This window comes from Eurytemora carolleeae, unplaced genomic scaffold (genome assembly GCF_000591075.1).
Source record: "Eurytemora carolleeae unplaced genomic scaffold, Eaff_2.0 scaffold195, whole genome shotgun sequence".
Classification (NCBI taxonomy): domain Eukaryota; kingdom Metazoa; phylum Arthropoda; class Copepoda; order Calanoida; family Temoridae; genus Eurytemora; species Eurytemora carolleeae.
The window spans coordinates 817-71,936 of record NW_019396094.1 but is presented as its reverse complement, the minus strand read 5'-3'; the positions used below and the strand labels follow the sequence as shown (position 1 = coordinate 71,936).

Sequence of the window (71,120 nt, the reverse complement as noted above, 5' to 3'; positions counted from 1 at the left end):
TTAAAGTTGGAGAACTGCAAAATAAAGCGATTTTTTTATATTTCAAACCTATATGTTTGACTGTTGTAAATATACTCATCTTTATACTTTGTTTCATTAAACTTGCATTAAATTCAGGGGCATTGCATTTTTTGTCTTTCTAGAGGGCTCATCGCCCGTTGGAGCCTAAAAAAGACCTGAAAACCACAGATTTCACTAATCAAGCAGGGGAGGGGGCTGAGCCCTCCCCCCCCTGAATATGCCTTTGATTAAAATTTAATTTGGTACACTCTTTCTAATGAACTCTGAATTTCACACCAATCTAATAAGTGCCACTTAAAACACAAAACAAAGATGACAGTCTATAAATTGAACAAAAGATTATTAAGTATTTGGGCATATTTCTAGAACCTTTTTTTCAGAATAATTTCCTAATGATAAAAGGTAAATTACACTGGTGGCTTAGTGGAAACAAACAAACCACAAATAAGAAAAATCTCTAACCATAGAACTAAGATTGTCTGAATGAACAGAAATGACAAATGTTCTTTACATTAATTTTGTATGTTAGAAAAATGTTTCTAAAAAGTTAAAAAAGAAGAAAAAATATGATTTTTAAATAAAATTCTTACAATGAGTTGGATCACTTGCACTTGCACTACCATCTCCTCGGAATAGGTTTTAATAGGTCTATGCTAGTCTAGGTTTTCCTCTTTCATACATTTCTATCACTACAGCTAATGCAGAAGAGAGTTTCTTAATTATCTTGTAAGATCTTAACTTATCACAATAGGATTGAATAATTGTCTCACTGTCAGTACTTTCTGTACTTTACCTCTTAACTCTTGCATCTGTGATGCTTTGCCTTCTAGGACCCATTGGATAACTTCCCTCCGGACTTCATCAGCTTCCTGTAGCTTCTTTAACTTGTTCCCTTCGATTATCTCATGTCTCGTTTCCTGACTCATGCTGTGCACTGCAGGCAAATATCCGGCAAACCTCCGCCTCTCCTTTGCGGATCTCCTTCTAGATCTGTAGCATAAGTGATCTTTAGCTCTCCTACTTCATTCTCGACCTGATACTCTTCATTCTTTTCTTTTGTTGGTTCGTCTAAATGGTATGATCTTGATAATGCATCTGCGTTCACGTTCTCAATCCCCTTCTTGTGGATTACTATGAATTCAAACTGGGCCAAGTCTGAAAACCAATGTTGAAAGATACTCTCATCAGATTTTATGTTGACAATGTACTTCAGGCTGTATGCGTCAGTATAAACTAGAAAAGGGGAGCTGGTACTTCAGGATATGTTTCCATCTCTCTATGCTCTTCACTGAAGCTAACAGTTCTCCTTTCATAGATGGATAATCTTTCTCATATCGGTTGCACTTCCTGCCCCAGCAACGGATAAAACATTGTTTCTGAGACAGTATACCAGCAATGTTCAAAGGATACCAGTCCATGGTGAGAATAAAGGGCTCATTGGAGTCAAAGTCTGGATACGCTTGAATCTTGCCGGCCATGAACTCTTCTTTCAACTCCCTGAAATCCTTCTCCATGTCTTCTGCAGAATGAAGACATCTCCTTGCAGCTAGTTGGGCATGGCCATTTCTGTACGTTCCTTGATGTAATCTTCCGGCATTTGAACTCCATCTTTGATCAACTTTGAGTCGTAAATACTCTACTTCCGACTGGAAAATCTTGGTCTTCTTTGGCTGTATCCTGATCTCTGCTTTAGTATTGGCTTGTACTACCTTTCTGAGATGTTCCATGTGTTCCCAGGGATCTGTTGAATAAACTAAAATGTCATCTAGATAAATTAACCAGGTAGATGAACCATGGTCAGATCTAGCATCCTCAAATACACACTGCCTGCATTGGATGGCATGCATATGCAGCAGAAGGTTCTGAAGGGGCTGATAAATGCTGTACAATCTCTACTTCCTTCCTCAATCTGAACACAGTGATAGGTGCCACAAACGTCCATTGACGTGAATAATATGGCATCCTTCACTGTTGCAGACTTTAAAAGAATTAGATCTGTAACCCATCTTGTTCTCCCATCTTTCTTCTTAACTGGAAATAATGGTAAAGCCCAAGGACTATTAGCAGGTTCAATCCCTTGCTCTAACTGCACTCATCTATCTGATCTTTCAGTTTTCTTTATCTCTATTTATCTATTTCTAGATCTATCTGTAACTATCTGTTTTACCATAATGATTGGTATGTAACGATAAAGCCAACTATCTTTCACTTATAACTTGCTTTGAGGCTTTAAACTATCTGTTTACTTAGAATGACGGTCATTGAATAGATGGAAACGTTTATTGATTCAACATTATTATTCACTTCATCACTTATTTCCATACTTCGCCACACTCTTGTAATTTCCTAATTTTATAGACCTCTATAATTTCATACCTGGTTTCTGTACTCATACTGTGTACTGCAGGTGGATATTCTGCCTTTCTTTTAAAATCAGAAGTGCTCTAGCACTATGATACTGGTTCATACTCTGCCAGCTGCAAGGAAAAGATTCTTATTATCAAGAACGCGTTTTAAGTCAGGAATGTGTTCTAAATCATCTATAAATAATTAAAAGACACCCTCCCACTCTAAAACTGCCCCCCTCCTTCCCCGGCATTCCTCTCCCATGAGAGATTTAGGTTGAAAGAAATTGTTTTCTGTAATTTATTAATATATCTTTTTAATATTATTGAAATATTGATTATGAAAACTAATTATTTTTAAAAATCTACAAATTGTACACCCCCCCTTTTTTAATATAAACCTGGATCTCAGCACTTACATCCATCATACATCTTAAGGATTTTATGACCCCCGCCCCTCCCCTAGCTTCACAAAAAATATACATTGCTCGGTCCAGAAATTATCTAAGCCTTTTCATCCTAAATTTAAAACATATAGTTTGAAGTATATTTTCGCTGTGAGGAACTTTTTATTATAAAATCGTCATTTTTTACTTCTTAACAACTTCTTTTCTACAAAACTTTTGTCTTGGACACCTCTACAGTAAACCCCCCCTGGCCCCCCTCCCCCCTCCAATCTTCTTGACTAAGAACGGAACGTTGGATGGAAACGTTCTTGACTAAGAACGGAACGTTGGATGGAAACGTTCTTGACTAAGAACACCAAGAATAGAACAGATTGGGATGATTGTTCTTAGACTAAGAATGGAATGGGACGGAATGGAATGGAACGGGACGGAACAGAACGAGAACGGATCGATTGAAAAAAGGAACATGAACAGAACAATCTAGTTGAAGGCCCTCGTTCTAGAACGGAACGAAACGATTAAAAAAAAGACGTGCCCAGCCCTACATAGTGCATGGTGAACAGCCTATCAAGATTCTACTTTCAATGTTTCCAATTTCCTTGTTTTTCCTTTTTTCCAAGTAAAGTGTGCTGACATGTTTTATACCACACAGGGTTCTCTTCAACCTTCTGAGCTCCCTTGATGCTAACACATAGAACCAGATTTAATCAAAAGAAATAACGTCTTTCCGACGAGTTCGGATACTTAATAATAGCTAACCAGGCTTGTTATTAAGGAGTATATATAAAGCTGCCAGTAGCAAAATCTGGATCCAGCTAGGTTAAAAACCTCCATTTTCCAGGTTAATACAGCGTTAAAAGATTAATGCAGGCCTTCAATGTTTCTTGAAGTTTAGTTTTTTTATTTCCATTTGTGTGCAGGGGTGTATACTGTATACCTCTCATATACACCTATGGCTAAAGTTTCTCTAGTTGGCCATTTTCTCTCTCTCACTTTCTTTCTTAGAAGCGCCTATCAATACCTAGTTGTTGCTTCTCATAAAGCTGAATGTACACTGAGAGTTTTCCAAATGTTTTTGAAAATTAACGGAAAATTCAGGAAGAAAGTTTTAGATTAAAAATTTAATGGGACTATATTGGCCCACACACCACACTCACATGCAGCCACTTTTAATTAAATCAAGATGATTAAGAAGATTATATTCAAGGATGGAACCGTTTCTGCACCTCAAAAAGATAATCAGGGTGAGGCTTTTTTTCATGCTGACAATCTAAATTTCTTGAAAATATAATTTAATGTTCTGTAACGCAAGAAATTTCCAAAGGAAAGTATGCATAATTTACAACTCAGAGAGCACTAACAAGGTTAAAAACTATACCTAACATTTTCTACAGTAAAAAAGAGAAAAACAAAAATTTGTAAAACACAGAACAAGAGGTGATTTTCAATTTTGTCCTAATAAATAATTTAGTGTTCCATTAATAGTATTAGTATTTTATTAAACAAAATTTGATTCAAATTTTCAGGAGAAATACCATAACCTCAAAAACTAAGTAATCAAAAGTGGAAGAAAGTACAGATTATATTGCGAACATTTAGAGTCACAGTTAGATGATCGAAATCAAAGAGCTTGGTGATGTAAAGAGGAGGCATTAGGATTTATCCGCAAATCAGACGCCTCAATTGGTTTCTTCTTTTCTATAAGATTTTAGAACTTTTAAAGCATATCTCTCACCAAACACTTGTATATTTATCGTAATTTGCCGTTAGAAATGCATAACTTTAATATCTTTGTGGTAGAACTTTATCTTAAAACAGATTGCAACATTGGGTTTACAGTTTTTTGGCCCCTACAAACCAAGGTTTTTGGCCCCTTCACACCAAGGTTTTTGGCCCCTTCAAACCAAGGTTTTTGGCCCCTTCAAATCCCCCCACGAAAAAAAAATATCGTAAGCCGGCTTTGTATTTAAGAAAAAAGAAGAAAGAAAGAGCAAAGAAGGAAGAAAGAGTAAAGTAGGAAGAAAGAGAAAAGAAGGAAAAAAGAGTAAGAGGAAGGAAGAAAGAGTAAAGAAGGAAGGAAAAGTAAGGAAGAAAGAAAGAGTAAAGAAGGAAGAAAAAGTAAAGAAGGAAGAAAGAGAAAATAATGGAAGAAAGAGTAAAGAAGGAAAAAAGAGTAAGGAAGGAAGAAAGAGTAAAGAAGGAATTAAAAGTAAAGAAATAAGAAAGAGTAAAGAATAAAGAATGAATAAAGAATGAGTAAGAAGGAATAAAGAGGAGAAATGAGGAAAAAAGAGGAAAGGAGAAATAAAGAGAAAAGTAAGGAGAAAGAATGGAAGATTAAAGAAGGAAGAAAAAGGAAAGGAGGAAGAAAGGGGAAAGAAGGAAGTAAGAGTAAAGAAGGAAGCAAGAAAGAGAAAAGAAGGAAGATTGGATAAGGAAAGAAGAAAGAACGAGGAAAGAAGGAAGGATTAGAAAGAAAAAAAGGGAGAATGGAAGAGGGAAAAGGAAGGAAGAAAGAGGAGTGAAAAAGGAAAAAGGGGAAAAAAGAAGAAGAAACGTGAAAAAATAAAAAAATAAATAAAGAAAGATTAATAAGGAAGAAAGAAGGAACAATGAAAAAGGATAAAAATTAAGAAGGAAGGAGAAAGAATGAAAAAAAGAGGATGAAAGAAAAAAGAATAGAAAAGGAAAAAGAAGGAGGAAATAAGGATGAATAAAAGAGGAAAGGACAAAAAGATAAAGAGGAAAGAAGAGAAAATTAAAGAGGTAAAACGGAAGAATGGGTAAGAAAGGAAGGAAGAAAAAGGAAGAATGAAAGAAAGATGAAAAACCTATGTTCGGGAGAAGAAAATATGTGGAAAAAAGTTTTAATTTGTTTGAAAAAGCTTTAGTGTTTAGCGTACACTTTTTTGAGGTTTTCCTAAAATTTGAATATTTGGGTTTTGAGGTTGTGGTATTCTTGCAAAGGATTTGAGTCTTTGCTACAAACACAAATTTTCTAATCCCTATATCTTTGCAGCCCAATGCCGTAGACCTTAGATATTTCAAATTATGAATTCTGGTAGATCAAATAATCTAAGTTTGAAATATCAAAGGTTTGCACCAACAAGCTGCTAAGATATAAGGATTAGAAAATTTGAGTTTGTGACAAAGACTCAAGTCCTTTTTACATTTTTAAAGTTCCCTCCAGAAACACTTTTGAATATAAAAGGGCACATGTTCCATATTGACAGTGGGAATCCAGTGAAAGTTTTTTTTTAATTCTGACAAAAAAATTTTATTTTATTTTTAAAATTGTTAAAAAAAAAATAAAACTCATAATCCTCAGGAAAAAAGGGTTTAAGGAAAAAGTTCAATAAAATCTGAGACATTTATTCTGTGCAAAATTAAAATTGATATCCCGTATACAAGTTATATAATGTTTGTTTCCTTCTCCAATATAGCATAATATTTCATTTTATCAAAGAAGCTTTAGAAATTCCAAAATTGAAATATTTGAGATAAAAAATGCAAAGAATAATTTATGGCTTGTTTCCTCTACAAAGAAAATTTTTTATTTTTTACAAATGAAATAGATAAAATATGCGACATTTTTTTTAGGGTTACCGGGCTCGAATTTGAAACTTAAAAATGCATAAATTGCTTCAAAATTCCTAATCTTTCTCTTTGAATGTATAAAAAGTAATTAATTTTCAGACTTATAAACTTTAATTAATCTTATTTCCTATATAGAAGAATAATCACTATTTTTATTTCCCACTAAATTACTCAAGACTGTGTCACGAGGGGAAAGCTAGGTAGGAGTATAGTTTGATTTTGTAGGAGAATGTGGATTTTAGGAATAGACCATGTAAAAGATCGTTTATTGTTCCAGTTGAGTAAAGGATCAAACGTATGAAAGGACATGGATTGATCTGGTTGGATACAATTAAATTGTACCACTTCGAAAATATACATTACACATTATACAGTGCCTAATTGTATACTTCATATCTAACATGAAATTCAAAGCCTCGCAAATGTTTCATGTCTAAACTTGAAAACTTTTCTATGCTGGTGATTGTATTTAAAACTTTTGAAGTTTAAACTGTGGCCTGGCCGCCCATGGGTGGGGTTTGGTTAGAAGGGGGCAGAATCGCCATTTTAGGGAAGAAGCCTTTTTTTAATCCGAAACGTTGTTCTGGTTCTAAAAAAACCTAAAAATTTATCCAGGATCTATGACATTGTTAAAATTTTACAAATCCCGCAACTTTAAATATGTAAAAGACAAGATGTTATAAACAAATGCAATAATGATAGATAGAAAATCTTGAAGTAAAAAAAGTATTGTTTATTGACAAAAAATGTGTTCAATTTTGTTTTAAGTCATGGATAAAAGGTATAGAAAAAGTAGTAATATTGTGTTTTTTAAAGCTTTTTTTGTGTGTGAGTACTTCATTGTTTAAATGCTTAAGTTGATTGAAATCCCCCCTTGATATTTTCACATAATTTCCCCAGGGTCCTTATTCACTACACTGCAACTCCTCAGTTCTTCTATGCAGTACCTACCTCAAACACAAACCAACAATATAAAATTCAGACTCTTTATAAATGAGAAGAAAAAATACCTTAAACTTAAACTAATTATAAAGGATGTTTCTATAAAACACACAAAATGGAAATTTTTATTTATTGGGGTTAAAAACTTCAAATTCAAAGATTAAAAAAGGTACCAATCTAAAGGTTTGCATATTTGATCTTTATGTTTTTGAATCTTTTATCGATCTGACTCCCATTTTTATCCAAAACAATTTGTAGTTGACATACAATGAAAGCCAGTAAACGCCTTCAATATCAAATTCTCTTTGAAACTTTATTCAGGGTTAACCCCCTATCAGAACCAGTGCATCTTGAGCATCCTGCTTTCCATCCCTTTTTTCAGGCTCCCCCTCCCCCCCTGCGTCTTAAGAGGTCTTGAGTCAAGACCTAGTTGAGACTCCTTCACTCCAACCCCAGTTTAGCCTGCTTCTCTCTGTGTCTTGAGGAGGTTTCAACTTAAGTCGAGACTCAGTTTTATGAGGATATCATATTTCATCAACGTGTGTTATGTCCCACCCCCAGGTTAGCCTGTTTCTCCCTGCGTCTTGAGGACGTCTCAATACAAGACTCCTAAAAACGGGACTCAGTTTCATCAACATGTGTTGGTCCCTTTCCCAGGCTTCCCCTTCTGAAGTCAAAAATCTTCCCCCCCCCCCCCTCAATATGCTGTCACTATCAACATCTGTTAGAGGTATTGGTCAATAAATTTTCAAGACCATCTCCAGTTTTACAACTTTCCCAAGCTTTCCCTTTCTAGAGACAAAAATCTTATCCCCCCCCCCCCCTCAATATGCTGTCACATGGACATGATTTTTCAAGCTGTGAAATACTGTCTCAAGGCAATATACATCAAGTTATGATTAGGTGGTTTGAGGCTGAATTTAAAGAATTTGAGCTGCGCCTAGACGTGGCTCAAACATGAATAGTTCCACTTGAAATTGTAGTTAGCCTTTAGGTATTTGAAATGGCGCTCAATTGAAACCGGTTTTTGGTGGTTCAGCGATGTGGTTTAAATTCTTTGAATTCGGCAGTGAATGACCTTTTCATTCAGCCTCTGACAGTGGCGCCTACCCATATTTATGTTTGCAACTACCAGCTGTCCTAATCGAAGTGGTCGCCATCCCACCTCCTCTCTATCCAAACCAAAACACTCGGTCCCCTAGGCCTAGCCTGCCCTATAACACTTTTAAAGCTAATTATTTGTAAGACCTTAGACATTTCATTGTATTTAAAAAAAAAAGAGCTTTTATGCTTGAAATTTGCTTAACTACTATTGTTTTTTGAGCGGACGTATTTATATGTCTATTTCTTTCTCTCCCATCTAAATGACTTTCGGAACAAGCCCATCGAATTGTGTCTTCATCCGAAAACCAATAACTAAATTATAAAAAAAATATATTTAGTTGTAACAAAGTAAAACAAAAAAACATGTCCTGTCTGTATTTTGGCAGTATGAGATGTAGTTTTTTAATAGAACATACTAATGCATTTTAGATAAGAAATAAAATCAAATTAATTAAATTAACTAAAAATAAACTTTGTCTTGACTAGAACTAAAATGCTAGGAGCTCAGCAAGTTCAGCAGCAATTAGATCGTATGCAAGAACTTAGAGATAGGGCTAAATTCTTTATTAACAGGTTAAATGAATAGTTAAACAATAAAAATATGCACACAGTGCTTTTATATTTCAAAGAGCTTAAAAGATCTTTGATTTTTCAAACTATGAATTCTGTCATATGAAATAAGTTTGAAATGTCAAAGAAGCAAAGATACATAAAAATTCTGGAATGAATTTATAGTTTTTTACAATTAAAAAAAATCTCTTTTAAATTATATCTACCTTAGCATACAAAGATTAAATATTAAGCTATTTAATTTACTTTTTAAAACTATTCAATATTATTTATTAAGTTCTTTAAATTAGACAATTTTAATAAAGTCTAGAATTCTTACTCTTTCAGTCTCCAAAGCTTTCTTTTATCAAAAGAGGAAGGTTTCAAGAAAACTTTAATAAATTATCTTCATCAAATTTATTTTTTTGTCCAGAAAAATTTAATCTTTTTTTTAAAACAAAATATTTATTTTACTATATTTCCTTGTACATGGTTCACAATCGTTATAACATTCTGGTTTTCATTATATATCATTACACATTACAGTTTAAATTGTATTATGTCATTACAACGTTGTTACATATGGTTAATTTTAGAAATATTTCATTTTAAATTTCAGATACATGATTTTTTTCCCATGTATCTGAACGGTAATATTACCGTGTATTCCAACATAATTTACTGTTTAAAGTTTTCAAACTTGAGACGGATCTTTACTTCGTTTGCGGAGATCAATATGTGATCCAGCTTTTTTTAGAAGTATAAAATCATATATTATAATATGTTCAGGTTATGATACAGGGTATATATATATCAAGAGTTTAGGTTCCCAGTACATATTAAAAAACATTCTAAAGGTTTTAAGAATTTTTTTTAATCTAAGTTTAACGGCTAAAACCGGATTCAAATTGTGTTGAATACTGTTTAAAGTTTTCAGACTTTGAACGGATCTTTACTTCAATTGCATGTCAATATGTGATCCGACTTTTTTTAACCTTTTTAAACAAACCCCAACCCTACTCTCTAGCACTAGAATTATATCATTTTCTTCTCAATATGTTTCGCCAAAAACTTTGGCATCATCAGGAGTTCGTCCTATAATATAACAGATATAAGCAAAAAATGAAAATAAGTAATACAAACAAAGCAACTCAAATAAACAAAGAAGAGAACAAAAATAAAAAATCTTTTTATGTAACCTTTTCAATAAGGAATTTTTTAAAATGAATATCATTATATAATATAATATGACTTTTTTTGAAGTATATAATCATGCATTATAATATGGTATATATTAGGAGTTTTAAGTTCCCAGTACATATTAAAAACATTCTAAAGGTTTTAGAGTCTGAGTTTTTGAAACTCTCAGTTTAACAGTAAAAACCGGATTTAAGTTAATTCAGACCCGCAAGAATTGTTCTTTCGAGATGAATTTTTTCCACGTTACAAAATCTTTTTTTACGGTTCTATCGTACTTCGTAGACTGGATAAAAAAGTCCAAATTTTGAGGAAGATTCTGCAAGTTTTATCCAATTTTAATCTTTATTTTTTTTCTGTTAATTGAAGAAATTTCACTAGTAATCTACAGTAGAGTCAGTTTTCAGACATGCTGTAGAAGACCTACAAGAAAAGAAAAGAGGAGAGAAGAAAAATAGCTGATCATTATCTTTATTTCAGAAAAGAGTGGAATTTGGCTTCAAAGGTATGTTTAAATATACTCTAAAAAAAAGTATCCATCCAAAAAAAGGTCCGAATATTCACTTCTCCTTCAAAATAAACAAATTTTTAAAATAATGGATACAACTTTAGAATAAGGTACTTATCTTATCAAAATTCTTACATAAACTTTTGTAAGTACTTAGAAATAGTGTTATCTCGTCCACAAGATGCAGAAGATCAGTGGATGCCGGATCCTGGAGCGCTTCTTATACGGAGCCAGGTATCTGGTATATGTATTATTAGCTGAAGTGCCCTGCGATACCCGTGGAATTAAAAAAAATAGAAATTTTTTAAAGTGAATTGTTTAGCCTTTGTTACCTCCTGGATACCCCTTGGTTTCCTCTAAAAGTTTCAACCCTTTTGGTGAAGCCGTTTGCCCGGCTATAGGGAGGGAACATAAATACGAATGTCTTGTTTTATTATATAGATAATATACAATTTAATAAAGCTCTTCGCTTGTATAAATGTGTTTCTATAATTGTATATGTTAGCTGTACCCCAGGGGTAAGAGCTATGGCTAAAAAAATTGGGATTTTGCTTTAAAAAACTCGACTTATTTTCAAAATTCAAATTTTATTTTCAAAAATTTAATTTTTTTTTCAAGTGCTTGTTAAATTCCGCCGGCAACGCCAGACACTTCAGCTAATAAGTAAATAAACACAGCAGTTAATGCCATAGCTACCATTCTGAATGAATTTTTTTGATGTCAAAATAAAGAAATTGATTCAAAATGGAAGCTCTGGTACCTTTGCAGACAAATTGAAAATTAAAACAGAAAAAAATCTCAAATAAGTTTAATTTATATTCAGGTTCGCCTACATCTGGCAAACTACAAGAATGCCCTAGGTCAACTTTTCTAATTTAAAACAATCTATTTAAAAAAAATTAATCGTCACTACCAAAGCTACCGACTGTGTTTAAATTTTCTTTAGAATAGTTGTAACATGTAGAGGATGCTAGGCTGGCTAATCTCTGCCTTGATAGGTTGAAATTTTTCTTAATTACAAAATCTCGAATTTTAGTTCTTCATGCCGGAATTCATATTTTTGTTTGTTTAAGATTTATTTTGAGAATTTTTAAATTTCTTGAATTCAAATAGAAAACAAACAAGTGTAATAAACCCTATTTCATTTATATCTTTGTAACCCGTAAATATACGTTATTTAGTTCATTGACCCTAGTTGCGGTCAACTTATTTACCTTTACCTTTTGATATTTAAATATAGACAGTTCAACACAGACTCTTGTTATTTACGGATCATATATACCTGGATAGGTAGAGAGGATAGAGTTTGTGATAGATTCAAACAGCGCATTTAGGCTGAAAACGACTAAGGAGAAGTTTAGGCATTTTCTACACAAGAATAAGTAAAATCACTAACAATAACATTTTATCTCAATGAAAACACGAGTGTTACAGAGGTTTAACATATGAAGCTAAACGGTATCAGAAAATTAACACAAAATTTCACTTTTCATTGTTCTCGCAAAGATCATTAAAAAGTTAGTAAAAATGTAGGATATATTCTCTAAAAAAATAATTTAAAAAAATGGTTAGGCTGGATATTAGACAGAGTAGAGCTTTAAAGCTGATGGCTGAGGCACAATTCCATCTTGGAAATTATGAACACTCTCTCCTTTACTTCTACAGGTTTGTTTTTATAGAATAGATATATTTTTCACATTTTTTTCTAAATATTTAGAAAGAATTTATTATTAAACATTTTTATAAATAGATGATAGTAAAATATTTATCTCTTCGCCAGTAGCTCTCTACTTATTTCTATCCCTGGCCAACAGCTGGGCTTCACGTTCACCCCATACCATTCCAAAGGTCTTCCCCATACAGGGTGTCCCCATAATCAAGTGAATTAAGTCTAGCAGACTTTGTTATGATCATTTCAGGGGGCGGAAACGTCATGTGTGTGTTTATGTACCAAAAGAATGTGTGTAAAGTTTACCGAACCAAAGGCGTGTACTGTAGGTATATACAGTACATACGAATCTCGGTATTTGTACAGTCTAGGAGAGTACATTTGTTTATTGTTAATTGTTTACTTAAAAATAAGTTTAATATACATGTAGTATATTATTTATATATTTAAGTCATCACTATAAGCCAAATTTGCATGCTAAGATTAAAGCATGATTAAAGTTTACAATAAACTAGTCGTTAATAAAACTTAATTATAATTAACGACATTGTTCTGCAATTTCTTCACTGTAGTCATGTTGTGTGTCTGTACCAAAAGAGTGTGTGTAAGGTTTACCGAACTTGTCTGCAAAGCAGTGCGAATGGCTTTCTCATGCCAGACCAGCGCCATTTCCTTTCCCTTTATTCCTATTCCCTGGATCATTTAAATTAATAAATAAGTACATACTTAACAAAGATGATTTCGTATTAGGCAATTAATTCCCATGTTTATTGGGACACACAGTTTTACATGGTTGTTTCTCTTTGCACGCTATCCGATTTTCTTGGCAAGATTTTGAAACAAAATACATCTTCAGTAACTGCCAAGCTTTAACATTAAAGGACTTTTTTGACACCCCATATTGTAGGTTTTTTGACACCCCATATTGTAGGTTTTTTGACACCCCATATTGTAGGTTTTGTTTCTGCTAGATTTGTTTCATAATGTTTATTACTCAGGTTTCTGTGCTTCTATGAAGTTAAATTACATGTTATGTCATGGGGGGTTTTGTTCAGAGGCGTATTGGAGGTTAACCCTAGGCGGGTGAACTTTATTAATGAAAGAATTTTAACTGTCGCAATCTTTGCTCCATTTTTAAGACATTGTGATCCCCTTTTCATTGATACATGTCCCACTATTATTTTTTAGCTTTTTGTAATCATATTTTTTTATGAATAAATGTGGTATCTAATCAAAATATCTGAGTGTAGGGAGTAGGTAGGAAGGTGAACAACAGACATATGAACCCGGAACTCTGTCATTACCGTCTACATATTGTTCATTCGTATTTCAACAAGCCACATTGTTGTGTTGCTTTGGGTATCCATCTATGTATCTGTCTGTGTTTCTTTTTGCAAATCCACCCTGTATCCCCTGCAGTTATAAGAAATGCTTTATATTTTAATTGAAAATTGGGTGGAAAGGAATTTTTTTTAGAACCGTATCCAAAGAAAATATCTAATTGACTCCAAACAATGATATTTTCTTGTTGTTTCAGATAAAGATTTATCTCGTGAACTTCTTTTTTTGAATTTTGTAACCAGAGCACTTAAATTGGGCATTGTTATTCTCAATTTTTTAAATATTTTAAAATTGTATTCTATAAAAGCTTGGTATTTTGCAAAATCTTGACTTTGCCAGAAGATCGATTTTTCGAATTGTTTGGTAACGAACGATTGATTTTGCTTTGTGCAGGTTTATATCTTTTGTCAGAGTCAAAATTTGGATGATTTCATAAAAAAAACTATGTAAGACTTTGTAGATTTTTGAAGCCTCGTGGTTTCCTTAAATCTAAAAGTCCTAGAATAACTATAAGCGGATAATAACGATACCCAACTCTAGAGAGTACAAGGTGAAAATTAATTTTCTTTGCAGAAGCGAACGTGTTTTAAAAAAGGGAACTGAGGAAGGGAAAATTGGAATTCAGAGATGTTTAGAAGCAATAAATTCTCTTCTAGATGAAACATTCCAAAAAGATTTACAGGTATTCTCATCAATAACAGCTAATTAAAAAGTCTATCGTCAATGTCAACTGAGTGATTTGAGTAACATACATTTTTTAAATCAACCAATAAAATATAAATAGTTCTAAACTAGTATATACCTAAAACATAAGTGTTTATATTATTATATATATGCGTCATATGTGGCTATCAAAAATTTGAAAAATATAATGGTGTTTAGTTCCTTGCTCAAGAAACCACAAATGACCATAAATGCATGTCAGCATATAAATATTTCTCACAACTCAACAACAATGTTCAATTTCATATTTTCGATTGAAATTTTCATTTAAATTACCAAAACCAATATCATAGGGCGAGTTACCGAAGATTAGGGTTACTAATAGTGAGGAAACTTCTTCATTTTCTGATGGATCGGAAAAAAAATTCCTAGTTTCAAAATCTTATAGAAGAACAAATCGTTCAGTGGGTACAGGTCCCTGCTCGAAACTTTCGAACTCTTCGTTCTCTATAAGTCAGGCACAAAAAAATGATTAATTAAAATTAGAAAGTGTAGCAACAAAGTTTGGTTTGAACTTTGCTTGCTATTGTTGTATTGCTGCTGTATAGCTTTCCAGTATGAAACTCATATTGAAAATCTTCTGAAGTAAAAAAAAGTCAAAACTTTGCTGAATAATAAATAATCTAAAATTTTAAAACTAATTCTAATATTGAAACTACTTCCTGGAAAAGTTCAAAACTAAACTAGAGTTTACTTTTTTCACGACTTATTATTTTTGGAAAATGTTTTTTCCTTCGAAAGATCTCCTTTTTTTGTGCACAGAACCGTCCTATTCGTGTGTGTGGTAGGTTTTACTCACTTCTTCCGTCTCAACCTTTCACAACAGATATTCAGTGCTTTCAGGTAAAGAAAATAATAATTTTATTCTGACTGGACAAAATACCTTTTTCCCGTAGAATTTGTATTTACTTGATATTGATATAATCTTCCCCCATCCGTTGTCTTTTTGACTTAACACATAAAAAGGTGCACTGCGCTTGGTTTAAACTATGTGCAATGGCGGATATTTAAAAAAATTAACAAATGAAAAATTGACACTATAATATTTGGTAATTTATTGATCTTTCAAACCTCAAAAATACCTTAACCAAAGAATCTGAACTATTGTCTAACAGTTTAATTTTCTAATTCTTTTATCTGTACAGTATAACGTGTAGAAGCTTATCTCATAGAGCTTTGAATTCTTATCAATCAAAAGTTAAAGATTTACACCATCCGGTTGCAAAGATGTAGGGTTGGCAGAAATATTAAATGTATGTATTGAGAACGGTTTGGTACAACTTGTTGTTGTTGTAAAGTAAGTTTTTAGTTTTGAATCATATTAAAATATAATTGAAAATGTAAAACATTTTTTTATTGGAAAGTATAAAGTTAGACACAGGAAAAGTTTCCTTCTACCAGGAAAATATAAACTATAGAGAACCAATTTCCTAGACTCTAATGTTAACAGTGAAGAGAGTTGATAACTAAATCTCGCTTCATTTCAACTAAAACAAGCTTTACTCCACAAAACAATGATTGGAACCTTTTTTGTTTACTAAAAGGGGCGTTAGCAGATTTTTAACTCTATCTTTATTTATTTTGATTGAGAATAGAGAAAATAAACCATTTTACAGTTTTATACAGTTCACATAGTTGTATAATATATGACGATATTTTATCGTATTTTTGATTCAATTATTTCGCATATTTTATTACTCGTGTTTTCGTTTAATAAAGTTTATGAGAAGAAGAAGAAGTTTTAGGCAGTTCAAGGGAAAATAAAGCCAGATTTAATGATTTTTTTGACAGTTTTAATTTACTTTTAGAAATGGAACACGTGTTAGTTTTATAAAAACTTTTAAATAAAAAAATCATAAAAAACATTAATCTTTTTTGTGCGATCAATTTGATTTAATTATTTATGTTCTTCATTGGATATAAATATAATATTATGGTTGGATACATGTTTATTTTAATTAGAAGTTACTGAACACATTGGACAAGAATAAGGGAAGAAGAGGACAGGAAAGGAAACTGCGAAGATATACAGTTAATGCAATCCAATATATTCAAAATACATGTACAAAATAATCAAGAAAAGGATTTTTTTAAATCAAATAATAAATAAATAGAACTTCTGCTATGATGAATGTTGCATTTTCATCTATTGCATTTATTTAGTATATAGTCTATTTAGTGTTGCTAATCTTTTTGGTTTGTTTTTGCTTTCTTTCTTTGCATATATTTTCTCAAGGGTTAAAAATTTGGCATAGTTTAAAACAAGAATAACTTGCGTATTCTATTAATTTAGTTTGCTCTAGCTAAGCTATGTCAAAGGAACTGAGTCTTTGCCACAAAATCTGTTTTTCTAATTCCTATATCTTTGTATCCCAATGTCGTAAACCTTAGATATTTCAAGTTTGAATTCTGAGCTGAAAACTTTAGAATAAGGGATATCGAGATTAATGCGTGATCCTCTCTTTTTCATAATATCGAGACTAATCTAATTTTGTACTTGTATCCCGAAAAGTGTATGAAATTCAACCAATCAGAGTCGCGTTTACGAAGCCGATAAATTTGAAATTTTGCGCTCCATTTAAGAGTATATATAGAAATTGAAGGAACTCTCTAATTTAGAAAAACCGGTTTTTTTTATTTTTATCTACTAAATCCAGAAAGAACGGTTAAAGAAGAAAATCAAAAGTGTGTCCATTGGATACTCAGATTACGTAATTGGGATCAAGGATATTTCATTCTAAAGTTTTCAGCTCAGTTAGATCAAATAATCTAAGTTTGAAATATCAAAGGTTTATAGAATCAGTTTGCAAAGATAAAGGGATTAGAAATTTTAAAATTGTGAAAAAACTCAATTTCTTTGACTTTGACAGAAAATATTTGCCAAAAAAAACGAAAAACCCCGATCCAACAAAGATCTCAAAACAAACGTGTTAAAACGATCGTTTTAGATTCCTTTTCCCATTTTTTTAAGGATACAAATATCGCAGAAATGTTTGAAGTTTTATTAAAAGATTTAAAAAACACAAATTTACCTATTTACAAGTTCTTCATTAAGGACGCCAATACTTATCTAGAAAACTGGTTATTTCTTTACCTCACTTTTGTGTCTCTCTAACTTGTTTCCTTACCCCGATTTTGAGCACAGTTTGGCTAAGTAAATATGATATATGCTAGCACTTGAGAGCTAAAGAGGCACTCTGCAGGAGAAGAAATACAAGAAAGGAATGCAAAAAAGAAATTACTATTTATAGTGAGATACTGTAATATTAAATGATAATTTGAAGGTTAGAAATACACCCTTATCGATAAATAAAAAGTTCATAATTGTATTTTTTTTCAACAACTTTGCATTTATAATTAAAATATTTTTTTTAATCTTTATTCTTTTTTAAACATTTTATATTTTTTAGCTTAAAACGTAGATATCTTAAATTATTTTTATTTGAATTTTCACAGTATACAGTAAATATTTAGAATGTATAGAAATGTTGACAAGCTATTTAAAACAAATATTCGAACTTCCAGAAAAAATATCTATCTAGTGTGTATTAAATATCTGATTTCATGGATCTGCATTCTAATCTATATGAACCATTTGGAAGGTCAACTAAAATTTAGGTTTTGAGACTTATTATAGAAACTGAAACCTCACTCACAAACCATTATTTTCTAGCCATATATTATTGCAATCTGATAGTGATAGTGTACATCTGTATATTATTGCAATCTGATAGTGATAGTGTACTATATTATTGCAATCTGATAGTGATAGCGTACTATATTATTGCAATCTGATAGTGATAGTGTACATCTGTATATTATTGCAATCTGATAGTGATAGTGGACATCTGTCCAACTTGATATTTCAAAAGTTCATTACTTTCACTTGAAGAATTCATATTTTGAAATATCGAAGATAGCGAATCTAAAATCAAAGTTTTTTATGGAAATAACTTTGTTTGAATCTTTATAAACAAATAACGTAATGAATTTATATTTAATTGGTAAGTTATGATTCCTTTAAAAGAGTTTAAGGATCTGTATATACGCTCCTTGAGGATAAGAGAATACCATAAAAGTTACCTCTCATCAGACTGTAATCATTTTATGGAACTGATTTTACTCGCCGAAAACAAAATTTTCTAATAACTGTATGTTTCCAACCTAATGGTGCAATCCTCTGATATTTTAAGTTTTGAGTATTTTAACCCCCCTCACCCCCCTCCACGGTGGGGTATTTTAAGGGGTCAGGGGGGGTGATTGGTTTTTGTCACAATACTCCTATTAAATTGCATTTGTATTGTTGTGTTTCATGGTGAGAAGGGAAAAAATTAATATATTCTGATCATCTTTTCATTTACAAACATTGATTTATAGTGATTTCGATTTATAATTACTTTTCCCGTTCATATATTTTTCCTTAAATGGATCCTGTAAACCTACAATAAATTTGGATGTCGTCTTTGTTTCAGCGAGCTATTTCGGAAGAAAAACATACATTTTCTAGCAAAAGTACAAGAAAGCACAGTGGTTTCGGGATAATCTAAATATACAAAAAGATTCTAACAGCCATATAGAAAAGATTCAAAGGGGCATCGACAGGTCACCATAACCTTGTTTAGTCAGAGTAGCGTGTTGAAAAATCCTATTTTAATAATTTTTAATGAAAAAACGGGTTTTCTTAACTGAAACATAACAATTTAAACAACTTCGAGACTTTCTCAAAAGAGATTCTCAAGCGGCCAAGCCATATTTGACATTTTATAAATGTTAAAAATGTGAATTGCGAAAGAAAAAATATGATATTGCACAAGACGACACTAATCTTACTTTTTTGACTTACTCTAAATGTATTCTATAAAAGATACGCAAAATATGTTACACTTTACATGCATCTAAATAATGAGAAAAAACTGTATGGATCTAAATTTTCTGAATGCATGTTAAAAGAACACATTTTTTTAAATAATAAAGATTGCAAGAATTTTTGCCTGTATAAAGATAAGAAAGATTTGAATGTATTGTTGTTGAGCTCAAAGGGGGAGTGGGGGTCTCGAAATGTGGCGGTAAGAACTGGCAGAGAAGGCTTCCCGGAGAAAGGAGGGATATTTTTTTCCCAAGCAACGGTCCCCGGGCAACGAAAGTTCTCAAGTTGGCAATAGAAGGTTGGCAATAAGAACAAGGAAGAGAAGGCTTCCCGGAGAAAGGAGTGATATTTTTTTCCCAAGCAACGGTCCCCGGGCAACAAAAGTTCTCAGGTTGGCAATTGTTTCCAGAGGTTTTCTCATATTCGCCACAAATCCATAGAAGATAACATAAGGTATATTTCAATCCTGTAAATAAGTACGGTTAACAACAGTGCATTGAACTAAATTGATTGATTATTTAAATGTTAACAATGTTTTATATTATAAAATATCCTTATTATTTCAGGATAATGGGGTAAATTGAGGCGTCTGGTTATTAAGAATAAAACAACATTTAAACTTCTAAAATAAAATGACAGTTTTGTTGCAAAGATTTATAAGTCACGAATTTTAAAGCTTTTAACTATATATATTTGAAACGTGAGCGCTACACGAGAGGATGTTTACTGTTCTGCCGGAGGTAGAAAATGTTTGGTTTGGCCACAGGAGAAAATCTTGGTCAAAGTCGACCTTACAGCGAAGTTAATTGTTTTGGTTAACAATTGTGTACTCACTAAATAAAGGCTAGACAAATCTGAGAACATACTTTCTAATAAAAGATTTGTAGGATCCAAATTCCAAATTCCCTGAACAAATATTGAAAGGATCTGAATGTATTTCCCTAGATAAAGTTGAAATAATCTTAACGTATATTCCCTCCCTTATATAAAGAATTTGATTTTATTTTCTCATAATAAATAAAGGAGAATCAGATTTTTTCTCTAAATAAAGATATGAATTGTCCCTAAATAAAGAAGAGGACTTGAGTCTTTGCCACGAACTTTGATTTTTTAATCACTATATCTCTGTAATCCATTGCTTAGTTTAAAATATCGAAGGTTCACACCATCAGGCTGCAAAAAATGTTGGGATTATAAAATTTGAGTTTGTGGCAAAGACTCAATGCCTCTGTATTTTTTTTAAGTCCTCCCTGTTTGTAAATTAGCATGTACTGCACTGGTCAGTGATTCAGTAAATTGATAATAAATCCATAAATCATATCATATATACCTCGAGATGTTAACATTAATTATTATGCTGATATCAATAACAAAAGAATTTTTAAATCATATCATATATACCTGTTTATGGTTATGTTTTTTTATATGTTAATATCAATTAACATCAATTGAATTCATTAAATAATTAATGGTCTCATATTGAGCCTCTAATGATGGATTTGAAATGCATTTTAGAAATGGTCCGAGGAATTAACATCATCTAAAAAAAATCTTTTTAGATTATCAATAAACATAAACAAAAAAGATATATGTTTTGAAAAGATTTTAAAAATAAGAAAATAAATAAATTTTTATTGGTCCATAGAGAGCTCTCAAAACAAGTACATATTTTGTATAATTGTGAGTAAAAGTTCTCTATTTCATATATTTTTTAGATTAAATGTGTAGACCTGCATGGTTTATATTTTTCTAAATGCCATTTACAAATATCCTTAATAACAAACTTTCCTTTTAGTCAATAACTCCCAAAAAGTGTTTCAACACGCCGGACAACGACGGTTGCATGCATATTGCATGTACGTCACGATGGAAAGAATTATAAAAAGAAGGAAGTGTGTTTTGCTGACCCTGTGGGTTGAGTCATGAGTGTACACTATATAGGCAGAAAACATTCAACAGGTAGTTTCAGGCAGTCGAGTGCAGACAGGCAGTCAGCTGATCAGAACTGATCATTTAATATATCTTCTATAATCTTCAGTGAATTTACTCATTCAACAGTTATGTGAGATTTAATTCCATGTATTCTTGATACTGATCATTGAACTGATAATACAAATTTCAATGAGAATCTGAGCGTTTTCCCTGGACTTCAAGGAAAACATGAAAACATTAGAAAAACAATATAGAACTGATTTCATACCTATGAATTATGTATATAATGATACTTAGTTTTTACATAGGGTTATAGCTTTTAAATGCCACTTTATAATATAAAGTACTTATGATCTTCATATGAAACTTTCTAATTTTGAAATGTCTTGAGCACTGAACCAACAATTCAAGAAACAAAATTATGGTTTTAAAAGATTTTTCCCCAAGTATTTTGTGGCATTTTATGATGCAAAGAAGCATTAATCCCGACCTTCTAGTTGTTACAATTTTACCAACAATTTCATCTTCTTGAGAATATTTTTTTTACATAAACTTTTCCAACCCAACCCAGTTCGTGTACCCCCCCCCTTTAGCTGTAGTTAGATATTAAAATAGTTTATAGTCAAAATGAAATTCCTATTTAAATTGTTGTTTTCAGCTCAACAGTTTCTATGTTGAAGGTTCAGTAAATGGAGCCAAGACTAGAGGGTTCAAATCTCTTAAAACAGGAGGAGAAGCATTATCTCATTTCTCAAAATAGATTGAGTGAACAAAAAGATTTGGTTAGTGACTTAAAACTTCATTGCACCCTAACTATAGATAAAGAAGAAGATATCTTAAATGAAGTACCCAACCTTGAAAAACAAACCAACACTAGAGAGTCTAAGAAAGGAACAAATGATGATCCAAGGAAGCTATTATCAGGAATGCTGAAGGTAGATTACGGAACTGGTAGAGCCAAGTCTCCTGTGACCGTTCAGGAATGAAACACATTTGAATATTAATTTGATTTCACTTAACAGCACAGCAGAATTTATATGCTTATAGGAACAATTAAGTATTTTCAACAAACTCATTCAAACTCATTCCTATATCTTTGCAACCCGATTCCAGGGGATATTAGTTCCAAAACAACACTTGGCCCATTTCTGACACTGAGTGTTAGAAATGGGCTAAATCTGCAAAGTTATCTTTTTCAAGAGTATATATCTTAAAATCCAAGACGAGTATAACAAAATTACACCATATCTTTATCAAAAATGGCTAAAACTATTTATTGAAACAATAAATGTCAATTTTAAACTAATAATAAAATGTGAGAATTAGTTTTTGATGATTCTTGATTTCATTTTCGAACATATCCCTTTTATGAAACAATTATCGGATTTCAGCTCAAATCGCGTTTTAAGAACATATCCTGGTTTTGAGATAATTACCGGATTTCATCTCATGTCACGTTTTCGAAACATATCCTGGTTTTGAGACAATTACCGGAATTCATATCAATGTCAAGTATTTACGCTCTTGTGAAACAAAACAAGATTTTTTGTTAAGATAAAATATAAACAAAATAGACAATAAAAAAACTAACTGTTCTTTGATAATTCAAAAATCATTACAGCATTGAGAAATCAAAATATTAATATCATTTGTTCTTACAATATAGATTTAACTAGAAATGCGGAAAGTCATCGTTTAAAATGCTCGAAAATAAATCATCCATATTCTCTAATTTAACAGATAAAATGTGGAAACCTAGATTCTAGAAATAATTCAGAAGTCAATTTAGTCTTCATAAGATAAATTTTGTTTTTAGTGATTTATTTTGTAAGTTATGAAAGTGAGTTTTGTTTTGAATTGTGGATTATACTCAAAAACGGGAAAGTGGGTTTTGTCTCGAAAACGCGACAATGTTTCAAATTCAGGATATGAAAAGAACTCTTATTATAATTTTGATTTTAAAAAAAGTTTTAAATTGGGAATTGTTGTCCTCGTCATGTTTAATAAAATGTTGGTTATAGTTTTTATTATCGACTTTTACTCTGGATATGGGCTGGGATCTCAAAAACCCAATCTTTCAATTTGTGCCCATTTCTAACACTCAGTGTTAGAAATGGGCCAAGTGTTAGTTTTGGAACTAATGTCCCCTGGATTCCTTTGTCGACATATTTACAAAATTAAAGTTTATTTCTCCAAATATTTTCCTACTTTAATTTGAAGGGTATTCTTATTTAATTATGTTATAAAAACTCTAAACAAAATGTGTACAAGGAATGGGTTGCCGCTTTGCCTGATTTACCAATTGACATGGAAAACGGTATAATAGAGACTCAAAGCATTTTGGAAAATGACAATATGAGATTGGGGGCTGAAGGTGAGAAAAAGATACATAATTCAAGTATAATTTTACAAAAACTTGTGAAAGTTTGTACTTTTTACATAAAAACATATAAAAAATTAAAAGGTTAAATATCATTCTCTCATATAGATTTTTTTTTAACCAAAAGCAATGATATATGTTTTAATTTGGTTTTGAGTAAATAAAGTAGGGGTTAGTTCCACATTTGTTTGAAAACATATTTCGGTCTGGACCCTCTTCAATTCTAGAAAAACTACAAAAATAAATAATGAAAAATTAAAAATGTTTTACAAATCTTATGAGAAGAAACTTTAAAAAACTTACTAAAAAATAAGGTTGTCTTATGAACATTATAAGCGAGCTCAATTTGTATATGAAGTAAATTTTTGCTGAGAAAATGAAAGTAAATGCATGGTATATGAACCAAAGTTATACCAAAACTCATATATATGTGATACATGGTATATGGTATATTTAAACATATCATATTCAGCAAATACGGAACAAATCTGAAAATTAGGATAACCCAGAGGTGCCAAAAATTTTAGGTACGCTCCTATTATTACTTATTAATTTTTAGTAGATTTAATTGAAAAAATAATTCTTGTCTTTATCATGACCAGAATTTTCACCAATGGCCGTTCAGTATCTGGTCACGTGGCTCTGCCCATAATTCTCAAATATTAAAATTATAAACCACATAATACTTTCTCCTCGTGTGTGCAGCGTGCTCCCACCTTCCTTTGCATTGTTTAATTACGAGAATGACACTGGGTTTCGTAATTTCTGATGTATCTACCTGTTATCACAATTAGCAACAGTTATTCTGTATTTATAGAAAATAGTCAAGAAATACGACGCTAAAACGAAAACGTGTTTTTATGATAACAATTTGTCTTTCCAATTTTCTCAATTTCAATAGCTGTTTGTCTGTTATATAGTTCGACAATGGTTTAATGACGTATTTTTTTTATAAACTATTATAAACTTATTTTTCGTTTATGTATACATAGTACAAATTTTGATTAGGGAAATTTAGCTTTATATGAGTTTAGCGATTATTAGGGTAGCATTTTTTGAGATTGCGTTTGATCTAAATGACGTTTTTGAATTTAGCTTTTTTTAGGTACACCCAAAAACCCTGCTTCCCTTGTTAAAACCTTTATTCTGGGCGTATACCTAAATATATATAGATACGAATAGAATAAAAATATTATGAAATATAATGTGTAAACATCGCGGACTTCTGTGTTCAAAGTAATTTTTATTGTGTTGCAGTGCAGGGTACCGGAAGTTAACAATGTTTATCTTTTATACATATAATTCATCTTGCTTACTCAGTTTGTTATAAATCTTGGCAGTGGAAGTTGACATATGATAATTTAAGCCAAAGAATTAACACCAAACATGTCTACTACAGACTTTAAAGGAAGTAAAAAACTAAAATAATTTAATTAATTCATGCTTAAACTAATGTTCAATTCCCAACATAAATGCATAGTTTTCGTATTTTACTCGTATGAAGGATATGTAAGGTTAGATACATACTTGAGAACTTTCTTAGATCTATGTTTCGGGGTCTTTTATCATGAAACATTAACTTTTTACAGGGTTACCCACAATTCATGAAACATCAAAGTCGATTGTGCGAAATTTTTCTTACGTCAAAAGTTTTCAGCAACTGTAAACTTGTTATTTTCTTGACAAATCATTAAAAATAACATTATAACATTAGAACACAAATATAAACACATAAGAACAAAATCAACCTGTAGAACTTGGCGTAATTTGCACATTTATTCATTATTTAAAGGGAGTGACCGGCTATGTAAGGTAGTTGAACTGAGTATGCAGTTTTGTGGAAAACTTCTTTCGGATTCATTTGAGAAATATTAAGCTTTTTTAAGATCTGTAAATCCTGAGTTTGAGCGCAAATTCGACGTTCAAAACGCCTACTTTGGGGGTGGATACGTTTTCAGAATTAGTTTTTCTTCAATTATTAAATAACGACGACAAAAATTGTAAACAAAAATCTACAGTAAACTAATTAGTTGTTTCGGAACCGGTTGAAAAAACAAAATTAATCTTATCATCGAAAATAAGTAATCTTGTTCAATTATTAGTTTCTATTTTCTCATTATTCTAGTTCTTATTATTCACAAACATTTTCTGCCGATTTTCTTGAATTATTATTAAAAAGACGACATTTGGAGAATTTTAAGAAATCTGTTAATAAATTCAAAGAAAATAAGAAATTCAATATAATGATGAAAACGAAATAATTGATTCTAGCATTGATTTATTGACAAATTTCTTTTGAGAAATATGTTCCCAGCCATCTAATTAGATTGTAGTATGATTTTTACTTTATTTTTCGTCGTCGTTATTTAGTAATTTAAAAAAACCAATTCTGAAAACGTATCCAACTATCCACCCACAAAGTAGGCGTTTTGAACGTCGAATTTGCGCTCAAACTCAGGATTTACAGATCTTTAAAAAGTTTGATATGTCTCAAATGAATCCGAAAGAAGCTTTAAAGTTTAAAGTGTAGCATTCCCCTTTAAACCTCTATCTGAGTATTTGTTTGGAAGATATTGTCGTTATTTTATCTGAAAATGTCAAAAATACTCAAATGTCAAAAAATTAACATGCCATTATTTAATCGGAGGTTCACTTGAAATTAATCTACAGTCCTTTTAATTCTATTAATTTTCACAATATATCAGATATTCATATTATCTGATATGCAAAATATATCAGATATTCATATTAATAGACTATAAAAAGTATTTACATAATAATTTAAATAAATGACGATGACTACTAAGTGTTGTAGATGGGGGAATTTTCATCAAGTTTAAAAACATTTTCATGTTATTTCATAAAAAGGGGAAATTATTATCATTTAACTAAAAGCTTTCTAGTGATGAGTAGAAAATATGTCATGTAATTATTAATTACAATGACATATTTTCTGAGGCTGAGAGTTTAGAAATGATGTCTCACGTTTGTGTTACAGCTTTTTTGTTTCTGGGCAACGAAACCAATTTAAAAACAAGCGTATTGATAAAATGGGCAAATAAGGTAATAAGAAAGGGAGGAGGCAACGACACTCTTGTTATGTTCAAAGAATGTTACAAAGCAAACTAGACAGAAGGAAAAGTTAATTTATGCGACATAACTTTTACGACTTTGTGACCTCTTAGCTCCTCTTGCATTGGTTTTACGCACAGTATGAGGAAACCAAATATATTTGTTTACATAAATATGGAAACTTAAAACATTTTTTGGTCTTCTCAACAGCTGCTCAAAAATTTAAAAAGCATGAAAAAAATAATGAACACGTTGGACATTAAATCTCAAATACCTAGTCTTTTATATTTTTAAAAAGTAATTGTATTATCTGAACCCATTTTTAGTTCAGAAAATACATTTAATTTTTTCTTCAAAAATTGAAGACTAGGTATTCGAGATTTTTGGGGTCCAATGTGTTTTTTAAAAAAGTTTTTGGAGGGGGAGGCGGGAAATTTCTTTTTTAATTTTTGCGTAGCTTTTGAAGAGACCAAAATGTTTTTTTTTTGAGTTTTTCGGGGTCCAAATTTTTCATAATTTAAAAAAAATCTCCTTATGCAAATTTTGAATGAATTTTGATGAGATTTCAAAATCTATTAATGTTTTTTATTACACTTTCAAAATTACACTTTTGTAATATAGTATAAAACGACCAACAATGGCTAAAACAATCCCCATAAGTTTTCATTTTTTTGGTGGCTGTTAATGACGGTGCCGTGACAAACTCCTGAAAGACAAACTCCTGAAAGACAAACTCCGGAAAGACAAACTCCGGAAAGACAAACTCCTGAGAAACAAACTCCTGACGAGACAAACTCCTGACGAGACAAACTCCTGAAAGACAAACTCCTGAAATTATGAAATTTTTCTCTGAATGANCTGTTTTATATTCTGTTTTATATTCTGTTTTATATTCTGTTTTATATTCTGTTTTATATTCTGTTTTATATTCTGTTTTATATTCTGTTTTATATTCTGTTTTATATTCTGTTTTATATTCTGTTTTATATTCTGTTTTATATTCTGTTTTATATTCTGTTTTATATTCTGTTTTATATTCTGTTTTATATTCTGTTTTATATTCTGTTTTATATTCTGTTTTATATTCTGTTTTATATTCTGTTTTATATTCTGTTTTATATTCTGTTTTATATTCTGTTTTATATTCTGTTTATATTCTGTTTTATATTCTGTTTTATATTCTGCAAGGAAGCATTGTAATAAATTCAGTACTGATAAATGACTTAGAGGCTTACTTTAAAATCATTTTAAAATAAGTGAAGGCTCGTTTTATATAATAATATGAGATAATGTTTTGTTGAAATAGTTTTTACCGGTTAGCTAATAGTTTAATAATAATTAATTATTTTCAGCTGGTTTTTTACAGTACCGCAATCCAGCCAAGATGATCTTTAACAATCGGAGCAAAAAACCGTAAGTATTAAATCTAATATTTCCATTTTAATTATGACCTACTTTTTTCATAAGCCGACTAAAATTCGTATTTAATATGTTTATATTAAATGATTTGAAAGCAATACATATGTTTAGCAAATAAAACGTTTTTTTCAACAAACTCTAATTTATTATCCCTATTTCTTTGGATCCCAATGTTGCATACCTTTAATATTTCAAATTATGAATGCGGTTAGTTCAAAAAGTTTAAGTTTGAAATATCAAAGATTTACAACTATTAGGTTGCAAAGATTTAGGGATTTGAACATTTGAGTTGTGACAGAAACGCTGAAAACATTAAACAAATCTTTAATAAATATGTAAGTAACTAGAAAGAAAGTATATTTTGTATATATTCCTCCAGTTGAAGGGTTTCTTATCAGCACTCAGTTCCTATATACAGATAAATCCTCAACTACTGAATAAACTCCGTTGAATTAAATAAATTTCGATACAGACAAAAATTATCATAAGTTTTTTTTAAGGGGGGGGGGCGGGGAAGTGTGATTGTGAAATATTACAAAAAAGACTCTACAATCGACGTACATAAAAAGTATATATGAATATGCAGAGTTCACACTTTATACTAGTTTAAACTCCAATTTTACGGTATTATTTGCACACCATTTGTTGGGAGAAAAATACGGATTACTCGGCAAGGTTTAAAGAATGCCACTTGGATTCAGACATGCCACTCCAAGGTACTAATACAAGGAAAGTTAATTGCAGTTGCGTATACTCTGCGTACACATTGAAACCAGTTCTCTCTGGGCGGACTTTATAAACAAGAATAGATGCATCAGTGTTCGTTTAGTATCCGAGGAGATTAAAATAATTTAATTTTGATAATTTTGAAAATTCACATAATAGTTTCCTTTGACCAGAATATTTCATAGATTATTTTTGTAAAAATTGATTCCATGTCAGGCTGTGACACCCGTCTTGTGTTTACTTTTCCGCCAAAAGACAGTACACTGAAGTACAAAAATGTGTACACCTCTGAAACAACTTTCCTTGCATTAGTACCTTGTGCCACTCTATGAATGTAGGTTCATTCAACTTAAAGGATAATTGCTCTAAATATATATCTAAAATTTCAGACAACTCTCTATAAATAATGTTATGGAGCAAAATTTGATGGTTGTAATACGTAGACATATTATAAAATACATTAAGAGACCGGAAGGTGTGGAGAATCTAATTTAATATTTAGAACTGAGAAGAGAAGGAACCTATTTACACATTCAGATACCTTAGCTTCTCTTAACAGCGAACAGTCTAACCTCTCAAATTCTAGGTTTGAAAAAAAATTATTTTTTAATAAATTGTAGTTACATACAGTGAGAACCGGAAAACTGTGGAATATGAAGACGGTATCAAAGTAATAATTATATGTAATTGATGTTGCTACATAGAATAAAGTTTTACTATTATTAAATCACAAGTAAAATGGTCAATTTATACTGCACAATTGCTGTTTCTAATGTTCATTGGGTTTACTTTAATTTAAGTCTAAAAGTCGTCTTCATAATCGAGAGTTTAATGGTTCTCACTGTATGAAAATCTGTCGTTTTAAAATCGGCTTTCCCTTTGTTTGGAATAATTTTTTAAGTATTTTGTTCTTAAAGGGAGTGTTAGTGTAAAATTAAACGGGATTAATACATATGTTAAAACCGAATCAAATTTGTTTATGGATCTGTATTTCCATCCCACATCTGATCTATCTCTACATAAAAAAAACAAAGCAAAGGGATCGATAACGAATTTGATTCTATACCAATCAATGTTCCATATACATTTTTAACTTCAAATTTAGCCTAAACATTTAAATTTCTAGTATTTTGAATTTAAGCTTAAAGCTGATTTAACTTTGTAATCTTAATTCATAATCTTAATTAGTTTATCCTCACAGACAAGAACACTTTTAGAATAAAAATATCCTCCTTTTCAATATTGATTTATTAAGATTTAATGTATTTTCCAACTTCAGCATGACGCGGCGTAAAACTGGTTAAACCGGCGGTATACGGTTCAACTACTTCTCGATATTCATGAAATCTTTTTACTAGGATATTAACATTCTATATACATTGTCTCTGAAAAAAGTACGTTTAGTCTTTTAGCCTACTGAACATCGCTGTATTATGTTAAAGGTGCTCCTATGGTCTAAGATAAAATAATACAAGATAAGATATTGTTTATTGCTAAAAATACACATACAAGTTATAATGTTACAGGCAAAAAATCAGCAACTATTTTTATATCGTATGTATTATGGCAATTATTATAGGTACAATTTCCATAGAGGGGGGGGGGGGTGGTCGTCGATGAATTATTTCTTCCTATGTCGTTTTAACTTTGAAAAGTATGACTATTATTCGAATAATTTGCTCGGTCTCTTTTCCAAAGATTTTTTAAATTAAATTTATGTCTACATTTTATACAACAGAATAGAATAAATTACGCCTTTTCAATGATAGAATTAAGAATTTTTCAAAATAAATGACCAAAAAAGATGTTGGAAATCTTAGGAAAATGGATGGAGTACATTTCGAGTACATTTTGAATGTTTTAACGACATTTTAAAGCAACATTTTTCACAGACGACCATCCAGTTTAGTGGATGAAAAGCCAACTAATATCTGCGGAAATGGGGACAAATACATTTTCGAATGTTAGGTCTAATTTTGAAGGTTAAAATGGTCGGCATTTTAGAGAAAAATAATTCATAGACGACTCCCTGTATAACTTTATCTACTTTTTTGGCATAACATAACCTAGCATGAACTTGACATTCACAAATCGTTTCTTAATTTTACATAGTTATTAGAACCTCGAGGGCAACTTCCTCTGTGGAATATTAAAATAAAACCCATAATTTGATATACATCATCATTTATTATCGTAAAATTACCCCCCCCCCCCTAGGAAACCCTGGTAAACAACTTCAAAGATTACTCAGAAATATCTAAATATATGTGAAGTTTTTTTTTAATTTTTGGTCTCATGAATAAAATACAGTCTTTTCTATACAGATGTTAATAAAAGATGTTACGGTGAAAAATAAGTGTTCTGCTGCAGTGAACCATTATGTAAGGCAATATGTATGAACAAGTCTCGCAGGTATCAGGGCTGCAGTTTGAAGTTTAATATTTGTTTTTAAAGTGTGGATTCTCTGCTCCAAGCCCGGGAGGCAGATCCCGTTGAGGTCCTCATAGGTTTAGGATTCGGAGGTAAATCTTTCACAGAAACTATTAAACTATTTTTTTAACAAACATTTTTTTTCAAAAGCTATTTTCAAGTTTTGATAATTTTTTAACGTTTACTTTTGTTATTCGCACCCATCTAAATTTCTTTTATTGTCATATAATGTCTATATGGACGTTTTTCTACGCAGATAAAAAAAATAATAATAATAAATTCGACTATTTGACGGTTTTCGTTGGAGGTTATTTAACTAATAAAATTTTAAGGGGAGGGGACAGATTTAAATCCTTGCCGGCAAAAACCTACCACTAAGCCCTTTACTGGGGCCATGTCCAATAAGATTTTATTCGATCGGTGCAGCGAGGGGAGGATGGCAAATCTATGAATCTGGACTAGAATTCAGTCGGTTGGAGGCCAAAATTAAGACAATATTCAAAAAATACTTTCCACAATATTAATTTCCATAATTTTCTAAAAATTACCAAGCCGCAAGCAAACTAACCTAATAAAAAAAACATGTTCAATTCTAAATCTGGAATAATAAGGATTATATTGGCCCATTACAACTTTTGAAGACATGGCAGTTTATATTTAAGATGCTCGCCTTTTGATGCATATGGAAAAAAACGTTAATCAATCAAAACGGGCATGAGGGCAGAGAGAATGTCATAAAAATTAAACAAAACACCTTTTTCGGGATAAAACGATTGGCAATTTTTACATTTCACATGTATCTCTTATTATAAATTCAATATTAATAGTTTAAAAAATCTTGAGAACACTAATTACTAAGTACTGACTACTGAGCACATTACACACTAGCTCCTTCGATCATTTCTATAGACCCTGACCTGCCACTCTCCCCGAGTTCAATCGTACAGGTAACGAATATACATACATTATGGCTTATTTTTAGGTAAATCAAGCACTGTCTCTAGGATTCCATCCAGATTTTTTCAGTCAAAATCCAAGGTAAAAAATTTCTTGACTATTAAACACAATTTACTTTACCCGTATTAATTTTAATGTTTGATTATCGAAGGCAAACATTGATATCAATGCGTTCCTACAAAGAGAGGAAGAACAGGAGGAACGGTTTCAGTCTGGATACTGTGGATACAGGGGTTTAGTGGGGAATTCAAGTAGGAGGCCATCGGAAATAGTTGAGAAGATTATAGCTACCCTAAGGTAATAATAACAAGAAATTTTTTTCCGTTAAACATTTGTCAAAGAGTGTAGCAAAATGTACAGGCCAAAGAGATATCAGGTCTTTTGCTTGATCAATTATAGAATATCTTCTGTTAAAAAAAAAGCTAAAAATGTGATTTTTTACGCATCCCATTTGTAAAAATGCCTTATATTTTTAAACAACATTTTTCAGATGTCATTATGTAAGAGTGAAATTCTAGGCCGTTAAGCTGTAACTGGTCTAGTGAAATACAATGTTATGACGATAAAAAAAATTCAAACCGGTTTTAAGATACATGTATGTATAATCGGATATTGAGTTTTATCATTTTAAACGACAAACTTCTTCTTAAAAATGTTTGTGGTTAATAATAAGCTTAAAAATTACCAAATACGTTTAAATTTCTAGAAAAGGCGTTATTTTTATCTTTAAATATATTGATCAATTGTGTAGAAAACCTGATGCTTTGTCTTAGTGTTAAGAAGGATTTAAATATTTATCATTTTGAAGAGAAAGAGAGCGTGAATTGAGACGGAGAGATTCTACTCAATCTTGGACGGTGTCCTCTACACCATGTCTGCAAAATATTCCTGCAAGGTAAAAAAATAATAAAAAATCCGAAATTTCCGCATAAAAGCATTTTCTTTTAATCCAACATACATATATTTACTCTTGGTTTTATTTTTTCTTTGTACCGTTAGGTCTTGGTAACTCATGAAAACAATAAACAATGGGTGACGATAGAACCTTCAGGATTAATATCTACATAGGAATAGGATCAGACGACTGTACACATTTCGTTCCTCCATTCTTTAACCTATAAGTTCTTCTTTGTCGCTATTTCAATGTCACATTCGTCACATCAACTATTAGCATTTACAACATTATATCAACAAAGGATAGGTAGGATACCCCTCAGATTAGCAGTTTCGGTGCAAAAGGTCGTTTTCTGCCGAGTGTTGTACGAGTTTCGAGATTTCAAAATACCGGGCGCAATACAATAGACACATATAGGTTAAAAACAAGGCTGAGGGGGATGGACAACTGCAGTGGCATAAATAAGGGGGGTTATTGGGGTTATTTACCCCCCCCCCCCAAGAATGTTGGAGGTAATTACCCCTGAACTATTCAGGTCAGGCCCTGAATAGCGAGTTGTGACTTTGTGTTTTTAAAAAAAAGGTTGATTTTAAAATTGAATATCATTTAAATTTGCAAGAAAATAATTTAAATGTGCAGATACTAGATATTTCAGATTTTAAACCAACATTCTAAATGATTCTAAATGTCAATGTCATTACAATTAGATGTTTTTTGATAGAAGAAAAGGGTATGGGCAATGAAAAAAACATTTTTTACTTCTAAATAATGTCATTTCCATATTAGATTTATTTAAGATCTTAACATACTACATTGATGACAAGCAAATTTTAGAAATTAGAAATAAGAATATAAACAAAGACAATATTTTTCAAAGCTTCACAGAGTAGCTTTTCTAAAGATTTAAAAAAGTAACATCTTTTTCCTCTTTATTATTTTTTATCTTACTTAAAATAAATTCAGTTTATTACAGATCTTTGTAGTTAATGTAAAATGAATGACTATAATGAAGGGTATAAAACAAGGTGAAAGCTGAAATGTACGAAATGAAGCATTTATTTGCATGATGGAGTTTGAAAATTCCAGAAATGAGTGGAAAACGCAAATCAAACCCAATTAAAACCAATAATTTGATAAACATCATGATAAAAAATTTTTTGGCGCAACTGTAACAAAAAGACTAATGGACACTGGCAACGCCGAGTCCTCTGTAATATTTTAATATAGAAGAAAGAATTTAACTTTTGAATGGTGGTATAATTAAAGCATTCCATATCTCCGTTTAAAGCTTATTCTTTGTGACAATTTACAATTACATATAGATAGATGAATTATATACGTATAATATCTTTATTTTAGGTTTCGTTTGATGGATCCAAATCGGCCAACTTTCGAAACAATCGTGAAACAGTTAACAACAGCACCCATACCCAGCTCCCCAAGAAAATCTGTCGGAAAATTTAAGATGATTGCTAAATCTGTATTGTGCCCTGAAAACCAAAACTGGAGACGCGAACACACAAAACATACTCATGAACGACGTAAACTACATCTAGGGGGTAAGTGCTTTCTTGTTGACAATGATGGAAACGAAATCATTGAGGAGGAAGAAGAAATACTAAATGAGGAAGATGGAGGAGGCCAACGGAAGTTAGAACATCAAGATTCATTGATGTCCTTAACCAGCACTACCAGGTCAAACAAGTAACCCTTTTAACAGGTTGAAATAGCTCATCTATACACAAATATATCTTTACAAAAATTCAATACTGAAGAAAAAATCTTTAAATTGATTTGTATAGATCCAATATTTATTTTGTTAAAAGAAAATGTACATAAATGATTTCAATCGAAAATGATATAAAAAGTGTTCTAAAATTTGTTGATTGAAATCGTATATGTTGATAAAAGTAAGAGTGTTTTTCGGCATTCACAGAATTATATATTTAGTATTGAATCTGACTGGAGTGATGATGAGAGAGAGGAGTTAGAAAAACTTTTTGGTGTAATGTCAGAGAAGGGGGAGGAATATACAAAACTTAGGCAGCTTCGTAGATCAAGGCAATTAAACATTAACAAAAATTTAAAATGTTTTGTAATGAAATAAATTGAGTCATTGATGCACAAACTACAATTTTCTAATCACTATATCTTTGCAACCTGATGGTGTAAATTTTTATATTTCAAACATAAATTATTTTATCTAAATTCATAGATTGAAATATCTAAGGTTTCGACATCGGGTTGCAAATATATAGAGATTGAGGTTACGACATCGGGTTGCAAATATATAGAGATGGGAAAATCAGAGTTTGTGGCTAAGACTCGTTTCTTTGTTAAAATGTTGAATTTATCATAATCAGTTTAAAAACAAAGATACCTAAACTTTTTAAAGTCGAAGGCTAGCGACACATATTTCTAATATAGTATTTAAATAGGAGGAAGTCTCGACGGACGGGAGGCTCTAGAACAGGAGGAGGAACATCCAGCACTGCGAGCTGGGACGGAGCAAGATTAGTTTATTCTAGAGAGAGTTCTATTAGTGAAATTACAGCATCCATGGATGGGGCAGCATCAGAACTAGAAACTTCGACAAGAAACTAGAAGAATATTAACCAAATAAGAATTCGTGAAGCAAGGATTAAGTAATAATTTTATATCAGTTTGAATATGATAAATACGATTTTAATTAAATTGTAAAGATCGCTAGATATGATCGCTAGATATGATTATGATTGTGAATAAAAAAGGCCAGTTAGTCACTGAGAGTAAACCAACAAATTCAACAAATTAATGATGAATAACTCAAGGTGTCCCTGAGCTCCCTGAAGTAACCCCTCAATTTTGGACGATAATTTACATAATTGTAAAATCTAAAAGAACCTTCTCTGATCCGCAGGAAGGTTAATTCAAGTTTGGAGTTTTTCAAATACTCCGAATCATTGTGCAAACAATTCATAAACTGAACTAAATTCATGCTCAAAAGGTATACCCATAGGAATTTAGGTGCCCCAATCAACTTGAAAATGGCCTAGCTTTAAGTTCCGATAATTTATGAATTAGAAAGAGTAAATAAAAATAGTTTTTACGTCTTATGAGCATTAGTTAACTTCTAGTTAGAATTCTAGGCGACATTATTAACCTTGTCTGTCCCTGCTTTTCCTTCCAAGAACACTGTGAAAATTTTTTGCCAATGTTCTATTTGTTATTTTTGAATTTTCCACTCTCACATTTAGATTTTATTGTGTCTAGAAACTATTAACAAATACAATATTTAAAGATTAATTTTGTATTTAAAGGCAACTGATTACTCGCTATGAATTCTGCCAAATCAAAAAGAAGTTTGAAATATTAAAAATTTACACATTCAGGTTGAAAAGATATGCAAAAAACTAATTTTGTCTCTTCGCTGAGGTGCAGCCGTTTGACGTTTATTGGATACAAACAAACAGGTAGGCAGACAGATCGGCAATCAAATTATATATAGACTAGGATTTTAGAGCTCTTCGTGCCTATATTCTATTTCAATTGTATACATTTTCTCTTCATATACATTGTAAAACAAAAACAAAACAATATTTGCGGATTTTAAAAAAATTTCGTGGATTTTTAGAATTTGATGAAAATTTAATTTTGTTACAGGCAAATCTTTAAAAATTCGATCATCCACAAACCTTCCCTGGGGTTATGTGAGGTCCCACACAAAATGTGGGCCCCTCGGGGTTTTAATTTCCATTGATTCTAAATTTACTATCATATTTTTTTTGGCGTGATCAGGTTGCTTAGTAATCTAAATGACTGGCTGAGGTCTTCGAAAATCTGATTTTGACTTTTTTGAGATACCCTGTATTCAAATATGTCAAAGCCATAGACTACACAGACTGTTCATACACTCTACCTGGATAGGCTGAGCAGGCCTACAGTGTCCCGGCACGCCATGCTACGGTTCCATGTAATGTTTTTTGACTGACATCTAACGACCACGTGTTTCATTCAAGGGTTAAGATTTACAACTTTTAAAGAAATACTCAAATTTTAAACATAAAACATAACGTTTATGAATTTTGTTTATTTTTAAAGATTTTGCATTTCCTATTCAAAGGATCCATAAATATCCCTGATTACAGATGTCTCCTGATTGGTCGTGTACAGTACTTGTACACAATAGAACATGCTGTGGAAAATATCGCATATTATAGGTGTTAATCGATCTCTGTAACTCTCTTATCTCTGGTCAAAGCGCTATTGGATATCCCCCCCGCCCCCCACCCCCAACACCCTATAGTTAATAATAACAAAGGCGTTTAAAAACATACATCCATAGTAAAAAAGGAGTAAATATCCAGTATGTACGACGTACGTGCGTTTGATCTTGCTTTATTACAGTATTTGTATAAGTAGTTTGGAATAGCTGTGAACAGAAAGCAAAAGAATTAGAATATTATTGGAGAGAAATTCTAAGTTTTTATTGCTCTTGGCTAGTCTTTCAGTTAAATCGGACAATTTCCTCCTATTAAATATTGCAAATACAGCACAACTTTTAAGTGGTTTTATGATTTATTTTGCATACGCTCTGCCCTGTGTAATGTGTTGTGTATATTGTATACACAACTTTTAAGGAATGAAGCTAAATATTTAACTTCAAATATCAAAATTTATCAAATGAATTCATTCAAATACTCTTTCATGTTGGGAATGCATCCATATTTTATAATAAAATGTTTGTTTTATTCTCGATTTAAACTTTCAAATCTGGGAAATATTTGGAATTTCAAAATAATTTTTCATTTTGAACAGACAGATTAGGTTCAAGTTTAGAAAGAATAAATATTTTTTCACTTCTTGATCCAACGATGGATTTAATATCATGGGGAAATTGTTCCCTTGCCATAGTGCCGTGAATTTTTAATTTTAAATATGATTCGAATAAAAACAATAATTTTTTTTCTTCATTTGTAGAAAGTAAACAAAGATTTAATTTTTAGGACCGTATTTTGCCTTTATTCTATTTGAAATAAATAATATTGTACCAGGTCATGGGTAGGTTTTTGACATTTTGATATTAACTTGAAATATTTGTACTTATGCCAGGATGTCTTGATCTTTTTAATATTAATTATATCCCTCGATGCTTTGACGATACCTGACTAAGTACATCCTTGTCTTTCCTCTTCTTTTTTTTACCATTTAATACGCTTAAGATTAAAAAAGATCTTATTTCTTTTTATCGGTGTCGCTGAAGTCTGACTAAATATTTTTATCACGATTAGCTCTGATGATAAGATTAATTTGATTATTAAATCTTCCTTTGATAAAGTTTGCTCTTTTTATGAAATAATATTAACTTATCCAAGATTTAGCCAAGTTTAAAAGTAAAAAATTCTTCAAACAAAAAATCATGAAGGAAACACAGGATTCAACCTATAGGATAGATTAAGAGAATGGAGAAGTTAATAAACTAGGACGTATAAAGAGAATAGAAGGATCAGAACCTAAACTATGACCATAGAGAATAGAATATATAGAGAGGAATTTACTAGAAAAAAGTGTAAAACGGCCATTTTGTTGTACTGTTTCCATACTGCAGGTGTACTTCACATATTTATGCTATATAACCTGTTGGGCCCTGGAATATCATTTTATAGAAAATGTAAAATTATTGTTAAAAGAAAACCAAATTATGAAGTAGGCTGGTTTCATAATTGACCAATGATCATTTCACATAGACTCTATGCCTTCCACTTTACAAACGATGATTTTCCGTTATAACTATAAATCAAATGATGTTTTTATTCACCTAATTAATTATAAAGTTTATTTAACAGTTCAAAAAAATCGAAATTGAAATGGATAGTCTAGGGAACATACTGTAATAATGTACTCTACTGCATAAAAATTTGTGAACATTTAAACATGATTTGTACACTTTGAACTCCCTTTCAGGCTGAAAGGGACTGAAAAAATTCATACCGAGAGATTCTTTTAATTCCTCTCTATATATTCTATTCTCTATGACTATGACGGATTAAGAGCATGAAAAGAGTTAATAAACTAGGACATATTAAGAGAATAGAAGGAGAAACAGGCCGGGTTTAGAGAATAAAAGGAGTTAAAAACTAGGGCATATTAAGAGAATAGATGGAGAACCTAAACCAGGACGGATTAAGAGGATGGAAGGAGTTACTGAACTTTTACGTATTAGTAACTAAACTAAACTAGGACGTATGAAGAGGATTGAAATAGTAACTAAACAAGGACAAAGATTCAAAGAGTAGAAGGAAAAAATAAATTAAGGCCAATTAAGAGGATTGCTGTTTTCTTTTCTCTTTTTATTACTATATAATATATATATAAAATTTTGTAATTTTGTAATTTATAACTAGTTGCTTTTTAAAAATCTGTCTTAATTAAACCTTCTCATAAAAAGATTATTTATAACAATTATTAAGGAATTGCGTCTTTGCAACAAACACAAATTTTCTAATGCTCACTGTAGTGTAGAAAAGTTTAATGAATATTTTTTGGTCAAAATACAAACACAGATTTTAATGTTGACACTATTTTCAATTTTTCAAAAGATGCTTTATTTCAGGTCGTCATTCTTAAATATTTACTAATGTTTCAGTATTTATTTTTATCTGGAAGTTACAGCTTCCTTCAAAATGAGAACCAAGGTTTACAAGATGAATAGGAATGGAGAACCAATGTATACAGGATGAATAAAGAACCAAGGTTTACAGGATGAATAGGAATGAAGAACCAAGGTTTCCAGGATGAATAGGAACCAAGGTTTACAGGATGAATAGGAATGAAGAACCAAGGTTTACAGGATGAATAGGAATGAAGAACCAAGGTTTATAGGATGAATAGGAATGAAGAACCAAGGTTTATAGGATGAATAGGAATGAAGAACCAAGGTTTACAGGATGAATAGGAATGAAGAAACAAGGTTTACAGGATGAAAAGGAAGGGTGAAGCAAGTCAATTATGGTTTGAGATTCTATCTATATTTTAAATTTATTTTGCCTGTAATAAATTATTGCTTTATATATTTCAATAATCACCATATGATTATGAAATTTATTTCAAAGGGAGAGGTGCATTTTATCTCCTTAAGGAGAAAGGTGGTGTGTGCCATTACCCCCCCTCGCTATTGGTGGCTGAAGGGGGGGGATGTACTTGAAATACAGAATAACATTATCTAGTCACTTCCCCAACCTTTGTTTTAAAAGCATTCTGTAGCTTGTTTTATTAAGTACAAATTGCAGTAAATTCTATCGTGCAAATTTGGTGTTATCGCGTATAAACAAAATAATAAATCAGCAACATTCCCAGGGGATAAAATGCAGGGGGCGGAAACGTCATGTATGTGTGTCTGTACCAAAAAAAATGTGTGTAAGTGATAACGAATCGAAGGCGTGTACTGCAGGTATATACGGTACATAATAATCTCGGTATTTGTACAGTCTAGACTCGTTATTCAAACATAATTATAATTGACGACATTGTTCTGCAATTTCCTTGACTCTAGTTATATTGTGTGTCTGGGTCAAAACTCAAAAGGGTGTGCGTGTGAGATAACGAACTCTTCTGCAAAACAGTACGACTGACTTTCTCATGTAAGACCAGCGCCATTCCCCTTCCCTTTATTCTTATTCCCTGATAAAATGCCATGTGTTAAACACCAGGCCCGTAATTAGGGGGATGGCACAGGGGCACGTGTCCCCTACTTTCCACAGAAGGGAGGGGCCCATTATCTGGAACAAAACGAAAAGAAGAAAACAGAAATTGGATAAAAAGAAAGGAAACAAGGGGTAAATAAGAGGGAAGAAATCTATTTTTGTCAAACAGTATGTATTATAGGTTATTTTTCTGCAAATTCAAAACATTTTCTGCAATCAATGATTTTTCAATTTTTATTTGTCTGTGAAAATATCAGGTTTAAAATTATTTCTAACAAATTGAGAACAGTGAAACTTATCTTTCCATTCTTTTTATAAGTTAATGATTTTTATCAACTACCTAGACAAAAGTAAAAATATTGAGAAATTGAAACTAAAGATAGAATTTCTTTGAACTCATACTCTAGCTTGCAGGTGTAGTTTGATAAAATTCACAATTTAGTAAGTTTTAATTAGTATTATGTAATTAAATACGTTTGTCAACCAAAATGCTTTACAGGAATAAAAATTTAAATCTCAAAAGAATATTTTAAAATAAAATTTTTGAAAAACCGAATATTTCCATGGTTTATCTTGAGTTTTTACATCCTTTAGATGCTATTTCCTTGTCCTGTAAAAGATTTTTCGACAAAATTCGAGCAAGTAAAATTTTCAGTATGCATAAACATTAACTCATTTACTTATAATCAAACCGTAATATCTTTTCTGAATTTTTTATGATGTACGACAATCGACATCAGTATTCCTTCAGTTATGCAGTTATAAAACTAAATATCTTCTCAATAGGTTGTAAGAGAACTGCTTTAAAACTGACAAATTATCTATTTAAAATTAAATATAGTGTATAAAGTTAAAAATCAGTTTTTAGTCTAACCTCAAAATTTCTACCTGTCCGTTTATCCATGCATGATTGTATACTTAATCTGTGGAGGTGATCTACTCAATTGTTTTCAATTTCCAAATCTTTTAGGTTTTACATGAAAAAACATGTTTGTTCAGAAATAGAAAATCCTGTAAATGAAATATTTTAACAGTAAACAATGTCAAATGTCAACTCGAGCTCGAATTAATATTAAAACCTTTTGATATTTAGAAATATATAAGTGAAAGTGCTGAAATTAAATAATTTTGTGAATAAATACAACGGGTTATCTGGTCTCAACCAACCCACTATTTATATGAACAGTTGACCCTGCAATAAATTAAAAAATGTACACAAAATATATAAGATAACCCATGAATTTCCATCTCGTTTGATGATTACCAAGAAATGACAGCATTATACTGTCAAATTAGAAAATACAGTCCATGGCTATACACCGTCCGTCGATCCGCGTCAACCCTGCATCCTGTTTAGTTTATCTAGACTGTAATTTCAGTAATCCACAAGACGAGCGAGGGAACGCACATGACACACCATTTTTTCTTCCGCACCAAAAATGACGTTACAACTCATCATTATTTCTTTAAAAGGGGACAGAGAGTCCATGTTTGGGTACGGCCCTATTACAAGTATCACCCACCTCCTTGAAAAAATAATAAATATCTCCCCCCCCCCTTGAAAGTTCCTAAACCGCAGTTGCACCTACCATGCATTTATTATTCTTCATAACCTTTTTCAAGCTGTAATATTCTGTAAACTGATATCTAGCGAGTCTAGTTGGTTTTCAAATAAATCCACAGAGATAAAATTCATAATATTTATTCTCTTTAAATATTTTCTTAATCCTTATATTGAATGCGGTATAGATGTATTGTAAAGTTGTAACTGATATGAAAACTGCAGGAGTTTGTAAGTTGCCAAGCAAATGTCTGGCAAGTTTGGAATGATTGGAGAACCATCATGTAAATGTCAATCAATCTTTAGATAAAAACTTTATGTTTGGGCCTCCTGAAGTCCAAGGTTGCCCACTACAACGGATGAAACTTATATGACAAATTGAAATTTATCTAAAGAGGTGGGAATTCTCTAGAGTCTGGACATGGGTATTTTGTTTCACTAACTACTTTCCTAGACTACTCACTGTACTTAATCGGCAGGTTTTTAAAAAAGATATTTCATCAAAATTATATGTTTGTTATGTATCGAAAGATTGCACACAATCCTTTAAGACTTAACATTTAAATATTACCACGCAATACACTATATCGAAAAAAACCAGCTTTTCAGTTATTATACTACAATGGATATATTTAACTATATTGCATTTTTTTCAGGGGCGGATACAAGGTTATTTTATGGGGTTGGGATTCATTAAGATTTTATTTTAGGATCTCCCTTAAAGTCATGTTATTTTGGGCTTGATCGGTTTAGCCATTTTAACATTAATTGGAAACCAGCAGCAGACGAAGCAGACCAGTCAAACATTATCTAAAAAAATAGCTTTGTAGATTTGGCCTAGTCCTGACACTGAGGATCAGGTCTTTGGAAGAATACCCATCATATTTTTTAGAATGTAAAAATAATAAAGCTGGAAAACGATCACTATTAACCCACAGTTGGATACATTTCTCCTAATTCTTCCCTCTTTCTGCTAGTAAATATAGAGAAGTCTTGGATTTATTGAATTCTTTTGAAGCTTCTCAGAAACTTTTCAAATTCTCATGCATCATTTAAACATCTGTCAATATAGTGAACTCGAAACCATCTATATATATTTTGGTGACTGAAAAACCTATCCCAAACATCTAAACCATAGCAATGCATAATTGTAAAAGGAATATGTTAGGGTTAGAAGCATAACAAAATAAAATACTCAGGATCGTTCTTCAAGATATGTATCGAATTATGTGTTTTGGTTGGATTTGATTTAAATTTTCCAATCATTTCTGGCATTTACAAACTAGCTCTTTAAAGGCTTCCTAATCGCTATACATGTATGTAATCTGTAAAAAACTGGATTTATTTTAACCATTTTGCATATTGATTTATTATATAAATCAATAATGTCGTCTTTACCAAAACCCCTCTCGGAGAAGTTCCAAACTAAAGAAATAATCTGGCAATTTCTCTGTACTCCGACAAGAGGATATAACACCATAGTGAAACATTTTAGTCAGTGAATAATCAAATCCACAAATAACTTTGCAATCCATAGTAAATTCCACTTAAACAGTCGGGTTGATATTTTCAGAAGTATTTACAAATGTTTTAAACTACTTCATCAAACCCTCCGATCCAATCACTCCTTATCATCCCGACACAGCTATATAGTAAGCCATATAATTAAAGATTCAATAATCGCCATTTATTTTTACTATATCTGTATTTTTTTGTAGGTTTGAAATATATCCGTTCACCTGATTATTTGCAACTTTGTATCCGAGTTGAGGAGCCTAATCAACAAACCAATTAACCAACGCCCCAACTAACCAATGAACCAACTAGCCAATTAATAAACTAGCCAGCAAAACATCTAATTATCGACGCCCCAACTAAGTTTAAACATTTCAAACTACTAATCTGAAACTAAATTGACGTCATTCAATCTCTTCAACAGGATACTATCCATGGAGACAACACCAAGGCCCCATGCCAGGAGCGTCAGAAATCATGCACCAGGAATTCTCCCTGCCTTCTACAGGGATGTATGATCTGTGGCACACCAACCAACCACGTGTTAGCAATCTGTATGTGCACCTGAGCAACAGCAATGCCACCCCAACCTCTCTATGCGTTCCAAAATGGAATTCAGATGAATGATATCCATGAACTGAAAGACATAACAAATTTGTACATCCTAACCATGAAAACATACCTCCATGAAACCCGACTAACCACCATGAACATCCTCAACTCCCGCCTTCCGCCAGCAGTTAACATCATTGACCTTCAACCAAATACTGACCTTCAGCTTGTTGATCCTAAATCAACCAAACCAGATCCTTCAATGAAACCAGATCCTTCAACTGTACCTGGCCCTCCAACCGAACCAGATCCTTCAACCAAACCAAATCCTGATCCTTCAATCGGAACAGATCCCTCAACTAACCCAGATCCTTCAACCAAACCAAATCCGTCAACCGAACCCAATCCTTCAAACAAACTAGAACCTTCTACCGAACCAAATCATTCAACCAAACCAGCTCCTCCAACCAAACTAGATCCATCAACCGAACCCACTTCAGCAACTGATCCAGATCCTCAACTAAACCAGATCCTCCAACCAATCCAAATCCTTCAACCAAACCAGATATGTCAACTGAACCAAATCCTTCAACCAAACCTTATCCTTCAACTGAACCAGATTCTTTTACTGATCCAGATCCTCTTACCAATCCAGATCCTATCCTCCAATCAGACCAGATCCTCCAATAAAATTAGACCCTTCAACCAAGCCTGATCCTTCAACAGAACCAAATTCAGGAACTGATTCAGATCCTTCAACCAAACCAAATCCAGATCCTTTAACCAAACCACATACGTCCACTGAACCAGATCGATCAACTGAACCCAATCCTTCAACCAAACCAGACCCTTCAACTGACCCAGATCCTTCTACCAAACCAAATCCTATGACCAAACCAGATCCTTTGACCAAACCCGCTCTTCCAACCAAACCATATCCTTCAACTGAACCTGATCCTCCTACCGTACCACATATGATCTCTAACCGGAAATAAGTGTGAGCTCTATTGCTAGTTGTCACAGGATGTAGAACTCGTCCTCCTGCTTTCGGGACTAGGGTCTACACCGAATAGTGAAATGTTTTAGATTAAACTCCACTTAAAACCAGGTTCATATTTTCAGAAGTATTTACAAATGTTTTAAACTACTTGATCAAACCCTTCAATCCTTAATCAATCCTTATCATCCTGAGCTAAATATAAGCTATCTAATTAAACATACAATAACATTTATACATTGCCATTTACTATATCTGTATTTTTGAAGGTTTGAAATATATCCGTTTACCTGATTATTCGCAACTTTGTGTCCAGGTTGAGGAACCTTATCAACAAACCAATTGACCAACGAACCAACTAGCCAACCTAACATATAATTATCGACACCCCACCTGAGTTTCAACATATATATAGGGCTGGGCACATTCGGACTTTTTTTAAATTGTTCCGTTCCGTTCTAGAACAAGGGCCTTCAGCTAGATCGTTCCGTTCTCATTCCTTTTTTTCAATCATTCCATTCTGTCCCGTTCCCTTTTGTTCCGAGTAGAATAACAGTCCAACCATTCTGTTCCGTTCTTAGTCAAAGAACGGTTCCATCCCCACGTTTCTTTCTTAGTCAAGAAGTTTCCATCCCCCGTTCAGTTCTTAATAAAGAACGATTCCATCCAAGACAAAAGTTTTCTATACAAGAGTTGGTTAAAAAGTAAAAAAATTACGATTTAATAATAAAAAATCCTCAAGGACGTAAATATACTATAAATTATATATTTTAAATTTAGAGTTAAAAGAATAATCATAGATAAATTCTGGGCCGAGCAATGTATAATTTAGTGAGAGCGGGTGGAGGGGGCGGGAGACCTAAAATCCTTAATATGTAAGACTGGCTGAAGGGCCCAGAATTGCCTGTAATACCCCTGGCCACCCATGAATTTCCACAAAAGATTTCAGCCCAATCGGTCAGGCCGTTTGGCCGGGGCCGATTTTACGCAACATATAAATATATAAGAATGTCTTGTTTTATTATATAGATATACAGATGTTAAACTGAAACCTGCTTTGTAGTCTGTTGTCAGTTTAGCAAAAATGAGAGTTCTAAAGAAAACTTTTCAGTAGAATATATATTAAATGTGTTTATATGTTTATATAAGTATTTCTGTACAAATGTATGTATGCAAATATAGAAAATGTACTATTTCAAAACAATTTTAGAAATACTAATTACTTTTAATCAAATTTTTATTGTGCATATTAACAACTACAGGGTTTAGCACGCAACATCAGTTGAGAGACGATTTTAAGGAATAGTTAATCTCCGGTAATAATGAAAGGTCAATAAAGGCAGGCCACATTTAGAATTGCGAGGATAGGGGAGTTTGTTTGTTATTGTTTCAAGAATCATACAAAAAGTATATCAAATATCAAAGACGATCTTCAAATCGTCTCTCAACAGTCATGTTTCTTGGGACATCCTGTATGATGAAGTATATTCTTCTGAAGAAGAATATAAACACGTCGATGAAGAAATATTATCATAACATATACGACTGTAAATTTTATATATCTCCCGAACTCTGATATCGTAAATAAGTTTTTCGCGTTTTCCAAGTTTCTGTTTTAATTTCTTATTCCAGGTGATTACCACAGAACAGGTAGTATAGACTTGGAACCACACTGATGTAACTCGAAAGGCATTTACTAATCATACAGGTGCATATAGGTGAGTAATCAATCAATCGACCTGAAGAGTTTGTGCACATTATTGTAAAACTCTTCACAGTGGGTCCAGTAGTTCCGGGGAGGGAGCGTGGCTAGAACTTGGATTATGGAAAACAAATATTTTATTTCTTTAAGCCTAATGTGCATTTTTACATAAACGTTGAGCACTCTCACACGACACGTACCGGCTTGTATGACGCTGGTAAACGTCAGGGCTGATTCTATACTACCTGTACTGTGGTAATTACAAAGATATGACCTCCCTTATCATTAAAAAATAAGGTGAATTTCAAAAACATTCACGAAAATATAAAAACCCAAAATAAAATTATAAAACCCTAGCCGCTACATTAAGATTGATTTGTGAAGAAATAATGAGTTTTAAGCCATCCTGTGACCAACTAAATTGCAGCCATATGCTTGCAATTTGTCATTCTTCTTCTTCGAGAGTATAAGGGCATTATTAAGATTTTTCTCCCAATCACATAACAAATGTCATAATCACAGGAAAGCTGCATTTAATGACAATTAATTAGACGATTTTACAATAGTATTTGATCTTTAAAAAAAGTTTCCAGAGCTGAAAACTTTAGAATGAGATATTCTTAATCACGATCGCTTAATCTGATTATCCAATGTACACACTTTTTTCTTCTTCTTATAATCCTCTTTTGGATAGTTAATGTATAAAAGTTACGTTCGATAACAATTACAGATACACTGGTATATCGATTTAACCAAATAGATTCTAGTACTGGCAAAGTAAAATGTGTACAATCTCAGTACAGCTGTATTCTTACGTCACAAGTGCCAATTCAGTTTTTGTGTCCGACAAAATTATTAATAATAGTGATAATTTTAGAGTAAAGTACTTATCTTACAGTAAATAAGTGCAGTTTTATGTGTTCTTTATTTTCTATTTTTACACTTTTTTATTTAATCTTGGAAAACATGTCAACTAATTTGAGAACATTTCGTTTTCCTTTATTATATTTGACACTTGTGACGTCATGTATAATTGTTCCATTTCTCTGTTGCCACCAATTGTACTTGATAATCTATTTGGATTAGACTAATTTCCGATTGAATTAAAGTAAGCTGTTCACAAATTATACAAATTTAATCATGTTTATATAAAATAATTAAAAAACATTTTTTAGGACTATTGTTATTTTTGAACGTTAGTCTTGATAAATATTAATTCATAACTTACGTTCGTTCAATTGATATGACACCAGACCAGAAATCAAAACCGGTTTTTCAAAAGTTAAAAGTACATCTTAACATGACACGCTATTTGGTTAAATTTTATAAATTCTTTCTTGGATATCGAATGCGTTTTAAAATAATCTTGGGTTCAGTAAAACCAGGAGTTTAAGCCTTAATCTTGATCTTGATCTTCTAAAGTTTTTAGCTCTGCATTGATTTGTTCATAAATTTTACAAATATGATTAATAAAACGAAAATCTTAAGCTCTACTGTAGTCCAAAATGTAGTCTGCCGTTTTTAGAGCATTTCCGAAAACATGAATGATTTCATTTAAAATTAACCATAATTCTTGAAATCTGATCATTTGGAACACACAAAAAGACAGACCATATATTGGAAATGGCAGGACACCCTCCTGTTAACGTTTTTACATTTTTATACGGCGCCCAGCTTGAAGACTGTATTTATGTATTTAAAATATGCAATATTTGACAAGATAAACTTATTAGTTACAGACCTCAGGGGTATAAATTTTCTAGAATTCAATTATTAAAATAACTAAAAATATCGGCAAATAATCTCTAAAATGATCATTATTCAAAATAAATTATTCAACGGAGGGTCTGAATGTATGAAAATTAACAGCAGTTAGTAAAGAGCAATCACTACGCGGCTCCTTCGATAGGCTTGTACAACAGAGTAGTCACATACTTCTTCCGATATCTAAAATTGTGTGAATTAAAGGACAGAAAATAATCATTGACGTATTTTTAAAAATTTGTTACCTATATTTTCATACCTATTTCTCCTAAGTTTCTGTACTTTCGATTTACATAAGAGTGCAGAAATTTTGATAAAATTACCTTTGTGTAGAGGATATCACCATAACCCCATCCTTTATGGAGAGAGCATAGAGATGATTTATCATGACGTGGTTTGGTTCAGGGAGCAAAGTAGGTTCACAGGAAAGCGGAGTGTCCTTACAGAGATAGGTAAAATAAGTACATTGTCAATGTACAAGGTGTTTTCAATGATTTTTTAAGTACTTCTACATGTCTTAGTCCTGTGATTTAAATTTTATCTATTTAGGCATGTTCTAGGAGGTTGGCAACCTCAAAAAGATAAAAGAAAGGAAGTTTGAGCCTTGATGGGTTTTAACTTTAATTTTTTTTTTTAGGAAACAAATTAGTATCTTTCTCCATTCTCAAAGGCCTCTGTCAGGAGCGTTTGAAAAAAATATGCAAGTTTGTTTTTTCTTCAAAATCTTACGTTACAACTTTGTATGCAACAGTATGGTTTAAATCAATACTTGTAAATAATACCCTTGAAAGCCTTTCGAGTTTGGTTGACTTTTTCTATTTTGTCTTTTTTTTCTGGATTCTTTAAAAGTTTTTTTTTCCTACCTCGTTCTGCAAACATTCTCAATCGAAATCAATTCTTTTGAATGATTGAAAAAAACAAAACGAACTGGGTCGTTCACGAAAAAAAAAGCCTTACGCACCCATCTCTAGATAACGGAAGAACTGAAAAACCATCTGGAAAATGCTGATCACTTAGAAATAATAGATCTGAAGAAATTACCCGGGGATGAATGAAGTGAAATTTAAAAATACAGAGCTAAGACACCGAGAAGTGACTCAAACAACTTTTTTGCTAAACTTAGTAAACACACATCTCATATGAATCATAAATATATACCAACAAGAGCGAACAGTTCGCGTATCTGAGCTGAAAACTTTAGAATGGTGGATATCGAGATTAATGCGTGATCCTTACGTTTTCATAATATCTAAACTAATCTAATCATGTACTTGTATCCTGAAAAGTGTATAAAATTCATCCAAAACGTGTCGCGTATATGAAGCCGATAAATTTGAAATTTTGCGCGCCATTTAAGATTATATACAGAAATGGGAGGAACTCTCTAATTTAGAAAAACCGGTTTTAAATTTATCTCTACTATATCCAAGAAAGAACGGGTTAAGAAGAAAATCAAAAGTTTGTCCATTGGATACTCAGATTAAGTAATCGGGATTAAGGATATCTCATTCTACAGTTTTCAGCTCTGAGCTGAAAACTTTTGAATGGGATATCCTAAATCCTGATCGGATAATTAATCTGGAGATTAAAAATGAGAGGAGAACAAGCAATATTTAATCTCGAGATTAAGAAAAAGAGTGGATTAAGCATTAATCCCGATATCAACCATTCTAAAGTTTTTAGCTCCGGTTACATAAATAATCCTATATACCTTGTTGAGTATAACTTGAAGAAGGTGAGGAGGAAGGATTGGAGGTCCAGCCTTGTTTTCAAATGAGTGAACGCTGGGAATATCCTGACCAAACTTCTGCTCTCCTCCTCGTCTGAAAAAAGTGTGGGGTTTACCTGTCTCTTGACCTTATTTAATTTAACTTAATAAACTTTTAATAATAAAAAGTTTTACTAAATCTACCTTCTAACTAAATGGTCATTTNGAGTGTGTGACACCAGTTCTCGTTAGATCACTGAAGTTAAGCACACTTGTCCACAGCCAGTAACTGGATTGGTGTCCAGACTGGTGTTTACGGGTTCGATTCCGTACTCCACAAAACCTGTGGTTTCAAAAACATCTGAAGCCGACATCTGGTTAAGCAGTTATGACCCCATGACGGATGTAGGAGGACAGAAGGGCGGCTGTCAACAACTCTCGCAGCGAAATGGTGCATGATTTCTACTCAACAAGAAAGAAGCTTTAAGTGGATTGATCCAAGTGAATGATGATGAAGAGAGGAATGGTGAACAAGCAGGGAGAGTCTATGGCACCCGAGTCTCATTCCAGTATATCAGCAGAATTCCTTCACTCTATTATTATTAGGCCTAAGAAGCAGCTGGAATCTTGTCAACCCTCTTCTCAGTATAAATGAAGCGTGGATGGATGAATGTGCTGCCAGAATACCAATAGAAAATAGAAAAATTCTGAGATTTGATCGTGTGCTGGGGACAAAAAAAAACTCTTTAAAAAGATTTTATAAAAACTTGTGAAACTCCAGATTTACTGATTTTTTATCAAATGAAATCTTTTAAAATCTTTTTTCTCGCTTAATTTCCATGCTGAGCCTTTTAGAGATTAGAAAATTATATTTTAAAAATATAGAAGATAGAGGTTCAAATTAGAAAAGATTTTCAGAGCTAGATAACTTGTCCAGAAGGATTGATACCTGTGCCTGGAGTTGGTGGACCTACTATCCATATCAAGAGCAGAGAAAGCATCAAAATCATCTTGATGAATCTAAACAAAGTTCAGTGACATCAAGTGCAACCAGAACTAATTAAACTGATATTATTTTGACATTTTAGGGGTGGCTTGTAACTATTCACCTCCTTCGAATCACAGATCATATTCAAGTATATGTAATATGTATATAGATTAGAGAACAAAAGCACATTTAACCATCACGTTTATTTTATTTAAAAATTAAAATTTGGAAAAAAATGTTTAAAAAACAACACAAGTTCGTTTAAATACTTGCATAATGCTTTAGAAGATAACTAATGAAGTTTATTTTTGAACTACTATTTTAAAAAACAAATAAAATAATGATTAATGATAGGTGCGTACAAAAAAGTCAATAAAAATATATTTCTTTCTGTACAAAAAGCTGTTTTTTTGGTATCAAACAATTTTCATTGAATCCCACAAAAATTAAAACTTATTTATGAGGGTCCATGTTGAAGCCAGATATTTAAAAAGGAATGCAATTTACTCTGACAAAAATTAAAATCAATGGAAATGTGAACCCCCCAGCGAAGCCCAAGGGTTTATCATTGAATTCCTCGGGGGTTTAAATTTCCATTGATTCTAATTTTTCTGAGAGTAAATGATAAAATTGTTCCTCGGTTTAGGTTGAAAAAATGGGCCAAACCTTAATAACATTATTTTTTCCGCTGACATCGCTCTTTACAGAAGGTTGAGCCGGATCATGAATCCATTCATCATCAACAACAAACTGACCATTGTAGTAAATACATGTGGATTGAAATGATAAATGCTTATATAAGATAAATGATAAAGAAAAAATTTAGTTATTTAACAATGAAATACATGGTTCCTTGTATTGATGTTCTCCAACTGGTAAATCTATCAGGGCAACAAAATCCTTCTGAGATTTTACCATGGGAATCTTCTTCCAATCAGAGAATGTGCCGCATACATAAACATCTTTCCCGGTCCCAGGATACTACAAACATACAAACTATTTTTTTCTCATAGATAGAGATTAAACAGAGAGGACTGGGAGCAAACCTAACCGAACTCCCTTGAAAAATTGTAACTTTATTTACGAAGGGAAGTTAATTTCCCAGTCTCGTTAAAAAATGTATATATCAGTAAAGAATATTGAATATTAATCCATTTATTGAAATATTGCTATTTATTTCAAAATAATAAAGAGGGAACAAAATGTGAACACAGTCCCCCCCCCCCTCCACTGCGACCCCTCCCTACCCTATGGAGGGTAGGATACAGGACGTTAAAAAGGCGGCCCGTGTTTAAGCTACAGTTCTAAAAATTACATATTTAAAGCCCGTGGAAAAATGGGTTAATAAATATCAAAAAAATTTCAAAAAATAATCTATTTTTTACATTTAAAACATTTTATGACATTTTTTTAAAACCTTCCTAGCACCTGAACTAATAAATTTAACGGTCTAATGTCTAGGACAGACCAAAAATGGAACAGACAATTTTTAACTTGGATTCTTAGTTGTGTTCCCCCATAAATATATATCTTTATAGATACAAATATGAAGCTGATTTCTTCTTCTATATAATAAAGATTTGACTTAAGGTGACTAACTTGACTTAATTTCTTTGAAGGGACAAATGGGTAACCAGGGGGGAACCACAGACAAAAATATTTTGAAATTTTTTAAATTCCACGGACAACGCTGGGCACTTCAGAGCTAAAACCATAATTGAATACCAAGCGGAGGGAAACAGCGGCAGGAGTAGCTATGGCTATAAATAATAATGTAATCCTGAGCCACGCCGGGAACTCCAGCTGTTTATTTATTTATTTATCTATTTATGGCATATGTTTTTTTAAAGGCTTATTTATTATGTAACAGTTTCAGAAAAAAATGTTTTTTTACATTCTTTAAACATTTTTTACATATAAATATTATATAGCCGCATGAAAAACAAATAATAAAAAGAAATACTTTTAAGTATTTATGATCTTAGAAACCGGATTTTAACCACTTTTTCATACATGTCAGGTAATAAAGGAAAACCTTAGAAAAATACCCTGGTTCCTGAACTTTAAAAATATAGTTCAGATTCTGTCTAATAATTATCGAAAAAAAAACAATGTGTGATGAAGTTCATTTTTGTCCACCACGGAATCATTGTCATGGTTTTGACCATAACAGTCATTCAAGAAGAAGGAAGGCTATTGCCCCCTCCCCTCCATAAGTTGGAAATAACACTAAATAACCTAAATAAATTGTTGGTCATTTACAAATAAGGACTTTAACCTTAATGATGGTTGGAAGACGGTTTGAGGTTAAATCCTTAGTTGTTTTATCCTCTCCCATAGTTCCAGCCCTTCTTCTAAACTCATTGGGAGATCCAGCCTCTTCGATTTTATCTATTAATAAAAAAAAGTCGTAAACAAAAGTTGTTAAGGGCCTCAAATAAAACCATTAACGATTCACAACCGTAGAACACATAAATACATAGCCACATACAGGGTGTCCCACATAAATTCGGACCGTTTATGGTTCTAAATTGCGTTTTTCGAGAGAAATTAGAAATAGAAAGATTAAATTAATTTTAAAAATTGTATACGCCTACTATTAAAATTTGAATGCAGAAAACACTAGGTTTTTCGGGTATTAGGTGCATATTTTAACATTAAACCTAGAAGATAATCCAATATGATATGGGACGCTCTGTTTATTGTACTCCATATTCAATATTATTTGTAAATATTTATCATGCAAGTATAAAGACAATGACATCCGTCTAAAAAAAACCTTTTTAATACATTTCATTTATCAGTTTAGTTTAATAGTTACGGTGTTGAATCCATAGCATTTGCATTTGCATTTGCATTTGAAGGAAAAACAATTTTCAGTGTTTGAAATGTTTATTTGCACTGAAGTTAAATTTCACTAAAACTTATCCCAAAAAATTAGTGCGTTTGAACAATTTTCAGCATTAGAAATTTTCAAATGCGTTAAAATTATTCTATTTAGAAAGAAGAAAAAATAGTGCATTTGAACATGGTGTTCCGCTGCACCATTTTAAGGTCTCCTTTTCAATCAAAATTAGGCACTGACTCAATACTCTGAAGAGAGAGAGATGAGAAGAAACCAGCGCTTAGGATCCGGATCCGTTGGATCCGCAAGATTTTGGCTTCCTGGATCCGGATCCGCAAAAATATGCGGCCCCACGGATCCGGATCCAAAGGTTAAAATATTAACCAAAAACTCCAAAAAAAAATCTTTTTTACTCCAAAACCCCAAATCTGAACTTTTAAAAAAAATTATTAAAATTTCCTCATTTCTGAATGGTTCATCAAGTTTTAGGATAAAAATAAGCGAAAAAAATAAAACCAAAAATTTGAAAATTTTGTTTTGTTAAAAAGTTTCAGTAAATCTTAAAGAAATGATCCATTTTTTTCCAGTGGATCCGCATCAAAATTGAATGGATCCTAAGCACTGGAAGAAACAAAAAATTTTGTCAAAAATCTTAGTGGCGGATTGTTCCTCATATTGAATGCTCTCATGTTATCGAGACCCCCGGATTATTAAATACACTCTTAAAACAAATATGCGCTAAATAGTGTTTTGCCCCAATTCCAATTTGCACGTAAGCGATGATATGCTATGCTTAATTTAGGATAATAGAATCATGTAATACATTAAACCATAAGTATGGACGAAGAATTCAAAATCGTTATTGGAGCATTTTGGTTGGCGTGCTAATAGCCAGCTGGTATTGGTCTTCCTACCTTAAATTTCATTTGTTGTATATTGACTTGCAGGTTAGTGGACCCGAAGATTAAATATTTTTTGGTTAAAAACCTGTTTGAGGCATTACACCATAGATTTTACATGTTGTATGTTGATTTTAGGTTTTTACATACAAGGATTCTATTTTTGAAGTAAAAATTAGTGTTTGAGTTTGGATGACCCAAAAGTTAACTTCTTGCTAATAGCACGCAGATCCGAATGCTCCAAGAAGATTTTTTTATTCAGTAATAGATTTCTAGTATCATAACATACATACAATTAAAATCTACGGTAGGATAACCCACAAGGTGATCACTGACTACTAAGCCAACAATCAAAGTTCAATATAATTATTTGAGAACAAAAAAAACAAAGCACAATTGAGTACAAATGCTTATCATTTACAATTGGTTCTACCTAAAATGAAAATTTATATACAGTAAGTTCTACCTATAATCAAAATTAATATCGTATGAACTCATGGAACCCGGCAAAATAATTTCAGAAATTCCTCCCAAGATTAATTTTCATACTCATTCTTAAAGAAGGCGCAAAAACTGAACTTCTCTTTCTAGACTTTGATTAACTTTTTTTAATTAAATGAAGAAATGCTTACCATTTTTATCAGTGACTGTGGTTTCAAAGCTAGGAGGCGGGGTTTTCTTTCGCGCTGTTGATTCCGCTTCAATTTTCTGTAAGCAGATAATTCCATGTTTTAGTTCATTCTTATAAAATTACACCAGCACTTAGTCCCAGGTTAAATTTATCTGGCATTCATGAACTTCATTTTATTTTTTTTTATTTTGAGGTTAAAGAACTGTAAGTGTAATGAACACGAAGGTCAAAACTATACATCCACATTTTTTGTCTTTCAAGTGATCTTGCAATAATTGTTTATTCAATATCTTTAAAGTAGTGATTACTCTTCCCAAACTCTGACTTTCTTATCCTTATATCTTTGAAACCTTTCGTTGTAAGCCTTAAATTTCAAACTAAAATTTTACTAGATCAAAGTTAGTAATAGTAAAGGTTTACACCATCATGCTCGAATAGTGTGTTCAGTTCAGTCTGACAAATCTGAGACAGAAAACCCTCTGATTTTATAAAGGTTGTTACAAAAACCAAACACTTCACACTTTTTTCTCACAGAGGCATAAATTTTACCAGATCATAATGATATTAATAGCACAATGTCTGTATGTGGTTAGGGCTATGTGAAAAACAAAATTTGAATTTGTCAACCATGTTCTAAATAAATGCTCTTTGTCTCTTAGGGGATGGAACTGATTAGCCTACGCTGGAGAGCCTTTTCCCACTGTACTGGGCTTCAGTTGACAGAGATTTATTCATTACTTTCTTGCAACCTTCTTTTTTATTATGACCCAATTACTCTTAATTATAGGCCGGACCTTGTTAAACTTTATGGACTTTAATTTAAACTATTGCTGACAGCATGAGAGAAGCTGGCAGAGGTGGCTGTGGATAAAGTAAGTAATTCTTTTTTGAAATAAAATATGGTCCTATCATCTACCAGTAATGGTCTACAGCAGCTGTTCTCCTTGTTGAAGAAGAAGTGAAGGAACTGGTTCTGCATTTGCCTGTAAATGGTGGGCTACAGTATCCTCCCAATAGGTGTTGGGTTAAATTACCTCCACCTTGAAGTTAAAATCTAGTAACTTAACAACAATTCAGAGTTTTAGGGTTATATTGAATACCTTTTACAGATTCACATTTTTAGCTTTTCAAATGTATTTTTATTTGGCACGTAGGGTTATCCGTTCCACCCCCCGAGAGACAAGGAACAATTTTTCAGAGCAGGGTTGACCAAATCCGATAATTTTTGTTATCACGTAGTCCTAACATCCTATAGACATTGTGATATTAATTTTATTATGATCAGGTGAAATTTAAGCCTCTTAAGAGAAAAAAGTGTGAAGTGTTTGACCTTTTTAACACCCTTTAATATACACAACAAAATAAAATCTAGGTACCTTCGGTTTCTCTCCTATAGTCAGTGCTGGAGGAGAACGTATATCCTCGATAGAAAGACCTGTATCTGGCAATCCGGACTTTCTACGCTCGTGCGTGTTTGCATTCCCCATTTTATAGATTCAAATTCAAAATGTCTGAAACTTTCTTTCATATAAATATGGCATATACTGCATAATACTATTTAGGATTGTTAAAAAAAACTAGAATATTGGAATGTAATAAGTTATCAAATGAACAAATACCTTAAAAAAGAAACAGAATTCTAAATATATAGAAAATGTCATAATTTTTTCCGAGGTTGTGGTGATTTGGTTAAATAACTGAATAAAAATAACAATATTCAATTTCAGAATTTTATTTTGAAGCCGCAGAAAATTTATTTCCTAATATTGTAAACCTCCGCCGAGATAACAAATTATTTAGGTTCAATATCGATAGGATTCCTTTAGTTTAAAAATAAGAAATATAAAATAAGACAAGGATAAGAAAACACTCCCAAATAAATTTTCTCCTTACCATTAAAGATACTAAGATTTAAAATACTGTAAATCAAGCTTCTTAAGGAAACATAGACCATTGACCTCAATAAAGGTACACACTGCGATAAAAGGAACCCGTGCTTGTGGTGAGAGAAATCTAAAATTGATTATCTGAACAGGAATCCAAAAAATAAGACCAAGAATCAATGTTGGGATAATTTTCAATCTAAGTTCCTCCATAGACTTGTCGGCAGGTGTTCCCTCCAGGAAGTTGATGAGAAGATAAAACATTGCAACAAGAGGAACCTCGAGGACAGTTGCATCCAATAAAACCTTGAGAAAAAATGTCAAGATCCAAAAGCACAAAAAAATATGAAAGATTAAGGAATTGAGAAAAAAACGGAAGCTTTAGCACATTACATATTTTTAAAAATATAAAAAATCAAGTACTAGATATTCTAAACCTTATAGACATAGTGTAAGGGGGGAGGGGGGACAAATTACTCTTCTAGAAACTTAAACAGTGTACTGAACTGAACATATTTTAGAAAAAAATGAAAAAAATTATCAATTTTACTAGAACATCAAATTTTATTTACCGTTTCCCATTCAAACTTAATTAGTACAAATGAACAAATCGCATTTATGAAACTGCACATTTACATTTAGATGGAATTAAATTGTTTAAATTATCCCAATATGTCTGTCAACTGTATACTGTTAGGAAGAGATTCCAAGGTGACTCTGGAGCTATGTCATTAAAAAATAAAGAAGCCAATTTGAGATAGTTGATTAATTGATCAAAATTCAGGTTTAATTGATTTTTCATTCAAAAACCTTCTCTTACCTTCTTAAGAACAGTCTTTAGTTGAACCCCTGGGTATACTTTATCTAGCCATTTATACCAGTAGAACAGTATAGGTGAAAACACTGTTCCACCCACAGCAGTGTATCTAAAATACAGTAAAAAATAAATACGAGATTGTAGTCCAGAGGCAGTGTTAGGGTGGGGGAAAAGAATATAATTTTTTGATGAGAAAACAGACACCAACCTTACAATTGTCGCAAGGGTTTATATTTTCAAAATTCCCTTCCCCATGAAGGAAATAATTTCGATGCTCGGGAGAATATTTCCCCGATTCAGCGAATAAACCCCACGCAAATTCAAAATAAAAGGGTTATCAAGAGGGGATGGGGAGGAATATTTTCAAAATAAAATATCGCTAAATATTAAAATATTATTAAAATATCGCTAAATGTAGGGGTTGAATGAGAAGTTGCAAATATATTACAGTGGGGGTTCGCACAGTTTTAAAGATACTCCAGGATTTAATATTTGAAAAAAAAACTTTTGAATTTCTATTTATGGAAACGCTAAATATTAAAAAAAGAATTAAAAATGAACAAAGATTCGAGGACTTTATAAAAATTTAACCTTGCAACGGACAAAAAATCGAGTTTCTCAACTTTGAGTTTCTTCCATTTTGGAATTATCTTCTTTTCTAGAGTTTGTTGTGATAATTCTGCCAGGCCCATGAGTGAACCGTAAGTTATACAGCTGGTGCATAAAGGATGCGTCCTATTCAGTTCCCGAGCTTGGACCCAGGCCTTGCGGAATACTTTCCGCAGCATTATCATCTGTAACAGCCTTTTCATTTCCGAACTCGGAAAGCAGTTATATAAAAATATTTCACAAATCCATACAAGAAATTTTTAAAAAGTTTAGATATCCTTCGAATCATATTTTTTCTTCTGTAAAGCCGTTTGTTATTCACTGGAACTATGCGGTTAAGGTGTTCAATATTTGTTTTCAAGTTTATCGAGATGAGAATAGTTCTGTGGTCAGACCCAAGATATTCTCCCGGCCTCCAGGAACATCTATCGGCTATATCGGCGGTTGCCAAACTTAAATCTGGAGTAGTTCCTTGGCGTAATGTTGAAAGTCCTCTCAGATTTAGAAACACAATCTGAAACAAAACAACAATAATGATGACTATTAAATTATTGTGCAATTTTATCACTCATGGTCAATGGTCATTTCCATTAGAACAGTGCTATAAATTGTAATGTATATAAATACTTTGCTTGTCTGTCCGTATTTAATAAACGTCAAAACGGCTGAACCAATCGGGCCTAAATTTTGAGTGGGACCTCACATGACCCCATGGCAGGGTTATGGATGCAAAAAATTGTGTCCCAAAGGTTTTTTAATGCCCACAGAAATAGAAGATGGAAGCGAAGCGCCTTAAAAGCCTAGTAAATATACCCAAAAAAACTAATTTTATAAGCTAAAACATTTCATTATCATAGTAGCCGATGGCCCACAAAAAGTAAGAACGCTCTTATTAAACAAATAAGTAATGCACAGAAAAAAAATGTTAAAATAGTTGGTTACCTTATTTTTGCGAACAAAAGACATTAGGGATCTACCTAGGAGATCCGTTCCTTTATATCCCCACCAAGGAGATTTACTGTTAAAATCCCCTGAACAAAATAAATTAACATTTTATATTTAAGCCTGGGAGAAATAATTTATATCGAAGAGGAATTAAATTACTCATTATATCTGCCTAAGATGCCAAGCTTTCGTTTGATATGCATAAAGCCATGGTTAAAACATTTTCATTTTTGGAGGTCATTTGAGGTCGTAAGAGGTCATTAGAAGTTCAAACACTGGATTTGTTGCTGCTACTGTATTCCCTGGGTTCATAGCTTTCGTTTGATATGCATTTAGCAATAGTTGAAATATTTTCTATTAGTGGAGGTCATTATAGGTCATTAGAATTCAATTTGATTTTATTTTAGGAATTTTGAACACTAATTAGGCGTGCAGCCAAAAATTGGAAGATTTTAACCAAAACTGAAGGCAGGGCCCCCCCCCCCCCCCTACATCAAACATGCCAACTCCACTATCCCCTTTAAGTAAAAAATATATTCATTTCTAAAAATGTAGCCGTGACTATTTCATATTAGAACAAACAGTTACAGGTTAAATTTAAAGTTTCAGCGTAAATTGAGTGTACATCTAGCTTTCAGAGCAGCAATAACTGGCTCTGGCTCGGCGCTTCTAAAAGTACTCAAAGATACAGGGTGAGAGAGAGAAAATGACATGCTAAAGAAACATTAGCCAGGGGTGTATATCCCCCGTAAACACCCAAGCACACAAATGGAAAAGAAATAAACACAAAACACAGAAATAAACAAGAAACATTGAAGGCCTGCATTAATCTTTTAGCGCTGTATTAACCTGGAGAATGGAGGTTTTTTAGCTAGCTGGATCCAGATATTGCTACTAGCAGCTTTAAATATACTTCTTAATAACAGGCCTGGTTAGCTGTTATTAAGTATCCGAGCTCGTCGAAAGACGTTAATTCTTTCAAATTGAATCTGGTTGAGGTTCTATGTGTAAACATTCAAGGGAGCTCAGAACAGTCTGGTTCTTATACAACTCTCCAGAATCTTGTGGCTGAACAGAACCCTGTGTGGAATAACATGGCACTACACCCCACTTGAAAAAAAAGAAGAAAATAATAGTGCAGAGAAGGAGGGGTTTCGCTCCCTATCTCTTCCCCTTCCCTCTTGCCAGAAACAAGGAATATGGAAACATAGAAAGTAGAATCCTGATGGGTTGTGCACCATGCACTATCATACCGGTTTATACTCTGCCGGCTTCAAGGGAAAGATTGCTGTAGACGAGGCCGTAATCTAAAGCACTGTTTCCCAGTGAACTTTTAAGAATCAAGAATTCTTTTGTCGAAAATATCCACTCCCAGCCTAACCTTTCTTATCCCATTTGTCATTTTTAAGGCGGAATTCTGACAATGGAAATCCTCAGAATTTTCAAACCCAGCTTAGTGACTTTTATTTTTCCAACCTGTAAGAATATTGAGGAAATTGTGTTTGAAGCTGACCGTCAACAGTTGTTGAATCAGACATTATTAAAAATTGTAAATACATCTGATATCTGCTCACAAACAGTAACTTTCTAACATACTTAATTTGATATTGCTGGCGCCAAGACATCAAATCAAGACATCAATAGTATGAATCAGAAATGCATTATTTTTCCCTTGTCTACAAAAGACTAGAATGCGTAGATCTAAAAGAGAAGAACAGAAAACAGATGTATGATCAGATGAAAACAAGATAAACAGTCGGAGAAAAAAATTCACTCCTCTTTTTAAATTTTGTTTAAAAAATTTTAATTTAAGAAATTAATTGTTTATAATTTTTTTTAAATTTTCAGAGTAAATGCTGTTTAAGCTATATCTTGAAACTTGCGCATTTTTTAATTTTAGACTCTTAACTGTTAATAAAAAAACTTTGTTGCTTTGGCCCAAATCTAACACTTTAAGAAAAAACACGTTTTGCGAGAAAACAGGGTAATACTGAATTAACTATGCCACTAATCTAACAAACCTAGAAGAAGAGATTGTTGTTTGAAGTATGGTTCAATAAATTGAAATGAAAATTGTTTACTCCGGGTCCTGACTGGAGCACAGTACCAGTTGTGAAGGAATATTGTTCCAAATCCTAAAAAATATTTTTACATAGAATCGGAGCCCGTGTACTGAGATTAGTTTTCAAGCACCTGAACATCATTGTTTTGATATTTTTTTCTTAATTTTTTTTAAAAGTTATATTAATTCATAATATCGAGGTGATTGGTGAAACTTTGATTAAACTTCTGAAATGATTTCAATTAAAAAAAAAACATTTTTTAATGAGTATAAATTCAAGGTAAAAACATGAAGGCCAAACAAAAAATTGACAAACCAAAAGATTTGCATAACAGTATATAAATAAACCCAATTATTGTGTACGAAGGGCAAACCCGTATACTATGTTAGTGGCCAGAGTTTTGGTTAAAAATGCATTTTTAAAGAAATAATACTTTTATAATTGTTGAAGAATTGTGAACAAATTAGACAAACCTGATACTCGAATGATCCAAGACTGTGCTTCCACATCTGGAGGATGGTTAATATGAAACCTGTGAACCCTAGGTTTAGAAACAGTTTACGAGGTGGAACATATTTCATATTTGGAACCCCGGTATTGAAAAAAAAAAACACCAGAATCATAATCGAACAATGTCATTTAAATTAATTTTCAGTCTAAATTGTATGTAAATCGTCAAAGATCTCTGTACAAATTTAAAGCACCCTATGCTTGAAACGTAGTTAAAGATTAAGCCGCATCTTATAGAACCTTAAACTGTATACAAACTATTCATTTCCTGTTTATTTTACTACTGAACACTGTCATTACTCCACCTTAAAATAAATTCATAATATTACAAAAATCAATGTTGATTGAAAATTTTTAAGAGAAAGGGTAAGGTCGAATGGGAATTGCGGAAATAAGAAAAAAAACTGAATTAATAATACAGAATAACAATCATTAAGTCAATGTGAAATTGTCTACCTTTATGGGAAATACGATCCTTCCTAAACACTTGAAAATCTGGGCCCATGGTAAATCCGTGATGAGGGTTAAGGTGAGTTTCCTGAATGAGCGCAACATCGACCCTTTCCTGTTCCATGTACTCTCGGAGTCTAGATGCCTTAGGGCGGATGCCATTGCAGTTCCATTGAAGAATTCGCAGCTCTCTTTCTACGGAGAACGGAGTTAATATCCTCCTAAGTTTCATATTTATCTAAAAATATATTTTTGATTAATCTGAATCACTGCTAGAATCCCTCATTTCGCCCAATTTCCTTGTCCAATCAAACTCTTTCCACATTGTACTGAACTCAATAACTTTCCTCTTCTGAATATCAAATCCTTCCCATGTAGGATTGCGAAAAGTTCGGGCATCAATATCCATCATTCCTCCAAGAATCTCGTGTCCAAATCTTCGAGAAAATTCAGCCTCCTCCTCAATTATATGAGCAAACCCCGAGTCCATGCCAAAGTCGACATGGAAGTAAGGCAAACCTTTAGGAACATTTCGAAATATTCGATTATCCTTTAATTTAATCAACTTTTTGTTGTCCGACCATTCGTTTTCACACTCCTGGATTGCCTTTTGGAAATACATGGGTGCCATGGAGCCCAAATCGTCAGATATTGGAATACATTCTATAACCATGTGAGGGTGCTTCTTGAATCCCATTGCAGTCTCTATGAAGACACAATCCTCATCCCGAGAGAGAAACATTTTCACCAAAGCCTTCCTAGGAATAATGAATAAAGGATCATAATCTAATAATATGTATCTATTAAAATCTATTTTAATGCATGAAGACCCAGGGGTGTATAAAATACTGGAGGGGGGGGGGGAAGAAATCAAAGACCCAAGAGGAAGGGAAGGAAAAAGGAAAGGAAAAGGGGAAGGAAAATGGGATCGAAAATGGGATAGAAAAGGGGAAAAACGAAAGTAAAAGGGGAAGGGTAACAACAGAAGAAAGGGATGGGTGGGGAAGGATGGGGAAGGAGGAAAGGAAGGGAGGGAAGGAGATAGGTAGGGAGGAAAGGAGATAAGTAGTGAAAGGGGAAAGTAAGGAATGGGAAGGTTGGGAAAGGGAAGGTCAGGAGGGAACGAGGGAAACGGGAAGGTTGAGAGGGAAAGAGGAAGTTAAGGAAGGGAAAAGGAAGATAGGGAAGAGAAAAGGGGAGGTAGGGAAGCAGAAGGAGAATGTATGGGGAATGTAGGGAGAAAAATTGATGGAAGGTTGGCAGATAGGCAAGGAAAGGGGAATATATGGAAGTGAAGGGTTGGAGCGAGGCTCTTTACCTCTTCATATCTAACTTTCTCTGAAACTAGACAGCTTTACATAAATAATTTTCCCCGATAGCTTTAATGCGTTGTGAAAATGATGGGACATGATTTAAAAGAAGAAGAAATTCTCATGGACAGACAAATAATAAATCAAAACGTCTTTGCCGGTACCACCATACCAAAAGTTAAAAGAAATTTGCCTAAGGCGCCATCTATGCAAAATGCGTCCCTATTTATGCACTGCAGTATAAATCTTTAAAAAAATTTTAGTTTTCGAATTTGGAGAAAAAAATCAAAACAAAAAAATTCAGAGGGGGGGGGGAAGAATAAAAAATTGGATTTATATACACCCCTGCTAAAAACTTTTTTAAACTACACTCTACATATATGTGTAAACGAGGTACACTCTACATATATGTGTAAACGAGGTACCTGTAATCCTGAATTTCCTCCCAAACGTCCTCGTCTAGGTGAGTTCCTGCTGCTACGTGGCCCATCGGTACAATCAAACAGTGTCCTGAAATTCAACCGTTAAAACTTAATTTGCGAGGTCAAATTTAAATTTGTTTGATTGATTTTAACTTCAAAATCAATGGTCGATAAATGAATGTGGATAATCACAGGAAATATTTTTTGGACAATCACCCCCCCCCCCTCTTAAGAAATTCGTTTTTTTCCAAAGAACCTCAAAAACAATTTTTTAAGTATAAACCCCTGCCCTGTAGATATTTATTTTAAATGTATTTTTGTTGAAAATATAGGATACCTGTTGCCATGCTGGTATGTCCAGGTACAGACAAATAAACTGACTTTCCCATAGAAACCATCAAATGTTTGTTAGACCGCTTTGAGCCTATACACCATTTACAATCCTCAAGCGTTTTTTCCATCTCCAAGTGCTGTGCAGCTGCACGATTCTGCTTCTTAGCTTCCTCCTGATCCTCATTTTTCTTTCGAGCTGCCGTTGTGACCAGCATGTCATCCATATCATATTCTTCGTTTGTTTTCTCCAATGCTTTACCTGCTATTCCGCTAAGCATGCTATTCTGATCTTCTGCAGTGTTCATTTTTTCCCTTTCATACATTTGTTGAAGGTCATAGCGATCGTCATCACCAAAATATCGAATCCTCTGTCCATCTTTGTGCGTCTCAACTTTAGTCTTCTTCTGTTTTACTTTTGTATCATGATACTGTATCTTCGTAACCTTTTCAGGTTTATCATGTTGGTCAGGGTCACCACCCGATGCAATAAAATTCAACCTTGCCTCTCGAGCAGAGTCTAGCTTAGTTTTCAACTCACTTGTAAGAGATTCGTTTCCCATAATTTCTGCTTTGACAATTTTAGCTGCCAGAGAATTCATCTCCGCTTCCGTCATTATCTTAGAAATATTTTCGGTCTCTTCCAGGTTTTGCGGAATCTTCTCTGAGTCTGTGTCCGAATTTGACGATTCCTCTTCTTTTTCCACCCTTTTCTTCCTTTTCTCAGCGTTAAACCTTGATCTTTCTTCTTCTTTTCTTTTCTCTGTTTTCCAGCCCACACTTGATGAGTATCTGAAAAAGCAAGGTTTGTGACAGATACATTTAAAATTTATCATATGTGTTATGTATGCAAGTAAGATAATGGTTTACCTAGTACTGTTTCCTGTCGTAGATTGTTTTTTGAAATTTTCAACAGGTTTTGAAAACTTAAAAGTTGGACTTTTACTTTTACTACGATCCTTCCGTTTCTCGCCAATTCTACTTTGATCAGTTCTTTTCTCTCTACTCCTGCTACGACCTTTTCGGTTCTCTCTACTCCGGCTTCGATCCTTTCGTTCCTCTCTACTCCGGCTCCGATTCTTTCGTTTCTCTCTACTCCGGCTCCGTTCCCTTTTTTTCTCTCTACTCCGGCTCCGTTCCCTTTGTTTCTCTCTACTCCGGCTCCGTTCCCTTTGTTTCTCTCTACTCCGGCTCCGTTCCCTTTGTTTCTCTCTACTACGGCTCCGTTCCCTTCGTTTCTCTTTACTCCTGATTTCATAATTAGCGGTTTTAATATTTGCAGCCTTTTCTTTTGCTTTAGCAAGCATCTCGTGAAACCTGGCTAAAGATCCCCATCTTTTAGATGCAACTTCTTCAAGCGAAATATTCTCTTCTTTAGACTGTTCCTCCGCTCTTTTGTAAGCTTTTAGTAGCCAAGTTACACCCCCATCCCCGGTGGATATAGTTTGAGAAGGTTTCATGCTTGTGTTGGGAAGACCCGAACCCCCCTTCGCAAAGTAAGGATTTAATTCTCTACTACTGGAACCTGGTGCATTTGCTGCCTCCTTTTCACGCTTTTCCTTTTCTCTTTTCTCACTTTTAGACAATCCATCCCTCCTTGTGTAGGTTGAGATCATCCCCATCTCCATCCAGTCATCTCGCTTTTTCTCAGGTTCATCTTTCTCGGTAATGGGTTTATTATTCGTACTCTCAACCCAATCGTCCTCCGCATCTGATCCTTTTCTTTTCTTATGCTTTTTCTTTTTCTTTTTTTTCAACTTCTCGTCTAAGTCTGGTAGCATCCACTTATCATCTCCTCTAGCTCTGGCCAATTCTTCTTTTGACAGTTTCATTTCAGCCTTTCTTTCTGCTTTCTAAAATATAACTCAAAAAAATAACTTTAATCAGATTAAAAAAAAAAAAAAAATTCATACTCTTACGAGAGTGTTCACCCGTTTAAAAAAACGCGTAACACTCCAATCTTACCACTCAAGGATACCACTGAGGGCAAAGCGAAATAAACGAAGAGTTAAAGCTTATCTCATAATTCACAACCTTTTAAAAATGAATATATATGTTTTAATAAATAAGTAAAGTCGCAAAAAACATTGTATTGGAGCGACGAGTTATAAATCTACGCAAAATCAACTATTTGTGTTTCTGACTTTTATTTTTTTCTAATTTTAAAAGTTTTAAACCCGAACAAGCCCCCCCCCCCCCTCCAATACTATAAGGAAACTATAAGGAAAAGGAATCTGAAAGAGGTCCCGTTATGAACCCCCCAGACCGCCGGCAGGGATGGGCTCTGTCCTAATCAGGAATATCAGAAAAGAGATCTAAAGCCCCCCCCCCCCCCCAGGAGAACCCAGACCGCCATTGGACTTCATAAACCTTTTTAGGGGGCAGGGGATCCTAACTTATTTCCAGATGCTTTATCACATTGTTAAATTGGTTTAAATCAAATCAAGAAGAATTACTGTTGCATTTTTTCATTGTGTAATATTCTTTCATTATTTAGTGAACGTAAATAACAGTGGCGTACTTAAAGGGACTGTTAAGAAAAAATTAAAGGGGGTATAGGCTGAAATCTGAGAATTTCAGGAGTTGAACGATACCTATAAGACATCTATCTGATGTTCTGTCTCGAGAAATTGATATAAAACTGTATCAAAATTATACCGAGATGTATATATAAGATTTTGTATAAGATTTGTAGTATTTAACATATAATAATATTCAACAAATACGCACTCAATCTGAAAACAACGATATCCCAGAGGAGTCGGAGAAACTCAAGTTTCCCCGGGCTATTATTATTTGAATTTAATAATTTTTTATTTTTAATAGATATAATTGATAATATTATTTATGCCAAATGTCAAAAGAACTGCAACCAATGGCAGTGCAGTATTATAGTCACGTGTCTCCGTCTGTATCACGTGAGCGTGAATACTGCCATTGGAGAGATTTCTGGTCATGTGATACGGACGTTTATCTTACATATTTACGTTTTGGTATAATTTTTACGCAGTTTTATGTCAATTTCTCGAGACAAGAACATCAGATAGATGTCGTTCAACTTCTGAGATTCTCAGGTTTCAGCCTATACCCCCTTTCATTTTTCCTTTACAGTCCCTTTAAGAGGGTTACTGTAGGTAATAGGGGCCCCTAGAATCTTGGGGATATAAGTATCCCCTTCTAGAAACTTGATCTACATGTCCAATGTCCATTATTACCACGGAAAAGTAAACAAACTTGTTTTGATATAGGGTGGTTCATTGTGTACATCTGAGGAGAGTATGAAAAAGCTTCAACTATTCGTTTTCTTTCTCTATGACTGAGTGCAAGAATTGTACGCTCCTTCTGTTGTAACAAAATGCAGTTTTAAGGCCCATATCCGTCGTTTTTTTTTAGTAGATAGATTGGGCTCCAGTACAAAAGGTAGAATTACAATAGGTGAAATTACAAAAGAAAAAAACGATCAATAGATAGAACATACAAAATGTAGAACATACAAAAGGTAGAACTTTCCAAAGTAAGGATTTCCCATTTTTAAGAAGCAAGAAAATTTTCCAATTTTGCAGGGATATCCGCGAACTTTTTTGAAATCTCCCAAAGTGCATTTCTCGTTAAAATTCAGAATGGAGCGGTTGGTCACCTACAAAACGTTGACAGCTAGAGAATGTCGACGTAAAAGTTGGGTTAAGACAATTTCGGGCCGAGCGCTGCAGCTTGGATGGGCTAGGGGGCCGAGCGCTGAGGCCTGATTTCAGCTGACTCTTTCCCAAAATAAGGTGAGAGACACCACATTACTCAATATCTAAGAGGCCACCGCGCTCGGCCCCCTAGGTCCTAGCTGCAGCGCTCGGCCCAGAAATTGTCTTGACCCAACATAATGTAACATTAAAATAAAAAAATTCTACCTTTGGAAAATTTTACCTTTTTTAATTCTACCTTTTGTATGCTCTACTTTTTAATTATTTTACTTTTTGTCGTTCTACCTTAAGATCGTTCTACCTTTTGTACTGGAGCCGATAAATTTACGAGTAGGTTTTCATGAAACGATAGGCCTGTGCATAAAGGCCATATTCTAGAAATAATTGAAATATGGCATAAAACGTTAAAAAAAACTATACAAAACTCTAAATTGTCCCAGAATAAAAAATGTTCATCAAATCTTTTTTATACAGTCATAAAATGACCCGGAATTGATATATAACTAATCAGACGACTTTACAATCTAATTTTAAAAATATGATTAATGAAACGATAATAACAAAATATCCCTAGTCCTGCCAATTCCAAAATGTCGCCAACCTTTATTGCGCGTTTAAAACTAATTAGATATATAAACGTAAAATCGCTGTGTAACTGACAATTAATTCCGCGTCTTTCTGGTTATGACTGTTGTATAATTTTATAAAATGTTCAGAGAATATTTAACATTTTGCCAAACTGGAACAAATTAATGGAATAGATTAGAGTTCGTTAAGATACTCAATCAGAGGCCGAATTTAAAGAATTTGAACCGCGGTTTAAATTTAAGCCGGCGCTCAATTTAAACCGGTATTTGGGGGATTTTAGACGCGGTTAAATTCATTAAATTCGGACACAGGACATGTGTACTTTAAAAACAATCCCTTAACAGGGGTATATATTTTTATTATTTATTTATATAAATGTCCTACCAGCAACACTCGTTCTCTTGCTTCTCTCATCATCTCACGTTCCTTGTTTATAACCTTAGAGCTGACAAATTTTTGAACCTCATACTCAGCCATCTTAGCAGCTTAATTTCACAATTTCTGAAAGTTAAATAAAATTATTTTTACGCTCCCTGCAAACATTTCCAATATTTATGAGAGTAATGATTATCAAGCGTGGTTAAATCTAGGCGTAATTACGCGAAATTACTTAATACGAAACCATTCCGTAATTAGTAAAGTTCATATTATTTCTCAGAAATATAGCGGGAAAATATGTGTAAGGATATGTGCGATACAACCATGTCAAATCTGATTGGATAATTTAAATACTTTTAAATTGAATTAAAATTCGGTGGTGGACCAAACCTCTGTAGAAAAAATAAGTAGAGGTTAGTTCCACATTTTATTAAACATATATTTCGGTCTAGGTTGACCCTCGTCAGTTCTAACGATAAAATAACCATCAAAATCAATGTTAAAAACCACAAGAAAATAATCAAACAAAAAATATTGTAAAAAAATTAAATGGGGTGTCAAATGGACAAAGGGAAACGAACTCTGATCATGAGATAGAAAAAAAAATTTGCAAATGTTCACTTTTTAAAGAATGTTTTAATAAAATTATTATTCCTTGAGATAGTTTCTGTCGAATAGAGATTAAAAACAAACTAGTTTATATGTAAAGTGTTTACTGTTTAAAGTGGTGGTAGGGGTCGATCTAATTAACAAACTTTTACGTAAATCAAGGGGGAGGGTGGCTTGTTTTAGGAGGGGTATTTAAACAGCTTTAAAAGAATTGGAGGGTCTGTCCTAATGAACGATTTTTGGAAACCCCCTCCCCCCACCTATCAATTTTGTACATGACGAAATTAGTATTTAGGGTTAGGCTAGGTTAAGACACTTTATGGGCCGAGCACTGCGGCTAAGATAGGCTAGCGGGCCGAGCGCTGCGGTCACGGGTTAGGTTAGTCAAGACACTTTCTGGGCCGAGCGCTACGGCTAGGACAAGCTAGGGGGCCGAGCACTGCGGCCACGGGTTAGGTTATTCAGTGTGTGGTTTTGATTCAACATATAACTCCTTAAATGTTTCGTAAACATTCCTTTCAGTTATCTGTAATAAAAGATTTTCTTTGTGAAAATTGAGATAATAAAATGATTAGGCCTTAGGAGT

At 32.7% G+C, this 71,120-nt stretch overlaps 6 protein-coding genes across 13 annotated transcripts; 3 read left to right on the top strand and 3 right to left on the bottom strand.

Moving 5' to 3' along the window:
• The first annotated feature begins 8,909 nt into the window (after positions 1–8,909).
• LOC111694721 (uncharacterized) lies at positions 8,910–16,776 on the top strand. Its single transcript, XM_023463711.1, has 10 exons — positions 8,910–8,989; positions 10,643–10,667; positions 10,821–10,904; positions 11,494–11,530; positions 11,635–11,668; positions 12,243–12,335; positions 14,254–14,362; positions 14,697–14,861; positions 15,166–15,246; positions 16,366–16,776. Exons 1-10 carry the CDS (start codon positions 8,910–8,912, stop codon positions 16,474–16,476), a joined length of 819 nt encoding a protein of 272 aa, XP_023319479.1. The 3' UTR covers positions 16,477–16,776.
• Positions 16,777–21,256: 4,480 nt separating this feature from the next.
• LOC111694741 (uncharacterized) lies at positions 21,257–45,682 on the top strand. Of its 5 annotated transcripts, XR_002763702.1 has the most exons (14): positions 21,257–21,424; positions 21,883–22,182; positions 23,474–23,576; positions 28,007–28,067; positions 29,302–29,385; positions 31,254–31,321; positions 32,212–32,267; positions 32,338–32,483; positions 32,995–33,081; positions 34,441–34,776; positions 35,032–35,142; positions 35,520–35,726; positions 36,453–36,533; positions 44,043–45,682. XR_002763702.1 is itself a non-coding variant. In XM_023463740.1 (12 exons), the coding sequence occupies exons 2-12, from the start codon at positions 21,892–21,894 to the stop codon at positions 35,683–35,685; spliced, it is 1,509 nt and encodes a 502-aa protein (XP_023319508.1). In that variant the 5' UTR covers positions 21,257–21,424; positions 21,883–21,891; the 3' UTR covers positions 35,686–36,174. The 5 variants fall into 5 exon arrangements, 4 of the variants coding, with proteins under 4 accessions (XP_023319508.1, XP_023319509.1, XP_023319511.1 ...); XM_023463740.1 differs by lacking the exons at positions 36,453–36,533; positions 44,043–45,682 and having other exon boundaries at positions 35,520–36,174; XM_023463741.1 differs by lacking the exons at positions 36,453–36,533; positions 44,043–45,682 and having other exon boundaries at positions 21,861–22,182; positions 35,520–36,174.
• LOC111694725 (soluble scavenger receptor cysteine-rich domain-containing protein SSC5D) lies at positions 44,417–45,386 on the top strand. Its single transcript, XM_023463718.1, has 2 exons — positions 44,417–44,960; positions 45,088–45,386. The coding sequence occupies exons 1-2, from the start codon at positions 44,417–44,419 to the stop codon at positions 45,384–45,386; spliced, it is 843 nt and encodes a 280-aa protein (XP_023319486.1).
• Positions 45,683–48,761: 3,079 nt separating the features above from the next.
• Positions 48,762–57,436, bottom strand: LOC111694743 (5'-AMP-activated protein kinase subunit beta-2). The gene is made up of 9 exons (XM_023463745.1): positions 57,302–57,436; positions 55,927–56,002; positions 53,829–53,941; positions 52,403–52,531; positions 52,217–52,300; positions 51,512–51,582; positions 50,566–50,677; positions 49,178–49,293; positions 48,762–49,037 (listed from the first exon to the last, which is right to left on the bottom strand). The coding sequence occupies exons 1-9, from the start codon at positions 57,410–57,412 to the stop codon at positions 48,980–48,982; spliced, it is 870 nt and encodes a 289-aa protein (XP_023319513.1). The 5' UTR covers positions 57,413–57,436; the 3' UTR covers positions 48,762–48,979.
• Positions 57,436–63,451, bottom strand: LOC111694744 (mpv17-like protein 2). Of its 2 annotated transcripts, none has more exons than XM_023463747.1 (6): positions 62,716–62,787; positions 62,201–62,314; positions 60,177–60,265; positions 59,217–59,748; positions 58,629–58,734; positions 57,436–58,114 (listed from the first exon to the last, which is right to left on the bottom strand). In XM_023463747.1, the coding sequence occupies exons 4-6, from the start codon at positions 59,435–59,437 to the stop codon at positions 57,830–57,832; spliced, it is 612 nt and encodes a 203-aa protein (XP_023319515.1). In that variant the 5' UTR covers positions 59,438–59,748; positions 60,177–60,265; positions 62,201–62,314; positions 62,716–62,787; the 3' UTR covers positions 57,436–57,829. The 2 variants fall into 2 exon arrangements, with proteins under 2 accessions (XP_023319515.1, XP_023319514.1); XM_023463746.1 differs by lacking the exons at positions 57,436–58,114; positions 58,629–58,734 and adding exons at positions 63,021–63,057; positions 63,209–63,451 and having other exon boundaries at positions 59,419–59,748; positions 62,716–62,783.
• Positions 63,440–70,068, bottom strand: LOC111694740 (CWF19-like protein 2). 3 transcript variants are annotated; one of them, XM_023463738.1, is made up of 6 exons: positions 69,932–70,068; positions 66,465–67,117; positions 66,135–66,434; positions 65,272–66,056; positions 64,938–65,022; positions 63,440–63,960 (listed from the first exon to the last, which is right to left on the bottom strand). In XM_023463738.1, the coding sequence occupies exons 1-6, from the start codon at positions 70,022–70,024 to the stop codon at positions 63,459–63,461; spliced, it is 2,418 nt and encodes an 805-aa protein (XP_023319506.1). In that variant the 5' UTR covers positions 70,025–70,068; the 3' UTR covers positions 63,440–63,458. The 3 variants fall into 3 exon arrangements, with proteins under 3 accessions (XP_023319506.1, XP_023319507.1, XP_023319505.1); XM_023463739.1 differs by having other exon boundaries at positions 66,495–67,117; XM_023463737.1 differs by having other exon boundaries at positions 66,135–67,117.
• Positions 70,069–71,120: the final 1,052 nt, after the last annotated feature.

Bases quoted from the DNA above. Each gene is read 5' to 3' on its own strand.
- LOC111694721 (XM_023463711.1), top strand. From the start codon at position 8,910: ATGCTAGGAGCTCAGCAAGTTCAGCAGCAATTAGATCGTATGCAAGAA. The intron at 10,905-11,493 runs GTATCTGGTATA...ATTTATATTCAG, and splicing joins CGCTTCTTATACGGAGCCAG to GTTCGCCTACATCTGGCAAA. The intron at 12,336-14,253 runs GTTTGTTTTTAT...TTTTCTTTGCAG, and splicing joins TCTCTCCTTTACTTCTACAG to AAGCGAACGTGTTTTAAAAA.
- LOC111694741 (XM_023463740.1), top strand. From the start codon at position 21,892: ATGGAGCCAAGACTAGAGGGTTCAAATCTCTTAAAACAGGAGGAGAAG. The intron at 33,082-34,440 runs GTAAAAAAATAA...TCTTTATTTTAG, and splicing joins CTGCAAAATATTCCTGCAAG to GTTTCGTTTGATGGATCCAA. The intron at 35,143-35,519 runs GCAATTAAACAT...GTATTTAAATAG, and splicing joins AGGCAGCTTCGTAGATCAAG to GAGGAAGTCTCGACGGACGG.
- LOC111694725 (XM_023463718.1), top strand. From the start codon at position 44,417: ATGCCACCCCAACCTCTCTATGCGTTCCAAAATGGAATTCAGATGAAT. The intron at 44,961-45,087 runs GTCAACTGAACC...CAATAAAATTAG, and splicing joins CCTTCAACCAAACCAGATAT to ACCCTTCAACCAAGCCTGAT.
- LOC111694743 (XM_023463745.1), bottom strand. From the start codon at position 57,412: ATGGGGAATGCAAACACGCACGAGCGTAGAAAGTCCGGATTGCCAGAT. The intron at 53,942-55,926 runs GTAAGCATTTCT...TTTTATTAATAG, and splicing joins CACAGTCACTGATAAAAATG to ATAAAATCGAAGAGGCTGGA. The intron at 50,678-51,511 runs GTATCAATCCTT...CACTTTTTTCAG, and splicing joins TCCACCAACTCCAGGCACAG to ACGAGGAGGAGAGCAGAAGT.
- LOC111694744 (XM_023463746.1), bottom strand. From the start codon at position 63,434: ATGAAACTTAGGAGGATATTAACTCCGTTCTCCGTAGAAAGAGAGCTG. The intron at 63,058-63,208 runs GTAGACAATTTC...ATTTATTTTAAG, and splicing joins GGATCGTATTTCCCATAAAG to GTGGAGTAATGACAGTGTTC. The intron at 60,266-62,200 runs GTTTGTTAGATT...TATTTTGTTCAG, and splicing joins ACAACAATCTCTTCTTCTAG to GGGATTTTAACAGTAAATCT.
- LOC111694740 (XM_023463737.1), bottom strand. From the start codon at position 70,024: ATGGCTGAGTATGAGGTTCAAAAATTTGTCAGCTCTAAGGTTATAAAC. The intron at 67,118-69,931 runs GTAGGACATTTA...GTTATATTTTAG, and splicing joins CAAGAGAACGAGTGTTGCTG to AAAGCAGAAAGAAAGGCTGA. The intron at 65,023-65,271 runs GTATCCTATATT...GTTGAATTTCAG, and splicing joins ACATACCAGCATGGCAACAG to GACACTGTTTGATTGTACCG.